The following is a 58,735-nucleotide window of genomic DNA, read 5'->3' on the forward strand; positions in this document are numbered from 1 at the left end:
GTGGCCCATAGGCCTCTTGTTATTTGACTTTGACCTTTCATATGATGTTACATTTTGGGATTTCATATTGAGCTTGTTTCTGACTAGCTTAGTGAAGTTTTTTTCCTCAAATATGTCTTGGTGAGAGCATGACGACTATGTCTTAAGTAATTTTTTTTGTTTTTACTTGACCTTCTATATGACCTTGAACTGGCATTTGTAGGTTATACATTTAGCTCCTTCTGACTAAGTTATGAAAGATATTGTCATCAATATGACAATTCCACACAACTATTTTGACCTTGACCTTCATATGACTTTGATGACTTCACCCTGTTTTTGTATTCTGTAACCTTTGAGAAGGATATGTTGACTTCAAGCATGTTAAAAGAACATGACAACTATGCCCAAATAATTTGACCTTGATAATTTAGTGAATACATTCATATTTAAGATATGGAATTCCAAATTGCTCTTGGAAAGGTAGATTTAAAAAAAAAAACCAACTAGAAATTGAATTTTATCTATATATACATGTATTTATAACAAAATTTGATTCTCGTGTAGCTTTTAAATGATATTGATTGTACATGTTGTTGACTTTGATTGATGTTAATTTTAGTTGACATTAATTTTAGATGATGGTATTCTACAAGAACCTGAGGAGTATAAGGAATATCTACAAGAGCATTTCCATTATGATGGAGTTCATCACTCCGTAATGATCGTACATCCAGGTTCAAACTATTCTGCTCTCTCACACACACACACACACACACACACATTGAAGATGGGGGTGGTGATGAGCTGGTTTTTTTATTTGTCTGTCTGTATACTGTAAAAGTGGTTATTTACGCGTGGGGAAATTTACACTAATTCCACAATCGTGTAATAAGCACGTAAATTTTCCCACGTGTATACGTATAAATAGTTGATATATATTATTTTCAGTTACCATGTACTTTTCCCCCCATGCGTAATGTTGGACGTGGAAAAACGTGTACTTAACTCCCAGTGTAAATAATCACTTTTACAGTATATGTTTCTTTGTGCAACTCTAACTGGGTCATATTGTTTGAACTTTAGAATTTTAGATAGAGACTTCCTGCTTAGAAAACTTTAAGGTTAATATTAAGTCAATGTGGCTAATAAGTCAAAGTCATATGTAAAGTTAAAATTTGTCCCAATTTTACAAGGACAAAGTCAATTGGGGTATTGTGTCTCTCAAGCACACCTTCATTGTTTTGCTTATAGTATTTGTCTAATGTAATTCATGTTTACTGGTGAAATTTTGTCCCCATTTTTTCACCACCAATTTTGCTCAAATCCTTTGTGGACAAATTCAGAAGTGATTTAATTCAATGAGAGTTGTATAACACCAAAATATCCATGGGCTTAAAATTGGGCAAAATTGTTTTTTAATGTAATGCAGTATTAGGGCAAATGTTACACAAGGTGAAAATTTCCTGGTAAACAGTATGTATATAGATGTACGATATGCAGTGACTGAATTTATTCAAATTCAAAATTTAATTTAATTCAAACAATATTTTATTCACTAATAAGTGGGATTGGGAAACAGGCATAGCCTATTTCAGCTCTCTCCGTACTATTGGAGCTCTTGATGTATTGACGCATGGTTGAGCTCCTCTATAAATTGGTCTTTCTCAGGACTGTGGGTATATAAGTAAAACCTGGCTTCTGAAATTTACAAATTGAAAGTTAGTGTCAAGCTGAAAAAAATCTTTAAGAAAATATCCTTTTGATGTTTTATATCCAACTTCTTGTTATATAGAATCAATCTCTTGCAGCCATTAGGTGGGGGCCAGAGAAGCCCAGGTCCACTACTCCGGAGCTACAGCTTAGCGAGGCATGTGCTTTGGTTCACTCCCTGCCACACTGGAGAGTAGCTGATACAGTAAGATTCTTATACATTTAATACAGTGATGAGCACCCATAGATTCTCATGTCAAGAAACTTTGGACAATTCTGTGGAACATGTATTTGTATGTAAGCTACAATTGAATATCTCCCATTCAGAAAGAGTGTTTATATTTATAAGTAATCTAATACTGTATACACCTAGGGATTTGAATTTCTTGTACCTTAACTGTCTGACAGGATGAAATATAAAATCATTATCCCTATGAACATTTATTAGCTCTGTCTGACGTATAGTGAGGACTACGCTCATGTTTGATAGAATTAGTCGTACACAGTTCAGAGCTGATCAACATGATGAATGTTCATATACAACTTTTCACTTGCAGAAAATTCAAAAAGTAAAGAATCGTGGAGGATTCATATTTACAAAAGGACAGCTGGAGGAACTGACGGATCTATTGACTTCTCGTACAGACATTTCAGCAGTTTTCATTAATGTGGACGTTTTGAAAATCAATCAGGTGGCTATGCTGCAGGGTGCCTGGAAGATGCCAGTTTTTGACAGGTACTTTTTATGTACCAATCATATAGTGGTAGATGTTAAACAGGAGACAAGCTGTTACTTCTCCCAGGAAAAGCTACATCTATATGTGTTCTATATCTACACATGTTGCACGTTTGTTTCCTTGTTTATTCGCTGAATTCACAATATTAAGTGTTTTTTAGTTTTAGTTTTATATGTCCATTATAGATAGGCTGTAGTATGGTGTCTGTTATAGATAGGCTGTAGTGTGGTGTCTGTTATAGATAGGCTATAGTGTGGTGTCTGTTATAGATAGGCTGTAGTGTGGTGTCTGTTATAGATAGGCTGTAGTGTGGTGTCTGTTATAGATAGGCTGTAGTGTTTTGTCCATTATAGATAGGCTGGTTGTAGTGTGGTGTCTGTTATAGATAGGCTATAGTATGGTGTCTTTTATAGATAGGCTGTAGTGTGGTGTCTGTTATAGATAGTCTGTAGTTTGGTGTCTGCTATAGATAGGTTATAGTGTGGTGTCTGTTATAGATAGGCTGTAGTGTGGTGTCTGTTATAGATAGGCTGCTGTAGTGTGGTGTCTGTTATAGATAGGCTGTAGTGTGGTGTCTGTTATAGATAGGCTGTAGTGTGGTGTCTGTTATAGATAGGCTGTAGTGTGGTGTCTGTTATAGATAGGCTGTAGTGTGGTGTCTGTTATATATAGGCTGTAGTGTGGTGTCTGTTATAGATAGGCTGTAGTGTGGTGTCCATTATAGATAGGCTGGTTGTAGTGTGGTGTCTTTTATAGATAGGCTGTAGTGTGGTGTCTGTTATAGATAGGCTGTAGTTTGGTGTCTGCTATAGATAGGTTATAGTGTGGTGTCTGTTATAGATAGGCTGTAGTGTGGTGTCTGTTTTAGATAGGCTGCTGTAGTGTGGTGTCTGTTATAGATAGGCTGTAGTGTGGTGTCTGTTATAGATAGGCTGTAGTGTGGTGTCTGTTATAGATAGGCTGTAGTGTGGTGTCTGTTATAGATAGGCTGCTGTAGTGTGGTGTCTGTTATAGATAGGCTATAGTGTGGTGTCCATTATAGATAGGCTGTAGTGTGGTGTCCGTTATAGATAGGCTGTAGTGTGGTATGGCTCAGTGCATCTGTTCGTTCGTCTGTCTGTATCTGTATATCTATACTCATCTGTTAGCACCTACAAAGTTAGATAAAAGTAGTACTTATAAGGCTAGGAGCGTAGAACTTGGTACACATGTTTTGAATGATTAGAGAAAGAAACCTATTGTTTTTCAGGGTCAAATTCAGACTGATATGGGTAATTTTGCTTCTCAAGTTATACTTTATCAGAGGAAAATCTCCAATTTTATTTTAACAAACCCATCTTAGCGTTAATATTATATAAATACTCCCCAATATTAGGGACGTGTCAAAAGAACACTGTCAGTACTGTTTTTTTATCTACTGCAGTCCACATCTCCCCAAGTCAGAGGCTTCTGATCTACACCACTCCACATGTTTTTAAATGTAATTTTCTCTTTTAAACAGGTATACTCTTGTTCTTCACATATTCAAAGAGTTTGCACAAACGAGGGAGGCAAAACTACAGATTGCTTTAGCAGAAATTCCTTACATCAGGTAAAGACATCTGAAGGCTCTTCTTGTCAAGGAGGAAAAATATTGATTGTTTTATGTCTACATACCATAAACCGTCAAACTACTATCATATTAGTACTGCCTTTTGTTAATAGGATATTTGTTTGACATTTCAATTTCATTCTCTGAATTAGACATGTTGATGTATAGAGAAAATGTAATGCAAATAGATCAATTTCATTTTATATATATATATATATTTGCAGAGGTCGTTTGGAACAAATCAATGAAGGTCAACATGATCATCTGACCGGGAAGACGCACTATGTCGTATCGGGAGGGTTCAAGTTTACTTACATTCAGAAACGAGAGGCTTTAGTTGCAGTAAGTTTATAATTCAGAACAGAGTTTGAGGGTAAAAATTTGTTACACATCTGTGGGTGTATGTTGTGGTGTTTTAACTACATATCAGTTTTATCTATTGTATTTTTCATCTCTCTATTGCTGTTTCTCAATCTACGTGTAGTAACACTTTTCGTAAAATGTTTCTTCACTGTCATTGGCTGAAATTTGTAATCTAACTGAAACAGATGCACAGTAGAACGAGTGTTTAAACTAATCAGTACTGTCACACTTCATTTCACCAGTCTCACATCAAAAGTAATATCTGCTTATCACTTATCTTCATCATGTGTCATTGCCATCTACCAATTTGAATAAAAAGCATACAAACACTGCTAACTCGAGTTTCCTCTGGCCAGCATAGTTACAATAACACATCTAGTTGAATATGTCTCAATCAATATTGTGTTGGATACCATAGTTTTCCCACATTTTAGTCCTATGGCATACTGATATATTGATTGTCAAAATAGATATTTCTAATTGACATGATATTTCAAGATTGTTAGTTATCTCCCTTTGCTCAAAAATGAGAATAAAAGACCTCCCCATTTTAGCTGTAGCTTGTGGTCCCTTTTAACCATCCCTCTTTTCAAAGAAAAATTGATTTATCTATTATACTTTTTGGTAAATATTAAACACTGGTGTATCTCCAGTTAGCGTACAGTCCTTTTCTCCTGGGATATTGGAAGATATGGGTAGAAAACTTAAGTTTTAAATGGTCACCCTTAGCCTGAAAACTACAGAAATACTACCCAAGGTCAATACAGATAATGAGGTAGAAAGAAAATGTATAGTTTTTGCACATTTTTATTGTATTAATTTTTATGAATTTCATCATCACAAGATCGCGCAGTCTTGCCGTTTGGATATAATTTGCTTTATTACTAAAAAGACTTATGATAGAAAAGAGAAATCTGGACAACCTTGTGCTCGATATAAACAAAGGCTTTAAAAACCTGTCATTCAATGAATTTCATTAGAGATTTAACAAAAACAGACAAACCTGATTTCAAAAGACAGCATAACTCTTTAATGTTAACGAACTTTTCAGTAAAATAAAATACCAAACCTCTATGTTAAGGTATTAGTGAACATCTTGGGTCATTGTAAATTGCATAATTCAAATTTTGATGTTTTACTAAGTCATTGGGGGCTGTATGTCACAGCTAAAGAAGGGAGGCCCTTTCATCATATTTTGTAGCTGAAACTGTATGATGGGTTTTTTTTTTGCGTATCACAAATTTTGCAAAAATAACCCAAAACACTGTTATTTTTTATTTGCGTAGTTCTTTGTTCACGATTATCCAAATCGAATTTTAGAGGTACAAATTAATTGAGAGGTTTCAATTTGTACAGAACAGACATTACTGTTACATGTGTTATCACTTAACAAGTTAATAGGTGTGTGTACACCTGGCCACTGTTTAAGGTAATTAGTACTACACTGAGGTGGTGAGTTTCTACTCGCCGAGTTATTCATATCTTGTAAGATATGGTATACAATTGGTGTGAATTTTTTGTGAATTTAATTGTTTGCGATTCAAAAATACTCGCAAAGAAAGCTAAAATTGGATTATCGCAAGGAAAAAGTCTTATGGTAACATATGCTTTTCTTTGTAGGAAAGAGAAAGAAGACTAAGAGGAGAGCTGGAAAAAATCAAACAACAGAGGGAAATCCTCAGGAAAAACCGAATCAGGAAGCAGTATCCGACTGTAGCTGTTGTAGGATATACAAACTGTGGTAATTAGTAGTACCCCACTAGCTGTTGTAGGATATAAAAATTGTGGTAATTAGTAGTACCCCACTGGCTGTTGTAGGTAGCCTAGTGATTAGCCTGTCAGACTGTCGACCGAAAGGTCGTGGGTTCGAGTCCTGGGCGGGCAGGGCTGACATTGTGTCCTTGGGAAAGGCACTTTACATGAATTTCCTCACTCCACCCAAGTGTAAAAGGGGTACCTGGCTATAGACAGTGAAAGATATTGTTAGAATGTTAGTGCTCTAGCACCTGTAATGGCAGCTTGCACTGTATGCTTCCCTGGAAGCTGAGAAAGTTCTAGATTGATATAAGATCTGCCGGGTAATAATGTATTGTAAAGCACTTTGAGTAGCTGGAAAAGGCACTATATAAAACCATTCATTATTATTATTATACCCCCCGCAACAAGTTGTGGGGGGTATACTGGAATCGGGTTGTCCGTCCGTCTGTCCGTCCGTCCGTCTGTAGACGCAATGGTTTCCGGGCTCTAAAGCATTATCCTTTCCACCTACCATCACCATATCATATATATGGACTACCCATGGGATGAAGATGTTCCCTATCGATTTTGGGGTCAAAAGGTCAAAGGTCAAGCGCACTGGACATCGAAGTAGCAATATGGTTTCCGGGCTCTAAAGCGTTATCCTTTCCACCTACCGTCACCATATCATACATATAGACTACCCATGGGATGAAGATGTTCCCTATCAATTTTGGGGTCAAAAGGTCAAAGGTCAAGCGCACTGGACATCGAAGAAGCAATATGGTTTCCGGGCTCTAAAGCGTTATCCTTTCCACCTACCGTCACCATATCATACATATGGACTACCCATGGGATGAAGATGTTCCCTATCGATTTTGGGGTCAAAAGGTCAAAGGTCAAGCGCACTGGACATCGAAGTAGCAATATGGTTTCCGGGCTCTAAAGCGTTATCCTTTCCACCTACCGTCACCATATCATACATATGGACTACCCATGGGATGAAGATGTTCCCTATCGATTTTGGGGTCAAAAGGTCAAAGGTCAAGCGCACTGGACATCGAAGTAGCAATATGGTTCGGTTTGTCATGCCATTTGTTTTTTACACTCGGAAAAGAGGTAGTTTATACCTATTACCAACGTCCTTTGGGAGATTGGGGTAAGCGGGGGGTATTCTTAGTGAGCATTGCTCACAGTACCTCTTGTTATCATTGCAAACTGTGGTATTTAGTATTACCCTACTAGCTGTTGTAGGATATACAAATTGTGGTAATTAGTAGTACCCTACTAGCTGTTGTAGTACATGTATATACAGATTGTGGTAATTAGCAGTACCCCACTACCACCTAATTATGGTGATTAGCAGTACCCCACTACCACCTAATTGTGGAAATTAGCAGTACCCCATTATCACCTAATTATTGTAATTAGCAGTACCCCACTACCACCTAATTGTGGTCATTAGCAGTACGACACTATCATCTAATTATTGTGATTAGCAGTATCCCACTACCACCTAATTGTGGTAATTAGCAGTACCCCACTACCACCTAATTGTGGTAATTAGCAGTATGGCACTATCACCTAATTATTGTGATTAGCAGTACCCCACTACCACCTAATTGTTGTAATTAGCAGTACCCCACTACCACCTAATTATGGTGATTAGCAGTACCCCACTACCACCTAATTGTGGTAATTAGCAGTACCCCACTACCACCTAATTGTGGTAATTAGCAGTACCCCACTACCACCTAATTGTGGTGATTAACAGTACCCCACTACCACCTAATTGTTGTAATTAGCAGTACCCCACTACCACCTAATTGTTGTAATTAGCAGTACCCCACTACCACCTAATTATGGTGATTAGCAGTACCCCACTACCACCTAATTGTTGTGATTAGCAGTACCCCACTACCACCTAATTGTTGTAATTAGCAGTACCCCACTACCACCTAATTGTGGTGATTAGAAGTACCCCACTACCACCTAATTGTTGTAATTAGCAGTACCCCACTACCACCTAATTGTTGTAATTAGCAGTACCCCACTACCACCTAATTGTTGTGATTAGCAGTACCCCACTACCACCTAATTGTTGTAATTAGCAGTACCCCACTACCACCTAATTGTGGTGATTAACAGTACCCCACTACCACCTAATTGTGGTGAAGAATTAGTAATATTTCACTGTAGCAGTTGTAGGATAATCAGATTATGTAAAGAATTTACATGTATTTTTAAGATCCTCAGTCTCTCAAGCTGGGAGGAAACATGTATTTTTTATGGCTATACACGTACAGTCAAAACTGCCATAGCGACCCACTGTATTAAGCGACTCACTATCTATGTGACCATAAAAAGTTCCCCCCAAAGACGTTACCCTATCTATTGTACCTGTATTAAACGACCACCTGTCTGACGCGACCAACGATCATGATTTTTACAACCTTTTCGTGTCATTTCACGAATTTTACCTTTAGTTAATGACTGTACATTTTTCGATTACAATGTGATTCCTACTTTCGATTTCAGTTGAGCATGACTATTCTAGGAATTATCGCCCTCCCAAACACTTTCGTTTTAAAATACACGGGTACATAGTTTGGCAGTGATCTTGCTTAGTCGGCACTCTGAATCAATTATTATACCCAAGCTATCAACATGCAGGGTCGTATGTGGTTAATTAACAAAACCCGAGTTGTTGTTTATTTAACAAAATCAAGGTGTTTTTCAATGTGTAAATGTTGACAAACTAACTTTTAAGAAGTGCGGGGTAGATCAGAAATGAAAATCTACCTCTTGCTATACCATTAAGTTCAACAGAGTGAAAAATTATCCCGATTGCGAAATAAATCGGATAAATATTGTACCTGGGACTGAAATTTCAAATGGAGTATTCGCAATTTTCCTGCATGAGATACCCAAAGTTTCCAGAATCATGACTTAAGCGACTCACTTCGACAATATCCCGAGTATTTGACACATCCGAGTTCAAAAAAGGTGCCTGCATTAGTTCAAAACTTAAAAGATTTGCTGTGCACAATGGATATTGTGATTTATTTAAAATGCCTTTCAAATTGAATAACATATATTTCCAGCATTATTGTACAAAAGGGGACACAACTCTTCATCGCTTGCTTTATTACCAGACAAGCATTGCATTTGTTTTTAGATACAAGTAGGCTATAAATAAATACTCTTTATAACAAAATGTTTTTAAGTTTTAGAAAATTTGCATGCATTTCATAAATGAGATTTAAATCTTATGTAAATGTGTAATATGAAATGCATGCAAATGTTATCATTCTTAGACAGATTAAATGGAATTTTTGATGAATAATAAATTATGATACAACACATTTGTATTTTAGATTTTTAACTACAGTGTATTAATGATTTTATTTTACAACTATTAAAGCCATACTTGATATTCTTTATGATAAATTCCAATTACATGTACAGTTATTTTCTCCATGTACAAACTATTTCTGTATATTTACGATATGTATTTACTGTGGAAAATAGGCAACCTGAATTAAGAGACCACCTGTCATATGTGACCTTTTTTCCATTCTCCGTTGGACGGTCTCTTAATACAGGTTTGACTGTATGTGTCCCCTTCTAATAAGAGAGACATTATTATATATCAAGCGGAAGAAGGACCCAAACAAATAACATAGTTCAGTTAATAAAGATGTTGGTAGATGTATGTTGTATAAAAATCATTATTTCGTGATTGGGGCTCAAAATTCCAACATTCAATTCTAACTAAAATTTAGTGATTTGGTATCCTTTCTAATAAAATAATTACACAGGTAATAAAATGTAGTAATTAGGTATTTTTTCTGATCAAATAATTATGCAGAGAATAAAATGTACTCTATACAGACCCAGTCGATGTCACACAGAGCTACTGGTAATGTTAATTTTCTGTCAAAGTTTTATCCTTCTCCAAAGCTTTATATGAACTAATCCACATGAGCGTTTAGGTTCTTAGGATCACTAGCTCTGTGATGAATTATATGAGAAGATGGACCCACAATTTCCAGTGACCTTGAACTTCACTTTTAGAATACAAAACAGTTTGTCACAGAAACAATATTTCAATCTTTTATATGGTGTTTGACAAATGGAGACATTATCTAAGAAATGGACAACTTTTGACTTTTGTTGTTATTCTTCTGTTGCATGGAAGATGTAATTTTCAGAGATTAGTGGAGGAACACAGACATGTTCATTTTATTTCTTGTTTGATTTCAATTTTTAAGGGAAGACAACTCTGATAAAAGCCCTGACAGATGATGAGACTCTTACACCAGAGAACCGCCTGTTTGCCACATTAGACGTCACTGTTCATCAAACTCTCCTGGCCAATCACCTCAAAGTTCTCCTGGTCGACACTGTGGGCTTTATCTCGGACATTCCTAGCAGTCTGATGGATGCTTTTTCTGCCACCCTAGAGGATGCACTTATAGCAGTATGTACAGTTTACAACAGAAGCCCACTTTATAGCAGTCAATGTACAGTTTACAATAGAAGCCCACTTTATAGCAATATGTACAGTTTACAACAGAAGCCCACTTTATAGCAGTCAATGTACAGTTTACACAGAAACCCACGTTATAGCAATATGTACAGTTTACAACTGAAGCCCACTTTATAGCAGTGTGTACAGTTTACAACAGAAGCCCACTTTATAGCAATATGTACAGTTTACAACTGAAGCCCACTTTATAGCAGTCAATGTACAGTTTACAACTGAAGCCCACTTTATAGCAGTCAATGTACAGTTTACACAGAAGTCCACTTTATAGCAATATGTACAGTTTACAACAAAAGCCCACTTTATAGCAGTATGTACAGTTTACAATAGAACCCCACTCTAAAGCAGTCTATGTACAGTTTACAACAGAAGCCCAATTTATAGCAGTATGTACAGTTTACAATAGAAGCCCACTTTATAGCAGTCAATGTACAGTTTACAACAGAAACCCACTTTATAGCAGTATGTACAGTTTACAACTGAAGCCCACTTTATAGCAGTCTATGTACAGTTTACAACTGAAGCCCACTTTATAGCAGTCAATGTACAGTTTACAACTGAAGCCCACTTTATAGCAATATGTACAATTTACACAGAAGCCCACTTTATAACAGTCTATGTACAATTTACACAGAAGCCCACTTTATAACAGTCAATGTACAGTTTACACAGAAACCCACTTTATAGCAGTCAATGTACAGTTTACAACTGAAGCCCACTCTATAGCAGTCAATGTACAGTTTACACAGAAACCCACTTTATAGCAGTCAATGTACAGTTTACAACAGAAACCCACTCTATAGCAGTCTATGTACAGTTTACAACAGAAACCCACTTTATAGCAGTCTATGTACAGTTTACAACTGAAGCCCACTTTATAACAGTCAATGTACAGTTTACAACAAACGCCCACTTTATAGCAGTCTATGTACAGTTTACAACTGAAGCCCACTTTATAGCAGTCAATGTACAGTTTACAACAGAAGCCCACTTTATAGCAGTATGTACAGTTTACAACAGAAACCCACTTTATAGCAGTCAATGTACAGTTTACAACAGAAGCCCACTTTAGAGCAGTCAAGGTACAGTTTACAACAGAAGCCCACTTTACAGCAGTTTATGTATAGTTTACAACAAAAGCCCACTTTATAGCAGTCAATGTACAGTTTACAACTGAAGCCCACTTTATAGCAGTCAATGTACAGTTTACAACAGAAGCCCACTCTATAGCAGTCAATGTACAGTTTACACAGAAACCCACTTTATAGCAGTCTGTGGCCCTGAGCACCATGCATAAGTCTAAATTTTGGACACTTCAACTTAAAATGGTAGGGAAAAATTCTCAGAGTAACGTTAAGACGAAGAAAACAAATGGATGTGGTATCTCTTCATAAGGATATAATATTTCATGTTAGATGTGTTACAGGTCATGGTAGCCTAGCAGTCAGAATGCTTGCCTCACAACCAGCAGGTCTTCGGTTCGATTCTATGTCCTGGCATCTCGTCAAACACAAGATGTTTCACATAGGTAGTGACAGCTCCTTCACCACGCACCTTACATTAGAAGTGAAAAATTCAGGTCTTTTGGTTGGTTGTTTGTTTGTCTAGAATCTTTCACCTCAAAAATGGAGGTACTGTTGTCATGGTAGGCATAGGCACAATTAAGAACCCTCCCTGCTACAATTGTAAGCACCATGCTTAGATCAAACTTAGTGGCAGTTTGAGTGAAAATACATGTACAAGAATTGGACGAAAAACAACAGAAATAAACAAATGTTGGGTGTGTCTCTTTTTAGGATGTAATTCTTCATGTTAGAGATTCTAGTCATCCAGATCATGTGGCCCAAACAGAAAATGTTGTAGACATTCTGAGTAAACTGCTGCCCGAGGAAAAGCTACAAAATATGTTGGTGGTTAACAGTAAATGTGATCTTATAAGGTGAGCTCATTTCAAACAATGGAAAGTTGCAAGATTTTTGTAATGGCAGCAAGATTAACACATGTATTTGAAGCACTTTGATATTTCCAACTTTTAAATCATGTATCACAAAAAATGTTAGAGATATCATTCAGTAAGTATCACTGCCTTTTGAGTTGGTGACCTTGACCTTTTGGACTGAAAACTAAAAGGGGTCATATCAATGAATGATCTAGAAAACTATGAGGACATCCTTCAGTAATAATGTCTCATCACATGAAGTTTCATTGCTAAAAGTTAAATACCATGAGTATTTGTTAATGATCTGGAAAAGATTTCTTCTTGACCTTTTGACCTCAATCAATACTTGTCAACATTCTATCATAAACAGTCTTCATAGAGTTTCAGTACAAAAGCTTAAATACAGGTAGTATTTGATATATCATTTAGAAACCATTTTGTGCACTTTGACCTAGTGACCTTTAACCTTATTAAAATCAGTAGGGACTCACTGTCCTTTAAATATTGAAAATTGTCATGTTCAATTTCAAATATTGTTTCAGATATTATCTAAAGACCATTTCTTACAATATGTGATCTGGTGAACTTTGAATACCAAAACTTGATTATGTCATCCTTTAGTCAGTGTGTGTGTAGTTTAATTACTATGATCATATTTGAGATATCATCTGAAAACCAATGTTTCTGATTTTGTGACATTTGATCCTTGATATAAAAATGACCAAGCAAATTCAGTGAATTCATATATTAAATATATATTTAGTATTTCAGATATCATCGGATAAAATTAAAATATTTTTGTCATGTTTAACCTCTTCCTGACCTATGGACTATACAAAAAAAAATAATAGAGGCCATCCTTAAGACACATGGAAACACTTTGAATGAAATTTAAAACTTCATCTAAAAATCAATGGAGTGAAATAGAATAGAACAAGTCCACAATTTGAAAACTTATCAGCAATTGACACGTACACCTTTGTACTGCTTGTTTATAACAGCGATTCTGAGAGCACCCCAGGCTTAAACATATCAGCAGTGACTGGCACAGGAATGGATGAACTGAAAAAGAGTCTGGAGGGAGCTATTACAAGTAGCACTGGAAGAGTTCGGAAAACCTTCAGGATTCCAGTGGGAGGGGACCATTTAAGGTTTACTTGAGACATAATTAAACCCAACTCTTTAATGCAATGCAACTCCGATGAGCTTGAGGAAAAAGTTCTTAATGTAGCTGATCCTTTTTTTTTTTATAGATGGTAAATGAATTTTCTGATCTTTTTTTTTTTTTTACAGCTGGTTGTACAGGAATGCCACGGTGCTTTCAACAACAGATGGAGAGGATGGACATTCTTATTTAGTGGAGACAATTATCAGCACATCAGCTTACGGAAAATTTAAACATCTCTTCTCCAAACGGAAAAAGAAGTCCTGATCCAGAATTGATTTTAAGTAATGTTAATATAGAACTGGGCATTATCCAAAGTGCCAAAATAAAATAATCATGATCTACAGACAAGAGTGTCTGATTATTGCATATCTGTAAAACAGTGAAAGTGATGCCTTACTTGAAATTCAATGTTTTTGTCCATTACTTGTATTAACATAAACAAGAACTGTATACAAGGTATTTGAATATATGATGTTGCTTTCACCTAGCACTTTGGTATCACTTGACTTACTGAAATACATGCAAGTTCTTTTGAAAGTCATGCAAGTTAAAAAAAAAAAAAAAAAAGGACTTGCCAATTGGTGTTCAATCAGTTTTTTGTGGTTTCCTTCTCAAGAGAATATGTATACTTTAAGGATATCTATTGAAAATCAGGACTATGCATTGCAATAGACTGTATATCCCAGACATAAATTGGTTATTATTTATGCCCCCCCCCCCCCCCCCCCCGAAAATGAAGTTTAGGAGCAATACTGGAACCATCTTGCCCCCTGTAGACATTAAATGTCCCAAGAATATCATTAATTAAGGCCAATTAGAATTGATTGATAAATTATCATCCCAGCCCGCCCCTCAAAATAGGACCCACCCCGATTTTTTTAAATTTTCGTATGATTTCAAACAAACTTGCTTCCCAGTGACATGAGTGAATGATTAAAGTCACAGAATGTTGGTTTTATATCCTCTTCCAAGGATTCTTTGAATGTTAAATTAACTTGATTAATACTTTGTGTGATGCCTTTTGTCATTAATTTTTCTCTCTCTGAAAATAAAAATAAAAAAATAAATCCTGCCCCATATTTTTTTGTGACCCCGGATGATTATCTACTAATTAAGTTGAATTGACCTAATAAAAACTTGATGTATAATTGTGCACTTGCTCTTTTGATTTAGATGTTTTAACATTCAAGGAAGTTATGGATATTTTTTCCATTTTGAGGGGGAGTAGTCATTGTCCAGAGTGTATCTTACGAACCAATGAACGATTTGATTCAAACATTGTGTGTATATTATTATATACATAATAAGGCTATGCATATCTATTGATTCTTTATATAAAGGAAGACATTTTACAGGTGTTTTTCCTTTATAGACTTGGTCATTTTCTTTTAGATTATGTAATATGTTATCTCTTATAGACTACTGCATGAGTTTAGGATAGGGTATAATGGAATAATTTGGTCAGTTTGTCTGCTCATTTGTCTGTGGATATGATTTAGTCCAGACATTTTTTTAAAGAGACTAGAGCATGGATTTCCCTGAAAATTTGTACACTCTTTATTACATCATGATTATTGATAAATATTGAGGTCAAAAGAATTTTTGTATCCTGTAACGTTTGTTTAGATGAAACATAGAAAATGTAGAAAATCATGTTTTTATCATCTTCAGCTATACAATATCTCAAATATCCTGCAATACTGATAAGCCTTGCAGGAGGTATTATTCTCACATTATCACTAGTGCGAGATCGACATTACCCATGTGAGATTTTTCTGTATCACACTGCTGTGACGTCATTTGATTATGATGTTATATATTTTCTATGATTTTTGTTACACAGTGAAGATTTACGTTACATGGGGAAGTAAAAATATCTTGTTATCTTTAAACTTTGATGTATATAGCTTTCTGGTGGACAACCTTGGTTTTTTTTTAGTTTACACTAATAGTGTAAACCATTTTTGGGTATGCTCTTTTTGCCTATCTAATTAGTTTTTGCATTGAAGTTCAAATGAGGATTATGATAATTTAGAATTTTCTCGAAGCTCCTAAATTTATGCCCTAAACTGTAGGTAAAATGTGAGAAAAATAATCCTTCATTATTTACTGGTGTGGGATAGGGAAATTCCACCGAGGGGACAAGATTCGCAGTCTAGGACGTGGCTTTGCCAAGTCCTAGACAGCGAATCTTGTCCCCTCGGTGGAATTTCCCTATCCCACACTCGTACTAATGAAGGATTCTATTAATCCCATTAGGATAGTTTTATAGTTATACGTTTCCATATATATTCTGACAAAGTCCAGTTGTAAGATTTATTTGCTTTCATGATTCCTTCATATTACAGCCAATGCATTGCTAGAAATATTTTTTTAAAACTTCTGTGATTAGGAATAGACATTTTGGTGAGCTTCAAAATTTGATAAGCCACCCTAGCTTAATTTTCCATGACTGCCTCTGAAATCAGTCACATGAAACTGAAAAAGAATTTGAAAAGCTTGGGTTTATTATATCTACATGTTCATGTGCAACTGAACCCCGTTTGTCGATGGTTTCATACATGTGGAATAAACTTGCCAGCTTATTGCATCACATGTTTACAATAAATCCAAGTGTTAAGATTTACACAACTAGAATGGAAAATTCTAGAGGAAGGATAAAAAATTAAGATTCTGGCCCAAGACCTTGTAATGCATGTTACAAACTTGTATCCAAAATACCAAATTTTGTGGTCTGCAATGATAACATTCTTGAATTTCTTCTACAAGCTATTCTGTGACTAAATAGTTGGTGTGTCAAAGCTCCAAAGAATAAATCTAGAAGATTTACAAATGTCCATAAAGGCAACAGCAATCTCCCAATACACAAAATAGTTTCATGATGTCCTGAAAATGATCATGATGATTTTGCAAAAAAATTGCTAATAACCAAGTTCTTGCTGACAGAACTTCACTCAAAGTGCTAAATGGACATGATTAAGCATCTAGCATCCCCATGTAATGGTTCAATGTTACAGATGCACACCCACAAGGGCCAAGACAGGCGTACAGAGAAGGGGCAGTAACTCGATTGGAAACAAGATCTACACAGTCATTTTAAGCTATGAGAAATATGAAGCATCTTTGGGGACATAATTGTAAATTTCAGGACACCTGCACTTCTGGTCTTAGGGGCGGGGCAAAAATTGACCAATTCTCAAAAATCTTCTCTACAACCACACGTGTAAAAATAACTTAATACATAGTGATGTAGAGCAGGAAGGCCTCTACTAAAATTGTAAATTTCTTTATCCCAGGGTGGGGCCAAACTTGTTATATAGTGTTTATGTGTAAAACTCTTAAATATTTTCTTTAGTGCTTTGAAACCAAATGGATATTTAGAAAGAGCATTTAGTACGTCTTTTACCAAAATTGTAAATTTGATGACCCCAGGGGTAGGAGTTTTGGTATCAGGGTGGGGTCAAAGTGGTTAGTTATTAAATGTATAAATAGAAAATTTTAACTTCTTAAAAACTACCATCCCAATTCTTTTCAAATTTGGTATGACGCATCTTTGGTGCAAGGGGTACACAAATTGTAAATTTCAGGACTCTTGCACCCCTAGGGCCTTAGGGTTGGGACAAAAACGGCCAAAATTGACAAATTTTCAAAAATCTTTCCTACAACAGCACATGTGGAAGAAAAACTAAATGCATAGCGACGTAGAGCAGGAAGGCCTCTACTGAAATTGTGAACTTTTCTGGCCCAATGGTTTTTGAGAAGATTTTCCCTATATACTCAAACGTAAGACATTTGATCCTCTATTGTGGCCCAACCCTACAATCAGGGGCCATGATTTGAACGAACTTGAATCTGCACTTTCATGTAAATTTCAACTTTTCTGGTGCAATGGTTCTTAATAAGATTTTCCCTTTATATTTGCATGTAAAACTTTGATGAAACTTGAATTTGTACTACATTAGGAAGCTTTCATGTAAATTTGAAATTTTCTGGCCCAGTGGTTCTTGAGATGAAGATTTTTGTTAATGACCCCACTCTATTTTTGAATTGTCATGGTTATCCCCCCTTTGAAGGGGGCATGACCCTTAATTTGAACAAACTTGAATCCCCTTCACCCATAGAGGATGTGTACCAAGTTTGACTGAAATTGGCCCATTGATTCTGGAGAAGAAATGAAAATGTGAAAAGTTTACAGACAGATGATGGACAACTGGTGATCAGAATAGCTCAATTTCGCAACCCCAGGGTTTTGACTCTAGATAGGATGGGTCCAAATTAGTCATAATGATATCATTTAATGTTGATACATATACATGTATTATGTAAAGCCTTTCATCAGTGTATGCACTTTTTAGGGCATTGAAGTTTTAAGAACACATCTTGTTTTATACTGTTCCTTAATATTAGAATTTAGCTTCGATATTCAGAACAGGAATTTTTTTTTCTAGATTTCATAGGCCTTGGGACTAGTAATACTTTTTTAAAACTAGTACTCAGGTGACCAATAAGGCCTGTGGGCCTCTTGTAAAATAACACGAAGCATTTGTTTTAGAGCATTTTTTATTTACTTGCTGACCTGACATAGCCTAGTACTGGAATAGAAAGTGGTACAAGTATTTGGCAATGCATTTCTCTATACAGTGCATTTTTGAAGTGCATGTACATTTCTGTTTTCAAAAATACGATTTTAATGAATCTCAACATTTTCTACATGAAACAATGTTTGTACAAAGGCCTGCCAAACGTTCAGTACAATATACAATATGAAACTGACAGAGCTAAACTAAGCAGACATCAGTATCTGTATTTAGTTGAATAATCTTTCGGTGATATGACCAAACCTCTCCCTTTTCTTGCCCCCCTGAACACTGTTTCGACAATGTCAATGAATTCCTGCACATCCTCCATCGACCAGTTTATTTTATTGTTGTTACCAGTTCCCAAGTCTATCATGATATGCTTGTTTCTGTAGAAGAACATGATTGTGCATGGATCGTACAATTCGTACATTTTGTTGAAGTCTGGGACTTGTGAAATATCCACCAAGTACACTACAGCAAAATTTTTCATTTTTTCGGCACACTTATAGAGCGTCTCATCCATCACCATACATGACGGGTCCCAATCGTGTCCAAATCTGATGACCACTACCCGGTCCTCTTCAGCTAAAATGGCCTGGTCCACTTGCCAGCCATTGTGAAGATGTTGGAGCATGTAAGACATGGTGAACTACTGTTTCTGGAAGAAAAACAAAAACACCAAGTCAAATATCTACAGTTGTATTCTCTTTCAAATCTAACTGCTCATTATCACAAAGTTTATCTAAGCTTTTGGGGCTTCCTATATAAGTATGTTTTGGTCTAAAATGGACAAGCTATGTCTAGAAGCCAAGTTTGCCTAGTCAACCCTTCCACCTTTCAAATTAAACTCTTGGCATTTTATATGTACATATAAAATGCGAAATCTTGAAACAACCCTTTCTCTTGCCTTGACATTAACCAAAACAAGGAACAAAACAGCAACACACTTTTGAAAAATTTATAATTATTCATTTATCTCTGATTTGATAAACAAGTATAACATTTGCTGAAAATTGTCACTCGGCAATGAAAGTCTATAAACTGTGTTAGGCGCAGTGCAAGATATAGGCAATGTTCCAAGTTTCAACTTGCACAGTTATACATGTCACCTTTTCAGGGTTGGCAAAAAAGTGGTCAATATGAGTATTGACCGGGCTGGTGGTCAATACTGGTTAATACTGGTCAATTGAAAATTATTTGGTCATTATAGTCTGTGTAATTTATTTCAAATGTTTAAGTGACCATTATGGTAAAAACAGTAATTCATAACATGCACTATCAGTTTATATTATACTTATAAGTCATAATATTAAATAAATAATGTACAAATGACTTTGTTGAATTGGAAAAGATGTAAAAGTTTCTGTTTAAATTCCTTAGTTTAACAAAAATTGTTTCCTCAATCTTCATTTTAACTGTTGAATAAACATTTGAGTGGGTGGTTTGGTGATGTTTTCATAACAATAGCAGGAACACTGGTCATCTCTGGTCTCTGTATTAAGAGGTCTGTCTCCAGCATTGTCAAGCTATGCTATAGAACTGTGACCCTCTGGTAGGTACTGAAGATATTTCGGTCAGTTTCAGCAAACCAAATATATTAAACTTATGAAATTACATTTGATTATCTAATGAAAAATATTAATCAAAAATTGATCCATATAATGAAAAGACTTCATTTATCTTTATCTTTGCAAGAAATGTACAATAATAGGAAAATGGACAGTTTAAATCACAATTGACCAGTATTGACCACTTGGGGAGTATTGGCTGGGACGGTTAAAACCACTGGTTAAAACCGGGGGTGGTTTTAACCACCAAACCCTGTACCTTTTGCAGGGCCTTTCACAGTTACATGTCACCCTTTTGCAGGGCCTTGCAGTTATACATCTCGCCTTTTGCAGGGCCTTGCACAGTTACATGCCGCCCTTTGCAGGGCTAACAGTCACAGGTGTATGAATTTCAATATGCTAGATGCAGAATCGGCATCCTGGAAGTTAATGCATGATTAAAAATTAAGCCCATGAGCCACAACACTCACCTGAGCCATCTTGGCCCTCCTGTAATTCAGAGGATAATTTTTAAAAGATCTTTTCCCTCTTTATTCCCATGTATAAATTTTGAACCCAACCTAGCCACATGGGGTTTGACCGTTTGACTTATAAAACTGGACTTGAATCCAAACAAAGTCATTATGACTAACATACCTAAGCTCATGGGTAGTGTTTATGCTTATTTCTCATATATTTCTACTTTATTGATAAAATTGCCGACTCCTGTGGAACAACAATCAATGACTGGTCCATGTTATTGTTAATAACCCGGTCTTTTGGTGTTTTAAATGGAATTTAGAAACAACATTACCGTATTATGAAGAAGTAAATTCAATTGGTCTACATGATTGTAATACAATAGCTTTATCATATAATAAACACACAAATCACATTTTTACCGGAGTTACTCACCTACAGTCGCACTTACAACGCCATCTACCGGATGAAAGAAAATTTCTACTGATTAAGTCGTTCTAAAAGTATTTCCATACGTAAGAGAATACCGGTACGAAAGCCGATTAGGATCGCTTAGGAGGTATACTCTACATCGCGTGACTTCCTTTTAAAACATGGATAAAAATATAAATATCAGCAATAATTGTCTATTCATTTCAAAAATCACCGCCTAGATAAATAGCTCAGTAGGCTTGCAGGTCGATCGGCAGGGATTTTGATTTTTTCCCCAGATTGCTTTCTACTGAAACTGCATTTTTTGATTAGATAAAGTAAACTCAAAAGTTTTTAATTTCAAAATATTAATGTACACATCCTCCACTTCCCATGCATATAATGATGGAATCATTGGTAAGAGAGGCAGTGATGAAACACATGACAAGTGATGATCTGTATTGTGATGAACAACATGGTTTTGTTCCTGGCCGATCTTGTATGACCCAGCTATTGGTCTATTTAGATTATTGGACGGAAGCCCCCGACAGAGGAGACCCACTTGACGCTGTGTACTTAGATTTCCAGAAGGCGTTTGACACCGTGCCGCACAAAAGACTCTCGCATAAGATCAAGAGGTATGGGATTGATGGTAAAATTCTTATATGAATAGATCTAACCGGTTTTCTGAAAGGTCGAACACAAAGGGTATCGATCAGTGGTCATACGTCGAGTTGGTCGAGCGTGACAAGTGGAATACCACAGGGAAGAGTGCTGGGACCAGTACTGTTTGTTATCTTCATAAACGACTTGCCTGATGTTGTGAGTAGTGTAACTCGCATCTTTGCTGATGACACTAAGGTATATGGCCGAGCATCTACAGTTGAAGACAAAGAAAGGTTACAATTACATATGGAGAGTCTCGCAGACTGGTCGAAAGATTGGCTCTTGAAAACCAATACCATGCAGCAAGTGTGGCGTAATGCATCTCGGTCATAATAACCCTCAGTACAGTTACCACATGCGGGACAGTAATGGACAAAACAGTTGGAAACAACTGAAATGGAAAAAGACTTAGGTGTTCAGATTGACAACAAACTGACTTTCACCAGCATGTGAACTCTGTCGCTGGTAAAGCAAACCGTATCTTGGGGCTAATCAAGCGATCGTTCATTTGCAGGGACATGGTTGTGATAAGGAATCTTTTCACAAAAATGGTAAGACCAATACTTGAATATGGTAATGCTCCACGGATCCAGCAGTACACAGGCGACATTGATAAGATCGAGAGAGTTCAAAGACGAGCAACAAGGTTATGCACAGAGTTAAAAGATCTGCCATATGCATACGAGGAAAGGCTCAGAAAATCAGGACTACCATCCCTGCACTGTAGAAGACAAAGAGGAGATATGCTCCAGACAAACAAGGTACTAACAGGGAAGGACCAAGTAGACTAAAAACTACTGCCTCTAGCCAAGGCTAACAAAACACGAGGATATAGCAAAAAGCTGGCAAAGAGACACTGTCGCTTAAATATCAGAAAACACTCGTTTGGCTTGAGGGTAGTAAATGAGTGGAACAGATTGCAGATTAGGTAGTGTGTGCCACAGACACCAACGATTTTAAAAGTAAACTAGACAAGTTCTGGAATGGCATTCAATACTCCATAAGACTCACGCATACAACAGTTAACTATAGTAGAACAGAGCGGGAGTTGCAGGCTAGGTAGACTTCATCCTGTAGAGGAGTTATCAAGGTATAACATTTCTCTGGTGTAGCATACCTCCTTAAACAAATACAACAAAAGACTTCTATAGGCAAAATAATGCAAATGAAAGACGCAATTAGACCTGATTTAAAAGGTTAATGATGCACAACAAAGTCGACAAACTTCCGCCAGAGTTCGTTTGCTCACAAACCAGAGAGGTCTATATGTAGATGACGTAATGAGGCCTCGATGGGGAGTTTGCAAAGTCGAAAGAAAGGCGTAAGCGAAGTAAAAAGGCGTTAAAACGCCTTTCTGAACTATCGTAATAACACGATTCAAAAGGCGTAATAACGCATATCAAAAGTCATTACGCCTTTGAAAAGCATTATAATGCGAAGTGAAAACGTGTAATTCAACGCAAAAAAGGCGTAATAACGCTAGACAAATGCGTTCACGATCGTTCTTACGCCTTTTAAAAGCATTAGTGAAAACATGTACATCTGTAATTCAACGCAAAAAGGCGTGATAACACGAATCAAAAGGCTTTAGTACGCCTTATGTTTCGCGTTATTACGCCTTATGTTTCGCGTTATTACGCCTTATGTTTCGCGTTATTACGCCTTTGAAATGCATTAGTATGTGAAGTGAAAAGGCGTATTAACGTGAATCAAAAGGGGTTAGTACGCTTTTCAAAAGGCATTATAATGCGATGTGAAAAGGCGTATTAAATTAACGCTAAAATAATGCAGGCAAGATGTGGAATCCTTGGGACTTGGGTATGGGGGTGTATGGGTACCATCTGGGACCTCCTGAGGGTGAAGCCACATTTTAGACACCTCTAATGATTCAATATGGGGTGATCAAATAAAACTAAACTGATAAAGGAATACAGAATTCGACAAAGTCAAACATATAGAACCCTCAAAAGGGGTCACAAAGGTAATTGAGCTCAACTGAAAGTACCCAATTTTACATCATGTAGGTCACATTGTTCAAAGGTTAATAACAACTTAATCGTTGAAGAGTCCACAAAAGGAATATGCAGGCGAGATAGGGAACCACCACTAAGACTACTACTTTACGCCCCCCGTATACTATAGGACTGTAGGGGTACCACTCCCAGGACTGCCCTTTTCCGCCCTCAGTATAGGACTGTAGGGGTTTCACCTTTTCAATCATGTAGAAATGCTAATGTTAATTCGATCTGAATGAGCCGATATCGCTAGAATTTCTTTGTTGCTAAATCGCAACTCGAAATATAGTTTTATCAGTTTGTTTGTATGTAAACAAATTAATTAATAGGGATCGGTCAGGTTTATTAAAAGGAAGATTTATAGGAGGAAATATTAGGCTGGTGTGTGATTTAATACAATATATAGAATATAATCAAATACCTGGTTTGTTAATGTTGATTGGCTCTGAAAAAACACTTGACCTCTTCAATTTTGGTACACCAATAAAGAATTGGATAAAAACTTTCTATAATGACATAAAATCTTGCGTAATACAAAATGGAATCGCCCCAGAGTATTTTCACCCAAAAAGAGGCTGTAGACAAGGTGACCCCACATCACCTTATCTTTTTCTCTTTTTTTTCCTTTCCAAAATCATCTGAAATTAAGCACCTCATAAATCAATGGAAATTAAGAAAGTTAACTCCTATTGGAAGACTAGTTGTGATAAAAACTTTGATTATACCAAAGTTGAACCATTTGGTACTTATTATACCAAACCTTGTCCCAGAATATACATGTATCAAGAAATTTGAAGTAGAAATCGTCAGCTACCTATACGGAAGTAAAATTCATAAAATAAAATAAAAAATACTATTATTCAAAATATAAAAACGGAGGATTAAAAATGACAGACGATACAGAATTTATTACAGCTTTGAAATCAAGTTGGATTAGAAGAATTCTTCACTCAAATTCAGAATGCGTTTGTTTACTGGAGGCAGATTTAAAAACAAATATTAGCAATATATAGTCAAGAGGAACTGACTACAACCTCACAATCTATAAAACATAATAATTTCTGGAAAGAAGTGTTTTCCAGTTGGATCAAAATTATAAGTACTGAAAACCCTAACAAAGAGCTAGATCTCTTTGAGCAGATATGGTATAATCCGAATATCAAAATAAACAATAGTTCCATCTTCTGGAAGAGTTATTTTAAAGCTGGTATGATATATGCAATTGATCTTTTTGATTCTGATGGCAACTTCAACAGCTTCAAGGCACTCAGTGATTCAGGTATGAAAACAAACATTGTAGAATATGCAGATCTGAGACAGGTATAAAAACAAACATTATAGAATATGCAGGTCTGAGACAGGTATAAAAACAAACATTGTAGAATATGCAGGTCTGAGACAGATAGTCATACAGAGAACATGTAAATATAAAAGAAACTAGAAAACAATTAAGCCGTTTATCCCCCAAAACAATTTCTATATTCTTAAAAATGAAAATGCAAAGATATATATGGACAATGTTTTAATCGATTAAAAAGGGTACCAATTACTTCCATAACAGAATGGGTGGAGAATGGTGAACTGATTAATGGGGCAGAATGGAATAAAAATTTTGAGCTCCCCTTTAAAGTAACAAAAGAGTCAACGTTTCAATGGTTACAATTTCAAATACTTCATAGAATAATTCCTACTAATAATTATCTCTTTAAACTTAAATTAACAGACTCCCCTTTTTGTACATTTTGCAAGAGTAACATAGAAACAATTGATCACTTGTTTGTAGAATGGTTTGAAGTAAAGGAGATCTGTTGTGCAATTGAAGACTGGTTTCTCCATGAATTCCATAAACCAATTATATGTGATAGACAAGCCATACTATTTGGCAAATACAATAAAATTAACTTCTACAAAGTACAAAATTTACTAATACTTATTGTTTTAAAGTATTACATATTTGCAAGTAGATATAAAATTGCTCCAAAATTAAATGTTTGTGTTGTGTGAAAAAAACACCATATTATTGATAGATTCATATATAGAAAAATCTTTGTTGCTTAAAAGTTGCAAATATACTGAATATGAGAAATACTGATTGAATACGTGTATATATGATATATGACTTGCTTTAATTATGTGCTGTTAATAGAAAACAATTGCTTTACATGAAATGAATGAGACTGATCATAGGACTTTTAAAAAAAATATATATGGTGTTTTGAAACCATTTCTCAGCAAAATTATACAAAAATGAAACTGACAAACTGAACATTTTCTGTAACACCTCTTGCTAATTTGACAGTAGCTTCCTGATACACGGCTGCTGAAGTTTATGAAACAAAACTTCAAAGATGTGATGATTTTTTAAAACTGTAAACCCACATCTTTGTCTGGGGTATCGAGTATAACAAGACTGTATTTAAATATTTTGCCAGATTGCCGACCATATTATTTTGACTACATCATTTTAAATAAAAACCACCATATACTAAAACAATTGTTGACAGTTTCCCGGTCAATATATAAAATTTATTTACCTCCAACCCCTTCCACTCCCGGGATTTGTGAATATTGTACTTCGAAGATTGCTGGAGTATTTTATTGACCGAGGAATTGTCATATTTCCGATTCAATACGCACACATCTGTTTCCATTGCATTAGATACAGGTGAATAACTTGAAAGTTTTACTTGTATAGTGCACACATTCATTATGCATGTTGTGAGTACATGTGGGTCAATTTGTCTACAATTATGTTCTATATATATCGAATCTTAAATGGTAGGAATTTATTTTTATCAGCTCTACATTCTATGCCCACGGATTGTATCCTACACGTGTTAAATGGTCTATTTTAACTAAGGGATTCTATACAGTTCAATGGTCTATTATAACAAAGGTATTCTATATAGTTCCCAATATTGTTCCCATTTTGATTTTGGAAAACAAAAAAACCCCAAAAAACGAGCAAGAAATATTTTGTAAAGTGCGTAGTAAATAATGAATTTGATACCACAAAATGCACAAATGAATGAAAAGGGATACCTTAACACACCATATATACATAATTTATGTAGTCCTGATACAGGGAAATGAAATGAAGCTATGAGAACACCCACTATTATGGATTTCTAATGGTGGCATTAAAATAGTAACATTTGATGGAATAATCTACGTAATTCAGACCAGGAAAGTTATATAGGCGAAGTTATTTTCAATGCAACTGAAAAAAAAATGGATTTAGTATATATATATTTCAATCTTCACGAATGTTGTTCAACGGCTTCTGGAACGATCGCGTTGGAGGAGGTTGTGCACGCGCTAGAATTTTTTTTTTTTTTTTAATGAATCTAGCAATCGCTACCCCCTTCATAAGTGATGTAATTTTCAACATCGCTCATTTCAAAGAAATAGAAGAACATGTAAAATAATATTTCTTGAACAACAACACCCGCTTTTTATGAGTAAATTTAGGATTGTTTTCAAATGTAATACACGTACATTGTTAACAGACGTCTTTAATAAATTACTGAATTGAAACAAAACGAAGTTACAAGATGACGTCAAACACAAAAACATAATAGATCAATTACAGAACATTTAGTGAACCCTGAAACACGTTATACTTTATAATTCTGCATGCGCAAATCATTCTGAAGCAGGAAGCATGGGATAATTTAAGAGGAGGTCATTAAATGACTGGACCAAAAATATCTGCAGCCTTATTGGATTTATTTTTAACAACAGCTGAAAAAAAATGTTTACTCAAGATTATTTTATTTTCCAAGGGAAGATATTCATTGCATTGCTGGACATAAACTAGAAAGAGCTATTGTGTGGTAGACCTATAAGACATGCTTATGCCATTCTGTTAAAAAAAGAGTGTTTACTTATTATGTAATGCTAAACTTTGTAGCTCACTTAGTAGTTTGTTTGATTAACATGAGTTCATAGTTTATCACTTTGGCAATTCACAATTTTGTGAACAGTGCCTGAAAAAATGCACGTTTACAAGCTTAAAATTTATTTCTTCTAAATATAACACACTACTAAACGTGCGCTGTGGCAAGAGGGTCCTAATAAATCAATATACATGTATACAAATTTATGCATGTTTTCAATTTTTTTTTTACAGTAGTGAGATAAGAATGTTCTTCCAAAATTCATATTTCAAAGTTAATAAATAAACTGAACTGTAATGGGTCTGTTGTTTTCACAGAACCCTAGCTGTATTATAGACTGAGTATATATATTATTGTATGAAATTCATCTTTAGATATTTCAGTGGCCATGAAGGGCACAGTCTAAATTGTATGCAACATTTATATAACCGGTATAGCTGATCTTCATATGATATAGAAACCTCGAGAAAAATCGCAAGCTTGGCATCTTCGAAATGGCTTTATTCCGAGACAAGATGGGTATCTTTAAAAACAATCAACTCTATAGAACAAACATAGCTTGTTCGTTCACAATTCATACAGGTACCAGACTGTTTACAAGAAACCATCACAAACAAACGTGAAAACATTTCGAAAAAATTAATATTCAACAGGTGATTCGTACCTGACTGTAAGAAAATTCACTAGATATTGATGCAAGAGAAGACAACTCGATCAATAGACAAGAGTGTTTCGTGATATCTTTGGAAAAAATATTGTCTTATTTGGCATTTAGCAAATGCCCTTTTAAATGAATGAAGACACAGCTGCGTACATAACTATGGTTTATTCAGATGTTTTATTGATAATCTTTTCTGTTCTTGTAGGGAAATAGGAAGATACCTATACCGTTACAAAAAAACCCTCAGATTTTACTAGTAAAAATGTCTTGGAGAAATGTCGGCAGTTGTTAATGTCATAGGGTGAGAAATGCCGTTGGATGTTATGCATTACTTTACCAGAAGTGCACTGGATAATTTCTTATTTTTATATTGTTAATGTCAGGGAAGAAATCAATTTAGTTTTCTTGAAACGGCGTCATATCTTATATCATAACAAAAGAACAGTTTTTCTGAATTTCTTGCTTGAAGGATTAGCCCGTTTCATTATTAAGTGTCAACAGTGTCATATGGTAAACGAAATAGATGCTTAATTATCCATCGAAATTACAGGAAATTGTAGCGACCCCTACGAATAAATATAACTACTGTATCTTAGAAAACATCTAGAACCCGAGGATGTAACAGCAGAAAATAAATAAGGACACGGAAACTGCGTTTCCAGCAATATTCCACGAATGTCATGGCTAAATTTCATTGGATAATCAGAATATTCCACGATGTCCTGCATGGTTAAATTTCATTGGACAATCTGATTGGACAATCAGAATTTGTATGCAAATGAATATCCCGAGATATTGCTGGCTGTTTGATAATAAGTTCCAAGCATCTGTGCAATTGATTTCATGAACGCATCACAGGGTTGCTTTTTATTTATTTATTTTTTTGGAAAAAAATATCAAAATCTGGGTTTTAATTCAATGGATCTACGGATCATTTTTTTCTCCACCTCCCTGTCTTATAGAAATTCAGATTTAGCAATGTGTCACTCGAGAATCCGTGGATAAGATTTTAATTACTAGTCAGAGACTTAAATCCTTTCAACATTCAAATATACGATTATGAAAAGTTTAAGAGGTAATTGGTGTTAATGTTATAACATAGGAAGGGAATCCTCTTCCTCTTTCATTAATACAGAACCCCCAATTGGATTGTAAACTGTGTTAAGATATTGACTTCACGTCCATTAACATTCCACAAATATTTATTTTTTCTTTCTCATGTTTCAGAAGGTATTATATACCAAGACACGAATCACTCCAAGCGGTTTTTAAACACTTCGGTGTCATGGATGTGGGACAGGGAAAATTAAATTTTCTCGTGTCCGCGTTAGACACCGACGTCCGGGTTTTAGTTGGGATACAATTCAGAAAAAAGCCCCGCATATCTGGTAAAGAGAGATGCGACATAAGTATGTTAGAATAGCGACATAAGTATGTTAGAATAGCGACATAGGTATGTTAGAAAGCGACATAAGTATGTTAGAATAGCGACATAGGTATGTTAGAATAGCGACACAAGTACGTTAGAATAGCGACATAAGTATGTTAGAAAGCGACATAAGTATGTTAGAATAGCGACATAAGTATGTTAGAATAGCGACATAAGTATGTTAGAATAGCGACATAAGTATGTTAGAATAGCGACATAAGTATGTTAGAATAGCGACATAAGTATGTTAGAATAGCGACATAGGTATGTTAGAAAGCGACATAAGTATGTTAGAGTAGCGACATAGGTATGTTAGAATAGCGACACAAGTACGTTAGAATAGCGACATAAGTATGTTAGAAAGCGACATAAGTATGTTAGAATAGCGACATAGGTATGTTAGAATAGAGACATAAGTATGTTAGAATAGCGACATAAGTATGTTAGAATAGCGACATAAGTATGTTAGAATAGCGACATAAGTATGTTAGAATAGCGACATAAGTTTGTTAGAATAGCGACATAAGTATGTTAGAAAGCGACATAAGTATGTTAGAATAGATCGAGTTTGAATATCATATACTTTACATAATTATTTAGAATAGTCCGTCCCGATTATAGGTCCTGTCAATAGCACTAGGCGTAATTAATGATAAGGCTTCAGTGGCAAATAGTGTGTTGCTTTTAGTTTAAAGTTAATGTAAAAAAAAATCTAACCAACAACAACAAACAAAAATTAAATGAATAATTGTATTTGAAAAAAACCCACACTGTATGAAATGATGATAAAATGAAACAGATTAATTAAAACCGACGGGGAAATGGAGAAAATGATGAATACATGCTTAAGAAACATAATAAAATACGTGCTTAAGAAAATAATAAATACATGCTGAATACTTGACGGAGAAAATATCATGTGTAGTAGTAGATCCAGAAGGGGGTGGGGGTCGGTCTTTTGAGGAAGAAAATAGAAATGGTATATTTTCTGTTGTTGAATTGATTTGCGTCTTAATTTCGCCAGGTCTGTCTAATGTCACGGACGTACCACTATTTATACCAGGATGTCTCCAGCTTCCTCTTTTCCTGCATTGTCGGATACCCACGGCTGATTCCGTCTTCTTCCGTGATCATTACAAGAAGCGATCAGCTGTGGGTATCCGACGGTCCTTATCCTGGAGTATTTAAATTACCAAAAGTCCATTTTAGTTAAGATTAGCAATAAAATACTTCGATTTGATGTGCACATCCTATTTTTATTTTACTTACATGAAGAAATACTATTGTGAATAAGAAATAATTTAACTTATACCGGATCTAAAACCCTTTACTTGCCTTAACCTGCTTTATTTGAATGTAAGTTGCTCGATAACGTCAAAAAAAATTCTGATCTCTTCCGTCAATCTTATAATTATTTCTTTCACAGGCAAATAATGACATAATAGCATTAAAACATTTCTTAGTAACGGACACACTGCTGATCAATGTACAGTAAGCCTAGACTGAGTCTTAGTAACGGACACACTGCCGATCGACGTACAATAAGCCTAGACTGAGTCTTAGTAACGGACACACTGCCGATCGACGTACAATAAGCCTAGACTGAGAGGAAAATACTCTTATTTTTTGTTTCAAACAGAAATGCTGTCACTGGAAATTTGTCCATTTTTTAAACATCAGTTTTATCAATCTTTTTTTTTTTTTTTTTTTAAATGTAATAAAACATTATATATAAAAAATAGACAACGCGCTTCATGAATGTTTTAACATGTATATGTCTGAAAGTCCTTTTAATTGTGTAGTGTTACATATACGAGAAATCTCTTAAAATGGCCTCCTTGAACATCAAAACACATTTTGCTTGCTTTTTTCCGTTTGGTTTCATATATGCAGGTCTAAATATGATATGTTTATTAATTGAACATGAAACATACAAACAAACTTCAAGTGCAAAAGGATTCGGAAAGAAGTGGAAAGACTTATAGAAATCTGTCTCCTATATTACATATAACAATGATGCAAAATCGACATGTAGTTATGGTCTAAATATATGCGCGATTCGTCATTTATAATGCATTGCAAATATAATAGGTTTTAAGTAACCTTTACTAAATCAAAATAGGTAAATAACAAAAGACAACATTTCCTAATGTGAATAAAAACCCCTTTTCTAACTGCGCCATAAGTTGATGTCCATGAGCATTTTAAACTTCCTTGTGTCTTTATCTGGTGTTTTCATAAACTTGTCCCGGTCTACTAACTCTGCTTGTATTTTGTGGAGTAACATGGGAAAAGATTTCTATGAGTATATGAATTTCCACTAATACTTTTGCCTTACTTTTCTTCATTGAATCATATATTTTGTATTCGATGGCCGCATTGATAATTTAACGGTCGTAGCGTTAATTTTGTTCAATTTTTCCTTTTAAATTTAAATACCATTTACATTTTTATCTATCTAATACGCTGCCATTATACACTCTGACTTTGCATCAATTAACGCGAGCCGTTAACACGAAATTGATGCGAGTTAATTCGCGGTATCTTGCCTCGCCGCGATTTCAATGTTTACTTTAAATAATTATAATCATATTTGTGTAGCGAAAATAATAATAATAATAAAATTTATAAAGCGCTTTACATAAAAACGAATCACTCTAAGGCGCATTCAAGGGTAAGAAGAATGCATAAATAAAACACAATTAAATGAAATTAACAGTATATGACATATAAGACCACTGTAAAATTATCAAAATAAAACACTATAATTAAGATAGACAGCTATTTTTTCTTCTTTAAATAAAAAAAACAAAACAATAAAAACAAAACAACAAGAACACATTCACGACATATAATGCACGACCTTGTATAAGTATGCTTAAGTGTCTGCATCCTCTCTGAATCCTTTTATAGGTTTATGGTTAGATATTCTCTAACTATATGTATGGGGCACTTGACCCCAATGTATCGGGGTTTTCTTTACATGACCGCAAAATGTCGTCTTTTTTTTTTTTTTTTTTTTTTTTTAGAGGATTCCAAACTATCTTGTGTGTGTGTGTGTGTGTGTGTGTGTGTGTGTGTGTGTGTTAAGTAGATCAAACATGTGACAATCAACAGTTAATGTGGCAAATGTACCTTTTTGTTTGTGTAAAATTTTCTAAGATACTGGTACATTGGTATGAATGTAGTTATACTGACGGGTACTTATCTTATAAATTAGAGAAATAATTAGGAATTCTGTATGTTAAATCACATTAATTATATTACATCATTACATGGGCCACAATCTCTGAACCTGTAAGCATCACAATTTAAAAAGTAACATTAAAAAACTACATTTTGTTAATAAACATTAGAAAACGTAAGTAAAATATTATTTAGTATACTATCGTATTATTGCATGGTAATCTATTTGGGTCAACATTCATCATATCAAGTTTGAGGGGGAAGGGGGGGATCTTGAAAAAAGGTGAATTATTTTTTTAACAGACATTGAACTTTTTCATCTTGCCCCTAAGGGGTTTAAAAAATAATTTTCCGTGATCAATTGATCATTAAGCAGACCATTAATTAAATAAGAATGTGAGTTGGGTGGTAAGGTACACGCTCAGAAGGGGGGGGGGGGTCCACAGGCACTAGTTATTATAGCGGGTATACGGGCTGTTCGATATATAATGTGTATTGTACCGCAGCGAAATAACGCTTTGCACGATTTCGTGGATAATGATACCCTTGAATAGCTCTATTCAATACCTTTCCAACGGTATAAACACGAGCCTTTAGTTCCACATAGTTTTAAACTTATAGTAATTTCAATAGAGCCAGTCGTTGACCACTGTTGTAAAAATGATTGGGAAACGGGTTGGGAATATTGAAAAAATTAGAGCTTATATTAAAGTTCGCACAAAACTCGGTCATTCGGTAATGTAGATTTTTACTGAATTGGGGGAAGTTTGTGGGTCTGATAAGGTATCTTATAAGACAGTTCGTACGTGGAGAAAGAAATTTCTGACTGGCACAGAGTCCGTCAAAGATGCAGCAAAATCTGGCCGACCTGTGACTGTAACAGGCAAGGGAAATGTCTCAAAAGTCAGGGAAATAATTGAAAGTGATAGCAGATACACAATTCGTGATATTGCCGAAGCTGTTGGCATATCGCTATCGCGGGTGCATTTCATTTTGAAGCGTATTTTGAAAGTACGAAAGATTTCTGCCAGATGGATACCGCATATATTGATAGACGACCAAAAACGGGTACGAGTACAAACCACTAAGCAATTGCTCAAAATGTTTACCAAATTCAAGCAAAGACAATTTGCAAACATTGTTACTGGTGACGAAACATGGGTTCAGTAAGAAAAATTGGAAACAAAATATGGCTAACTAAACACTCTAGAAGGCATGTAGTTGCCGAAAGAACCATAAGCACAAAGAAGGTTTTTTATTGCATATTCTTCTCATGTGATGGTATAGCCGTACGAATTCCGATGCTGATGGGCAAACGTGTTACAGGTCGGTATCACCGAGATGTTATACTAAAAAACCTCAAGAAGGATTATCATAAACGACGCCCTGTGTCAGGATTTAGGTATGTTTGTCTAATTCATGATAATGCTCCATCACATACATCTGAGCTTGTGAAGCAATTTTTGAAGCGGGAGAAGGTTACCATCTTGCCACACCCATCATACTCTCCAGATCTAGCTCCACGCGACTTTTTTCTTTTTCCAAAACTTAAAAAGTTCTTATCTGGTCGTCGTGACAAGCCCTTGGCTCAGCCATCAGTCAGTGCTTCAGAAGTCTACCTAAATCAGCGTACCGTGACGCATTTCAGAAATGGCTTCAGAGCTTGAAATTATGTATTTCAAACCGCGTAGAATACTTTGAAGAGATGTACTGTTCATTTCACTATTTGAGTCGAACGCTTTTGAGATATCGTGCAATACACATTACATATCGAACAGCCCTCGTATATCCCTTCCATGAGATTCCATAAATGTTCAGTATTTTTTTTATGAGCGTAGAATTGCATCATAATACAGTTTTGAGATTTGAAAACGTCTTTAACAGTCCCATGTTTTGTGTCAAATAACCTTGAAATATAATCTCCAGATTTGGTAAAGTCACCTGATATTTTTTGCAAATGTACAAATATATGATGATGGAAAAAAAAAGAAAAAAGAATCGCATCACAAAATTCATTTTGTATCTTCCTAAATGGTTTTTATTGGAGGTTTCAATGTTCTCGTGGTATATTTTTTAAACTGAGCATTTTACACGTAATGACTTGTCACATTTTGAATGTTCATTATGTCATTGTAAGTATCCGAATGAACTCTGTGCCAATCAGTTGTTGCGTGGTATGTTTGTTCGGTTGATAACATGGCACGTGCATACTTGAAACTATAAATGATAAAAACTAAAGACGAAGTGATACTCGTCCTGTTTTAGTATGCTGTAAAAAAAACCCTACTAATTTTCCTTTCCATGTACTGTCTTATATGTTCGTAAAACATTGACTCTAGTGAAAAGCAGAACACTATTCAAAATCTGTATTTTTTCACCGCATCGATGTTCCCGTGTGGATCTGGGTTAGAATAGGTCCTCAGTACCCCCTTGCTTGTCGTAAGAGGCGACTAAAAGGGGTGATCCTTCGGATGAGATCGCAAAAATCGAGGCCCCGTGTCACAGCAGGTGTAGCACAATAAAGATCCCCCTGCTCAAAAGCTATAAGCACCGAGCATAGGCCTAAATTTTACAGCCCTTCATCGGCAACGGTAAAAAATGTGAGAAAAATTCTCTCGAGGGACGTTAAACACCTGATTCTTTCTGATTTGAGCCACTCGACGTCTTAAAAAAGTCTTCCTATAAACAAACTATTCACACCTTGTTTATAGAAGGACAATGTTTTTTATTAATAGATTTTATTAATATATATTTAAAACATCGAGTGCACGTGCCTGTGATTTGATTTAAGTATCCCCAAAAGAACCCACAATAGTTAGGTATTTCTTTCATTCATTTGACTCCTGATTTATGACTAAGGTCTTTGTTGACCAACTTCTACGCATTAACATAGTCTTTGACAAATATAGACATGTACTTTCGCTTTCTTCAAACTTATGTGTAGCACCCTTAATATTCAAATCCTCTTAAATTTCTAGGTCACATAAACACACAGAATAAACATCCGTGTAGACATTCCACTTTTTATGTATTTCTGTCATCACTTGCTAGAATAAAAGTACTTTCTGTTTCAGTGTCGCAAAGGACTTCTCTTGAAAATCCTTCTACGAATTATACTGATGAACACTAATTTCTTTTTAAATAAAGTGATATTTTAGATGTAAATATATTCATATTGAAAGTTCGATATAGTCACCCAAATCTGTATTTCCGAAAATAAAAATATACAAATATTTCCTCGCATGTTTAAATATTTGCACTTTGATTAGTCACGTAAGCATAAAAATACTGCATCATAAATTTAGAACTATAATATATAGTGCTAACTAGCACTCTCTGTTGATCAACGTCATTGACGGGCAGACCCCACATACATTTTCTGCATTTCTATATAGTAGTGTCTTTTCGGAATGTTGAATATTTTTTAACTTCAAAAGTTAATTGTTTTGTTTTACAATGGTACGTATGATTTGATGCATGGTGGCAACGAACAAGAAAAGAATCCATTCACAGAATTTTACATCAATCAAATGTACGAGGGAGCGTATTGCGCATTTCTGCTCAAAACGTTCAGTCTCTTTGATACAAAAGGTAAAGATAAAAGGCAAACTCCGCCCGTAATTTCTTTTCAACAGACGAGTCTCATATTGTCAAGTAATCGGAATATCTATTTTGAATAGTCGGTATATATATTTCGATTAATCGGTATATCTATTTAGAGTAATCGGTATATATATTTTGAGTACCCATGGTACCCGGTATATATATTGCGAGTATTGAACTATTCGATATATATTTTTTGAGTAGTCGGTAGGTATATATTTCAAGTAATTGATACATATAATTGAGTAATCGGTATATCATGTATATATTTCCAATGGCCGGTATATATATTTTCAGGGTCGTTCTATTACCTAGCTCAGTGGTAGAGCGTTCGCTTCGTAACCGGAAGGTCGTGAGTTCGAGCCCCGCTTGTGCCATGGCGTCAAACCTAAGACGTTAGAATATGTAGTGATTGCTCCTTCGCCAAACGCTCGGTATTTAGATGTGAGAATCACGGGTCTTTCGGATGTGACCTTAAAAACGGAGGTCCCGTGTCGCGGCAGGTATTGACATGATAAAGAACCTTAACTGCTACGGACCTGAGCGCTAAGCATAAGTCTAAATTTGTGATACTTCACCTACAATTGCTGAAGTCTCAATATGAGTGAAAAATTCTCGACGGGATGTAAAATCAATCAATTAATCGAGTAGCCGGTATATGTATAATTTGAGTACCCGGTATATATATATTGAGTAGCCGGTATATGTATATTGAGTAGCCGGTATATATATATATATATTGAGTAGCCGGCATATGTATATTGAGTAGCCGGTGTATGTATATTAAGTAGCCGGTATATGTATTTTGAGTAGCCGGTATATATATATTGAGTAGCCGGTATATGTATATTGAGTAACCGGTATATATATTTTTTGAGTAGCCGGTATATGTATATTGAGTAACCGGTATATATATTTTTTGAGTAGCCGGTATATATATTTTGAGTAGCCGGTATATATATTTTGAGTAGCCGTTATATATATTTTGAGTAGCCGGTATATGTATATTGAGAAACCGGTATATATATTTTTTGAGTAGCCGGTATATATATTTTGAGTAGCCGGTATATATATTTTGAGGAGCCGGTATATATATTTTGAGTAGCCGGTATATATATTTTGAGTAGCCAGTATATATATTTTGAGGAGCCGGTATATATATATTTTGAGTAGCCGCTATGTATATATTTTGAGTAGCCGGTATATATATTTTGAGTAGCCGGTATATATATTTTGAGTAGCCGGTATATATATTTTGAGTAGCCGCTATGTATATATATTGAGTAGCCGGTATATATATTTTGAGGAGCCGGTAGCTAGATAGTTTGATTAACCGGTAGATGATTTGTTTGATTAACCGGTAGATGATTTGCGTATCCGGTAGATAATTTGAATACCCAGTAGATAGTATGGTCGTAGATGCATTCACTTTGAGAAACAGATGGATATTCTGCAAAGGCAGATACACAATGAATATATTAGGTGTTTAATTAATTAAAATGAATTTACTGATATGTTAATTACCTCTATAGATTTTATATACGTTTTAACGAATCTCGATCTCGTCCTCTAAAGTGTGAGTTACATTGGCATTTTAGTCAATTTCGCATGATACTTAAAGGACACTAGAACAACCCCAAGTTTGTACTGAGTGACCGAGCTTTATCCCACTTGTCGGAGAGCATAGGAAAATAAATATCTGTCTAACGTCCAATGGAAATCAAACTTTAAAGGACGTATTTAGTTCGGTTCGATTAAACATGTGCTTTCTAGAAAAGGGAAATATCAGATTCTCGAGAAATCCTTCTGGGCGTCCTTATCTTAGATCCCTCTTTGTTAACAGCCATATGATATCAATTCAATTAATCAGACATCAAATAAACATCAGGAAGAAAAACTATTTCCATTGATCAATAAAGTAAAGTCTTTAAAAGTCACGTGATTTAAATATACATGAAAGGTTTTTTTCCCTCTACGTCGAATATATTTATTTGTTTACACTAAGTATTCTGAAGGGATAGAACTGGGGTACAAGTGCACGAAGAATATTAAAAGACCCCCTTAAGTAAGAATGTCTATTCATAGTAATCTATTGTTAATGTTAGCCAATGAAAACCACGGATAGATATTTATTGATTTCGTTGACTGACTACGTAGAGCACATGTATGAAGGAAGCCTGCAGACGCGTGGTATATATAAACCGGGATTTCGATACAGACATCATTCACAACAGTAAACGTCGAAGAAGCACATAGTCATAAATGAACAAAATGGGTATGTTAATTACTCAAAATATTAAATTTTGTTTAAAATCATTCAAAGAATTTATTTAATAATTGGGTGTGTTGATAAAGAAATATATCTAATTTTGTTTAGAAATCATTCAATGAATTTATCTAATAACTGGGTGTGTTGATGAAGAAATATTTTCAATTCTGTTTTGAATTATTCAAAGTATTGATGAAATACTTGTAACTGGGTATGTTGATAAAGAAATGTATTTAATACTGTTTTTAATTGTCTAGTGCGGAATAAAATTTCAAATCATTAAAAAATATCTAAATGATATTTCAAACAATAATTTTATGAAGAAAATTCATTAGATATAAAAAGCAAACATCTTGAAAATTGTATTCTATTTTTGAAATGCTTATTTTGATACAGGCAGCCCAATTAGAATGTACGATGCCTATGTGATAGCAGATGACACCGAGGAAGATCGACTATTCCTGGAAAAAATGACGGATAATCTGGAGTCGTCCAAACACAACCTTCGTCTTCACATCAGATCACGTGATGGAGATGTCGAACTAGACCACCAAAAGGAATCCGAAATTATCATGAATGGGTAGGTATATTATAAAAGTAAAACATGTATTTTTATGGGAAACTTCTTATCAAAATGGTAGAAATTATAAGCGTATTTCAAACTGATTTTAATTCTTTCAGGTGTGAGAAAATAATTGTTGTTCTGTCTAAGAACTTCACACAGAATGATGAAGCAATGTATCTTCTAAAGGTGGCTGTTTCAAGAGCTCCAGGTAGATATTAAATAAATGCAATAGAATATAAGTACATTATATTTATCATTTTATCATGTGCTCATATTAAAAAATATTGTTATAAACACAACATGTATTTAGTGTAAAAACGTTTATGATGTTAAATGATATTACATTTAAACAAAATTCCCTAACATTTTGAAGAAATTAATATTCATGAATTTTGTTCCTTCAATCTGTGACAGGTTGCCAAATGAGACTTATAATCCCTATTATCCGTGAGGAATGTATCGCTCCCAGTTGTATTCGATTTTTGACAGCGAATGATTATACCAAGATGGATCTGAGACCGTGGTTCTGGCCACGGGTGGCCATCTGCTTCAAGAAACAAAGACAGCCATTTGCGTCAATTTCACGACAAAAGCTCCCGGATGTCGTCTGCTTACCGGATGTAATTCTGGATTCTTTTTCTCCTGGAAAAGATTTAAATTGGAGGAATATTTGAATCATTAAAACCATGTGATGTACAATTGGTCTATGAATGAGTGAATTTTATTTATTATTATTTTTGTTGTTGAAATATTTACATTTGCCTTCTAGTCAGTAATCCAGTGTTCACCAAAGCTTTATCGCTGTCACAATACATGTAGCGAATAGAAGGTTGGTTGTATCAAGTCGCAGGTTGTGATAACTTTTATTTTATTTTATTAGAGATTATACCCATTGTCTTTCAATATATGTAACAAATGCTGTATCTGATGATCTAGCCATTTTATGCATTATTCGCAATATCAGCATACCATTTTTATTGAATACTTTGCCATTTGCATCAGCAACATGCGAACTATTGTTTTCGTGCATCATCTTTTAAAGAAGCTCCCTCGACATTTTTGTACCTAGTTTTATACACAATTGATTATGGATAACCTATCGTAAAGGAAAATAAATTAATTATCAATACGTAAGAGTTTCTAAGATTTGTCATCTTCATATAAAATCTACGATGTGAAATGATTGCGTTTTTTGTGATTAACCTCATTTAGTAATTTAAATGTATTTCAAACCCTGCATATTTCTCTGGTATAGTTTGTATATTCATAAATTGCGAAAATAAATTCACTGGCCTTGACAAGACAGTTCATTAAATGGAAATAAAAATGAATGTGAAATATCAAACAGTTATCTTCATTAAAGAACGTAACATATTTTAAAAAAGAATGTATTAAAAGAAGAAAACGAGATATCAAAGAAAGATCTTTATCAGGAAAAGAGAAACATATTAAAAGTATCCTTATTTGGAAAATTGAAATATAAAACATGTTGCTTTCCCTACTGAGTATTGAATTGATATTTTAACACATACTTCCATTCGGAAAAGCGAAATATCTAACACTATATTCACTTGGGATAGAAAGAGAAGGACAAAATGGTTATGAAATGACGAATATCACGTGCGGAGTATGAGAAGTGTAAAATGTCGATTATTCATCATTATCCACTGTTTCCTCAATGGCTTTGTCGGTATCAGCTTTGTTTTCATTGAATGTTTAGTCGGGATGAGGAAACTTGTTCGTAAAATCGAATAACCAATCAGCATCATCTGTATCAAATGTTTAATGACAGGAAGACAACGAACGCACTCCGTATTGGCTATGATATTTTACTATAATTTGAAGATCGCACATAGGGTACGAATCGACCAGTTATTCAAATTGTGTGAAATATATAGTTTTGTATTTGATGGACTATTTTTATCAGTTGGAAACTATACAATTCCTGTGTAAGCTCAACAATGTCATTAGTCTGAAACTGTACTTAACAAAACGCATATTATATCACAAATAATCAAAAACATTAGGATAAATGTTGGCAGCAGAGTGCCATAAATGAGTCGACTTTTATTTATTTTACCATATAATTCAATTAAACACAACCACTTTTCTAAATCGTTTGATAACCTTATCAATATTTATTTTATAGTAATTTTTACACCATTAACAACACAAATATTTGCAGTTTGTGGTCTCAGTGCCCACCCCCCTAAACAGCAATACATGTACACATAAATATTATTGTAAGAACACCACCCTCAACGTTCTCGTTCCACTCTTACAAAAGAGTGTATATACGGAAAGTTTCACTCGTCATGGAATATTCAATTGTTGGTAAAGGTTTTAAAAAATCATGAATAGAGTTTATATCCAGATGTTTTGTAATAAATGTTTCAAATTTCACAAACGTTAGAGCAAAAGAGTTCAGAATGATTGTTCAAACACAGGATAATTTTCAATGAAATATATATAGCGTAAAACGTGAAAGTTGTCTAATATATGGCACAACACAGTATGTAAACTTGGGTGTAGTGATAGCCGAATAATTTCAGTTTATGATTCATACTTCGGAAAGCATGATTTCCCATTGATATTCCAGGTTTATGAAATGGTGAAATTGGCGTGCTCTAGATAGGTCGTTTCAGGATATTCTCTGGAATCCATTCTATTGTTCTCTCCTCTTTTTAAATAACTTTAATATAGATCGAGTTTTCGTCTCTGGTTTCTTTTGAGTTTACACAGCGATTCGAGAAAGGCGTCTCGTGATTGGTTTAAATAACCAGAGCTTTACCCAATCGGGTGTGAGATTTAATGAACACTTGGTACGGGGAATGGGGAAGTTTAATATATTTTTAGAAAAGAAAAATAAATCAGTCACCAAAACAAAACCTTTGTGGTATGGACCAAAGAAAGAAAAGAAAGAAGAACGCCAGTGTGGTCGATTTCAAGAAAATAGATACCTCGATGTAGAGTAACACAGAAACACAGACTTAGAGGAAGACGGGTGGACTTAGTTTTGATAAATACGATAAATGTGTTTTACAAACTACACAAACCAAATATGTCCGCAGTATCTCTTATCAATCTATTGAAATAACAAGCGATACTCCATATATAGATAAAACTCATTAATCCTAAATCTTAAGTGACGAGGATTCTGAGCTTTTGCACATAAACTGTAGTTCTGAAGACCCCCCCCCCCCCCCCCCCGAAATAATTACAGACGACGGCGAGGCCAGCTATATTTAAAACATCTACATATCTGTGTATGTGTGTTTGCGTGCATTATCTGTGCTGGAACCTGCAAAAGCAAAATATTCATGGATGAAGGCTCATGTAAGACACCATTTCTTAATTTTGGTAAAATATCTTAAAAAAAAATTCCTCTCAAAAAGTAAATTCTAACACCCCCCCCCCACAATATTTTTTGAAAAATAACAAAACCATTTCTTTATTGACCCCAAACATAATCAATATGAAAATGCTTACATCAAAATTTTTATTTTCTTTCTTTCTGTTACATACTGTGGCATGAAATTTTAAAAAAGTCAAATGTTTAGATAGAAGTGCATACTTTGCTAATATTTACATTCCAGCATAACTTTACTGTGAAAAACTTGCAAATATGAAGTGACGAGTGAAAGTCACGTGTCTTTCGGACTTCAAAAATAACGGTAGGTGATGGCCCAACAACGCGTCCCGCAGAACATGAAAGATGCCGGGACGTAGAGCATGAAAGATGCCGGGACGCAGAACATGAAAAATGTCGGGACACAGACAGGGGCGTAGCTAGGACCATTTCAATGTGTAGGCCCGAAAATGAGGGTTTCACTGAGGCGAAGCGCCGAGGGGGGGGGGGAGTGTAGGTGCGGGAGGGGATCGCCCCGAGGAATTTTTGAAATATTAGGACTCATTTGCACTAGTCTGAGTATCAAAATAATTGCAATAGACATTAAATATTGCTTTTTCAAATATTTTTAAACCGAGTCGAGTGAGTCATTGTGATCACCATCATTTTATAAAAAATATATAACCATTATTTACATCATGTAGAATACATTATAAAAAGAAAAGGCCTGACGGAATAATAATTTTAAAAACTAGAAATATATATGAACATGTTATTTTTTGCAAACATCTATGGGGAAAAAAATGTGTTTTTGGAATTGAAAAATAATATGTAGGCACGTGCCTACTCGAGCCTAACGAAGCTACGCTCCTGAAAGATGCCGGGACACAGAACATGAAAGATGCCGGGACGCAGAGCATGAAAGATGCCAATCACTTCTAGGAAACGGAATTTACAATGATACTTAAAAAAATCACATGTAAAATTTAGCTATACTTATATTTAAGAAAAAAATTTCATTTCTTTAAATACATGAAGGTATGAACTTTATGAAAAATATGCCTGTATGATTAAGCATTGCAGTTCATGCCCTTATGTATTTTCAAAACTGAAATTTCTTTCTTAAATTACATTCTGCTTTCATTTTTGTCGAAGTTCCCAGCCGTTGGATAGACCTACTATATTTCTCAAGATTCATTATCCCATAATTGTTCATAATGGTATCAGTTCATTATTCCATTGTTCATAATGGTATCAGATGTTAAGATTTGTAAAGATATCAAAAGCAAAAACATTGAAAATATAAAATTTTGAAATGTATGGTACGGATATTTATAACGCGCTTGCTTGCGTAAATCTTTATATTTTTCTATCCATAAGCGCGACTTGATATGAGTAGGGAAAGAGAACTCTTACATCGGTTTAGGGTATTTTTTCGAAGAATAGGAGTTATCAATCTTTTCAAAATTCTCATTCGCTTTTCAGAAAACGTACATTTACATCTTTCTGATAAAAGAAAACCCCACGTACATTTCATCTTGATCTAAATTTTTATTGTATTGAAAGTATTTTGTTTAAGGTAATTAGTACCGAACACCTGTAAAATCAGTTTCCACTTGTATCTTCTTTAATTAATTAATTCAATAAAGGGAATCCCCATAATACTAATATTCAATGATGTTCTGAACAAACTAATATAATCCATGGCATGTATTTAGCATATTCTGAAAAATATGGGAGACATCCAATATATTAGATGCATTCTTTTCATCTGTATGAGATTTAACTGTCTATTATAAAGTAACGAGTAACTTCTGTTGTGCAGCTAGTACAGATCTGGTATTTGTTCAAGTAGTCTTTTGTCTTAAAGTAATGAAGGTTAAGGTCATACTAAAGGTTAAAGGTAAAATAAGATGATGTCATTCGCAGAATGTGTCAATTTTGTCTTAATAAAATTTTCTAAAAAGTCCAAAATCCTAGGTTGAAATTTTCTTTAATTTAGAATATATCAATTTCTGTTTCATTTTGATCATTATGTTAACCCGTTACAGATACAAAAGAGATGGCCAATACTTTTAACGACTTCTTTTGCGGCATTGGACACAAATATGCAGAGAAATTTGACAGTTCATTGCCTGAAATTGAACAATTAATGCCTATCAGAAATGAAATAAATCCTATGTCAAATTCGAAGGCTACGGGGTTAGATGCTATTTCTGTAAAGCTGTTGAAAATTAGCTCGGGTGTGATTGGTGAAATTTTAACAAATCTGTTAAACATGTCTATAAAAAGTGGTGTGGTTGCATCCGAATGGAAAAAAGCTAGAGTTACCCCTCTTTTTAAATCTGGTGACAATTTTATGGTGAACAATTATCGACCCGTGTCAGTTTTAGTAATCGTGAGCAAAATTATAGAAAGGCATGTTTTTAACTCATTTTACGAGTATTTGGATAAAAACAATCTTTTAAAAAATGGTTAAGTAATATAGATAGTGGCAAATTAACAGGTGTTCTTTTTATTGATCTTAGTAAAGCCTTTGACATTGTAAACCACCAGGTATTGTTACACAAGCTTTCATCATTTGGTATTTGTCAAAATTCTTTTAAATGGTTTCAGTCTTATCTTAGCGGAAGATCACAATGTGTTAGATGGAAAGGTGCTTTGTCAGATGAAAAAGATGTTACAATAGGAGTGCCTCAGTAGTCCATTGTTCTTCATTTTATTTGTTAACGATTATCCTAAATGCCTAAAGCACTCAAATATCTCTATATATGCAGATGATACATCTCAGGATGTTTCACATCAATCTATTGATGTTATTGAGCAAAGGTTACATGATGATCTTTTAAACTCTATGAAATGGATGGAAAGTAATAAACTTACGATGAATTTAGCGAAAACACAATGTATGTTGATTGGCACTGCACAAAAACTCTCAAAGTGTAGAAAAATGTGTATCAAAGTAGGAGATATTGTTTTAGATACTGTTAAAACGACCAAACTTCTTGGTGTACAAATAGATGAATGTCTAACCTGGTCTGTACACATTGATTCTTTATGCAAGAAACTTTCACAGAAAATAGGCATTTTACGTCGTCTGCAAACTTTTATGTCAAATGCAGCATTATTGAAAATTTATAACACTGTTATATTTCCTCATTTTAACTATTGTTGCACAGTTTGGTGCTCAGCCAAAAACAGGGTTTTTGTTGACAGACTTTTTAAATTACAGAAAAGGGCAGCCAGAATTATATTGAAGGTGAAAGTAACTCAGACTTCTACAGCTGATATTTTTAGTGTTCTTAAATGGATGCCTGTTCATGATTATTTTGTATATAGAAAACTAGTGCTTGCTTTTAAGGTTCTTAATAACATGACACCAGAATATATGAACGTTTTTAATTTTGTCAGCCAAGTTAGTTCCAGAACAACAAGAAGTAGCGATAGTGGCATTTTATATTTACCAAAAGTTCGAACTGAATATTATAAACGATCTTTTAAGGTATCCTCCACAATTTTATGGAATCAGTTGCCCAAGTCTGTCAGAAGCTGTGGTTCTATTACATCTTTTAAATCAGCATATTTGCAGCATTGTTTCTCAAATGAGTGATATATGGATGTGATGTATGTGTGTGTATATATATATATATATATAAATGTGTGTGTGTATGTGTATGTATGTATGTATGTATATATATATATATATATATATATATATATATATATATATAAAGCACAAACAAACAATTATAACACCCAACCTTACGTTTACCCCTATATATATATATATATATATATATGTTTATTTTCCCCCCAGTGATATCGTGTGTGTATTTTATGTATATATTTTATATTATGTTATCTATTTTTCTATTCTCTCATTTATCTGTCAGTGAATATGTTTTATACAGGACCACAATATAAACTAGTCATTTGTACTAATTGTGCTATCCTGTCTAAATAAAAGAATTTATTATTATTATTATAAGATTTGCAATTGACGAGCCTGTCTAAATAAAAGAATTTATTATTATTATTATAAGATTTGCAATTGACGAGCCATTCATGTTATATTGTACATCGCGGTGTACACAAACATATCAATTACAATATATTGTACATCGCGGTGTACACAAATATATCAATTACAATATAATTTGTTGAGATTTAGTAACAAATTGGTCTGGTTTATAAAATAAACTAATTTCTGTAAAATCTTTATGGATAATTTTTACATAGGACAAATTAATATCATGAAAGTTTCATTTTACATTCCTCTAAGTCGGGTCTGAGACCCTATATTTGAAGCTATGTAGAGAAAAAAAAAATGATAGGATAATTTTTTTTTTATACCATGCACAGTAAGAGGTTTTGTTCTTCAGAACAAAATATCAAAGTTTCAAGAAAAATTGAACTCGAGAAAAGTTTTAGGTATCTGTTTGGTACCGCCTTAATAGGGAACAACACGTTCAATCTGTTTGGTACCACCTTAATATGGAACAACACGTTCAATCTGTTTGGTACCACCTTAATAGGGAACAACACGTTCAAATTGAAATTTTTATCTCAAATGGAATTTAGTGTCAACAATATCTAATTATTATTGTAGTCATAAAAAAATGTTTAAACACATTTATATGGTAGGGAGATAGGTAAACTCTCAAAGAGACTTGCATCAATCGCGCTCTCAAAGGAGTGTACATGTATCACAAAATCATTTTACCTAGCTCTCAGTCTAATTCAAAGTGGACATTTCTGATCCCAGAAACATACACACGGATACCACAACCACGACTTTCTGATCCCAGAAACATACACACGGATACCACAACCACGACTTTCTGATCCCAGGAACATACACACGGATACCACAACCACGACTTTCTGATCCCAGGAACATACACACGGATACCACAACCAGAGCTATCTGATCCCAGGAACATACACACAGATACCACAACCACCTGATCCCAGGAACATATACACGGATACCACAACCACCTGCTCCCAGGAACGCATACACGGATACCACAACCACAAACATCTGATCTCAGGAATATATACACCACAACCACGACTTTCTGATCCCAGGAACATACACACAGATACCACAACCACGACTTTCTGATCCCAGGAACATACACACGGATACCACAACCACCTGATCCCAGGGACATATACACGGATACCACAACCACAACTATCTGATCCCAGGAACATACACACGGATACCACAACCACGACTATCTGATCCCAGAAACATACACACGGATACCACAACCACGACTTTCTGATCCCAGGAACATACACACGGATACCACAACCAGAGCTATCTGATCCCAGGAACATACACACAGATACCACAACCACCTGATCCCAGGAACATATACACGGATACCACAACCACCTGCTCCCAGGAACGCATACACGGATACCACAACCACAAACATCTGATCTCAGGAATATATACACCACAACCACGACTTTCTGATCCCAGGAACATACACACAGATACCACAACCACCTGATCCCAGGAACATATACACGGATACCACAACCACTTGATCCCAGGAACATATACACGGATACCACAACCACCTGCTCCCAGGAACGCATACACGGATACCACAACCACAGACATCTGATCTCAGGAATATATACACCACAACCACGACTATCTGATCCCAGGAATATATACACGGATATCACAACCACGACTGATGACCAGCAGATGGTGATCAGTCTCCACACTAAGCACACCGACTCTCATCTAAACCTAAAGCCTTTAACCTAGGAGAATATAGCAGTTGACTTTTAAGAAATTCTCTTAGAATAATAAGAGTTGAGTTATTATAATGAAAAAAAAAATCACATATTCAAAATCATAAATTTGTTGAATATTGCAATAAAAAAAAATGAAGACAAATATCACAATCAGGATTCTCTGTCAAAGTCCGTCAAAATACCCCCTCCCCCCAAAACCCACCGTAAATAATTATATAAAAGTCCGTCAAGATACCCCCCTCCTCCAAAAGCCCACCGTAAATAATTGTATAAAAGTCCGTCAAGATACCCCCTCCCCCAAAAGCCCACCGTAAATAATTGTATAAAAGTCTAGTTATTTGATTTGAGACTATCAAATAAATGTCTTTTGATGTGGCAATTATATCATGATGCTAGTCAATAATTATTTATACTCTATACTGTGGAGGACAAGTCCCTGGTGCACGAGAAATACATGTCAATAATTATTTATACTCTACGAGAAATACATGTCAATAATTATTTATACTCTATACAAGTCCCTGATGCACGAGAAATACATGTCAATAATTATTTTGAAATTTTAGGAATCAATGATTGAATCTGCAGAAGCAACATATTGACCGAATAAAGCTAAAATCCAAGAGATTTCCAGAAATTCAGCATTGCATTTGATTTGGTTTGAATGTAATTAAACTTTTCGAGAGGATGGATTTAAGGAAATGACATTTAATGATATGAATTCCTGAGATGAAGTTAATCACTATCCACTGTGTTCTAATGTCAGGGCGACTTAGGGTCTGGTGTCAGGCACAGTGATAATTCAGGCTGTATGATACCGTAATCCAATACGATTACAAACAATCTATCATGACAAGTGTTTTGAAGTTTTTGTTTTTATCGGAGTAGATGCCTCCGTAACTGAGGAAAAGTTATGTATAAAGGATATTTCTGTTTTACATTTCTATTATCAAATCAAGTAAATTTGAACTTGTACGAATAAGTAAATAGGATTTTCAATGAAGTAACAATTCATATCTGGAATATAAAAAAGGAGGGACAGAAATGTCGCAGACAAACTTGCTTCTGTTGATGTAGAAAACAACATCCATCAAACAAATCACCCAGCATTAGATCTGATTTTTGTTATCAGTTTTCAAAGTCCTCTTTGAATTTCAAATCATTAACATCAAGTCGAATATCACTTTAATGTACGTCATATATATACATGTAGTGGACGGAATAGGATATTCTTTGTTATCAGTAACATTTACCATGCAGTCGAAAAGGAAAACAATTTTTCATAGAATTTGCGAAATGCTGATTTTAAACGAGACTGTTGAAACCTTTGCAGCAATTCGTTTGTCAGTAGCCTGCTTCGATTTAAAAATTGGTCATACGCAGAACAAACTCTTGCGTATCGAATCAGTTGAGATATATCTACACACCATATGCAGGTGATAATGGAATATTGCTACATAAATATGGAAAGTTAACGATAGAGAGGCTGAAATCATCCCGTTTGTCATAATAAAGTTGATTTGTTAGTTTGCCGTTAATATCTACTTTCATTAAAATATCTAAATATGAAGCAGAAGTGGACGACTCTGTTGTGTCTTTTATTTCGAGTTCACAGGGATATATCAAATCGACATATGACAAACAAGTTGATGGTACAGGGGTTTCAACAGTCTCGATGAAAGTCAGCATTTCGCAAATTCTATGATCGCTATAACGATCTAGTTTGCCAATACAACCTATCATTGGGTCAAATGCTGTCTGACGTGTTTCGTATCGATTGTTAGACCGTTCTTGTCATACTGATTTTGACTACAGATAACTCCATTTACCTGATCAGGATATAGGGCTCACGGAGGGTGTGGCCGGTCGACAGGGGATGCTTACTCCTCCTAGGTACATGATCCCACCTCTGGCGTGTCTAGGGGTCCGTGTTTGCCCAACTATCTATTTTGTATTGCTTATAGGAGATATGAGATTGATGACTGTTCGTTATCGCCACCTTTCATGAATGAAAATTATTATTGTTCATAGATTAAGCGTCGGTGATATATTCTATTCTTCCTGTGGATATCGTATCGAATCATGACCGTTGAGAGATATTGAAAACAGCCATGTACAATTGTATACAGTAAATTATAGCTATGTCAATTTACGATATGGAAACAATATCGACACGATATCGTCATGCTTTTGTGCATTTCGACATCGTATTTGGTCTTGGACATGTATGTATCCATTCGACCCATTGACTTGGATATTAAATGTGTTTAAAAACTGATGCGTGATTTTGAAGAATTTCATCTTTAGAACGGGAAATTGGAGTATAAGTAGGATTGCCAAATGTGCGATCATGTCTCAAACTCGCGACCTCCCGGTTACGAAGCGAATTTTATCACAAGAAACTCGTACTACATGCATATTGCAACTCAAAAAATTGTTTCTTATCTTCCAAAAGTTTTTTCCACATGACTCCTCGCACTATACTGTAACTCAAAACCTTGTTTCTTATCTTCCCGATTTTTATTTACATGATAGGTCTCGACCTCGGCGCCGTGTCAATACTAAGACGTTAAACAGAAGTAATGATTGTTCGTTCGGCATGCGCCCGGCATTAAATGTGAAAATCACGGGTCTTTTTAGATATGACCTCAAGACAGGGGTCACGGTAAGCGTTGTCACGATAAAGAAGGGCCATGCATAGGTCAAAATTTGTGGCACTTCAATTTAGTGGCGTCTCTACGCGAGTGAAAAATTTCAAATTGGTTGTAAAACAACATACATGTACAAATGTTAGCACGAGACCTTGTTCCTGATCTTCGAAAAGACATTTTTTTGGCATGATAAATTGCTCAGGAAGTTGGTAATTTGAATAGGTAGTGTTTCATTTATTATTTGAATTTTAAATTCATTTCTAAAAGTCAATTTTCATGAATTTGTAATCATATCAATTGATTTTATAAGAGCTTATAATGATTAATGCATATTAAGCTTCATTTTTCAAAATATTGTATTTACTTTAAGTGAATATTACATATTCACTGTGTATTTGCATACCAGGAAACAAGAAGAAAATTTGGCTTATAAATGTTATAAACGTGTATGACATTTCCAAAGTCACAGTAAGATTTGATGTTCAGGAATATTTTCCAACAAATCATTAAAACAGTACCTTACCCCCATGTTCTTAACAATTCTATGCTGAATTTGCTTTAGGTGTTGTAATTTTTATTCTAATGAGAACGGGAACATGCTGCTTTGACGTGTCGACTTAGTTTCGCAGAGATACTGGTATATACAAAAAGAAACTTTACTTAGTTTTCTGTTTATTTGTTTTACGTCCCTCATACTGAGACGCTGTAGACGAAGCACCACAAAATTTAGACTATTTAGTGTTGTGTTGTTTATTAGTCAAAAGCAAATACAGCTTATAGACATAGTATACAATGTAATAAATCTAAAATCATATAAAGGTCAAGAAAGAATAGAAATTGTGCTTATACATTGGTATTTCTAATTTCAAAAGAATTCTTAATAAATTTACCCAAGTTACAAAATTCCTTTACATTCTGTGTCGATAAAAGCTGAATTCATTTAAAGACAGAGGGTCTGATATAATAATACTTTTTCAAAAATTTGATTCGTAAATGACTGTAATAAGAAAAAATGAAACTCATCTTCTACATCTAAGGTACATAAAGGACATAAACGTCTTTCTAAAGGAACATTTTTGTATCTACCGGTTTCAATAACTACATGTACATGTAACCAGTGAGACGATAATCTTAACTTACATATAAACTTTTTATACTGCATAGGAATTTGTTTAGTTAAGTAGGATTGCAAAGTAAAATGGTCACTTGTGCTTAACACCCAAGGCCGTAGCAGTGAGGGTGTCAACGCTTGCCGCGGAGCAGGATTACTCCTTTGAAGGTCTCATCCTTTTTGCTTCTAAATGCCGAATGTTTGGCGAAGCAGCAATCTCCACCTATGTTCTGGTCTCAGGTTTGACGTGACCTTGGCACGAGCGGATCAGGGATCCATTACCTCCCGGTCACGATTTTATTTGGTATTAATTCATTAGCAAATTACGTACACAATTAATGACAATATTTACATTCTGCAAAACTCTGACAAACACATTCCGACAAGAATCACAATATTCATATTTAAGAATTTCTGAAAGTTTCTAAATCATTTTCTAGAACTGCACGTTCATTTGTCAAAGACCATATGATTTCTCGAATTGTTATATGATACAATAGTGCAAGGTTAAGGTTACACTTTGACTTCATGCAACACAGGACATTGATTGTTAAAGTATCTTGAATAACTCTTATCGACGAAACGGCTGTCTCCCGTGTTGGCGACATACCATCAACCCTTTGTACTATACAGACACAACACAGACAAAAGTTTACTAAATTTCTTTTCGTACAAAACATTCTGACTTAAGAATTAGCTTTCGAAATGTTAGATGACTTTAAGTAACTTAAGTATTTAATAAGTTTAATAAGTTTAATAAAACGGATATTTATCGAAAATTCAGTTTACGATGAAATCTTGAACTTAAGAAGTTTAGTCAAACTTAAGCCAGATTTATAAAGTATGCGGTAATTCCACTTTTCATGTCAACTTCATAACTTTTTAAAGTGCCATATTTATGTACTGTAGTTATCAATTGATACAACGTGAACATTAAAAATTCATAATTTGATAAAAAGAACAAAAATAAATCAAAGTATATTGTAATTAATAAATACTTGAAGGCCAAAAAAATATGATAATCACAGATTGTAATATATTCTTCTCTATTATGCACGACAAGCGTTGATTAACCATGATGTAAGCGCAGAACAGTAATGAGGGCGTCTGTCATACTTAACAAGCGCCTCTATTGACAAGTAAGCGACAAGGCCACTAGCACTACAAATTAATTCGCCAAATGCTTGCGGTCATATGCTAACATCTTGCAAAAACCAAGGCATTCATCAAGGCGTTGGTAGAAAAACAGCTCTCCAATACGCCGAAAATTTGGCTATGGTATTTGCAAAGCTTTTCAGTCTTAGACTTAACGAATAAAAATAAAATGTTTTGAATTAATAATGAAAAATCAGCTGTCCCATGATTGATCGAGGAGAATGGCGATTGTTACTGAGTTTTATTGTACAGAGAACAGAGGGAAAAATTTGACCCATATCTCATAAAGCAGCTGAAATTTGAAATCTCCGACCATGTTGAAGCATACTGAAATAAAACCCTTTTTGCACTATATATTTGAGGTTAGTTTTGCCAAATAAAAATTTACAACAAAAAAAAAAAAATAAAACAAAAATGTAATAATAATAAAGAATTAATCCAATGTTATAAAATCAGATAAAAATAAAAAAAGCTTACAGTATAACATGTTTGGAGCATATTTAAATATGTTGTTGATTGTTCTATGTAGCAAGGCAATAATTCAAATAGACGCTTTCATTTCATAATTTATAACACGAATATTTGTCACATATAATACTTAGTATCAGATTTTGAAGAAGGCTTACGTTAAGATCACACCAAGGATTTCAAAAGAATTACGTTTAATATTCATTTCAATGAACGTCTTATTCGTCCAGTGGGCTGATCCCAATTCGCTCCTAATATCATAGTTTATTGATTAGCAAGTCAAAAAATAAACATTTATAGGATATATACGTTTGTAGATTTATTGCTAGCCTAGTTTGTAAATATTCTCTTATGTAAAACGTGTCGTTAATAATTTTGAACAGAGTTCTTTATATATATATATATATATATATATATATATAAACCTCTCAACATATTGTAGAAATATTTCGACCGTGTTACCGGTCTTCTTCAGTCGTGTTTATATATACACGTATATATATATATATATATATATATATATATATATATATATATATTGTTTTTTCGCTTGCTAATCGATATTTTCTGGGGGAGCGAATTAGGACACGTCCTATTCGTCCAATGCGTTAAGGAGCAAAAATCTCAGGTAGGGCGAGTTAACTAATTACGTTAATCATTGTCAAAGTCAGCTGGTGCCCTTATCTTACACTGAGTTATAATTAATTAAGTTGATTATTGCCAAAGTCCACTGGTGCCCTTATCTTACACTGAGTTAACTAATTACGTTAATCATTGCCAAAGTCAACTGGTGCCTTTATCTTACGTTAATCATTGCCAAAGTCAACTGGTGCCCTTATCTTACACTGAGTTATCTAATTACGTTAATCATTGCCAAAGTCAACTGGTGCCCTTATCTTACACTGAGTTATAACTAATTACGTTAATCATTGCCAAAGTCAACTGGTGCCCTTATCTTACACTGAGTTATAACTAATTACGTTAATCATTGCCAAAGTCAACTGGTGCCCTTATCTTACACTGAGTTATAACTAATTACGTTAATCATTGCCAAAGTCAACTGGTGTCCTTATCTTACACTATGTTATAACTAATTTCGTTAATCACTGCCAAAGTCAACTGGTGCCCTTATCTTGCAATGAGTTAGCTAATTACGTTAATTATCGTACACTGAATTATAACTAATTACGTTAATCACATAATCCAAAGTCATATACTAATTTGTACGAATATTTGCACACCATAACCATGAGCCAGGCAACATTGGATGACTGCTCATGTTATGAAAATTCTTACAGGATTATAACAGAGATAAGCAACTCCTACGACGACATGTTTAACGACCCTATCTATAAATTGCTAATTCCTCATTTATTAGTTTGATAAATAGATGTTAATTTTAGTTTATTTCATTCCTTTCATAAATTGGAATCGAATATAACAAGTTCTGAAATGATTTTATGATAAAAAAAAAATATATTACCGAAAATGAGAAACATTTCCTGAAATCTCGCCGATTTTGGGTCATGTGTGTCGCATTTTGAAACTCACTTTGATATATTTTGAAGTGAAACATCTTCTGAAAATTATTATATCTTAAACGTTTTAGTAATAGGATTTGGAAAGTTTGAACTTGATATTTTTCATTATTATTATGATATAGTTAATACAAATCATTGATGAATGTATTTTTACCGATACGCGAGTGCATGTTCTGTGTATGATCAAATTTTGAATCGAGGCAGATCGATGAATTAGTTGATGATAGTGAGGCTTCTACAGTCTCAGTTTAAAGTCAGTATTTTGCAATTCTATGGTCATTATTAAGATCTTACTTGCAAATACAACTGGAATATTGTCTGATGTGATTCATACCAATTGTTAGGCCGTTCTTTACACTGATTTTGACTATGGATTACTCCGTTTAGAGCACACAGTGGGTGTGACCGGTCAACAGGGGATGCTTACTAAATCTAGGTATCTGATCCCACCTCTTATATGTCCAGGGATCCGTATTTGCCCTACACTCAATTTTGCATTCTTTACAGGAGTTATGAGATAGATCACTGTTCGTTTCCTTCACTTCAATATTGATAATCAGCCTGTTCTTTCTACTAACTGAAACGATATTGAAGGTTGATATGGTATGAACTTCCAACATCTGAAATAGCCTAATCACTGCGTATGGATACACTTGACCTAATTTACATGTACTCAAGGTAACCACTCTATCTCATATATCTTTAAAAACTGTAGATACATGCGTAAGAAGCTTTCGCTCAAACCGTGTTGTTTTCACTAGAAACGGAAACCAGTGGTATGTATTATCTATCTTATTTCGAAGTTGGACGTATCGATGAATTTAAAAGTCAGTTATGGGAATGTCAATCTTGCACGGTGGTTGTGACGTAATGACCCCACTAATACTCGAAAGGGAATGGTTAGCAGCCAGGATACATCTTAGTAAAATGTATTGATATTCAGCTTCGATAAACCGATTCAACTTCGACGAGTTAAATCCTAATAAATAGGAAATTTGAGGAAAGGATGGTGTTCAGTAATGATCAATATTTAAAAACTAATTCACCAATACGCGCCTACACGTGCATACACCGACGTTTTGTTTAGCCAACCGCGTGTAGGATTGCAAAATCCGAATGGTTGTATTTAGGCGAATATGCACCAAAAATCAACCAAATCAAAAGTCAAAAATTATTTTTACTTTTTATCGTCTAGATTTACTTTTGCCCATTTCTATCCAGTTTGAATAAAAGGGCAATTTATCAAGATTTATTTATAATTTCACTTGAAAAACAAATATGTGAAATTCATAATGTTTAACTACAACATGATGAAATATATTCATGTATTCTAGAAGCTTGGGCACAATTTTTCTATTAGTATTGGGCAATTTGCCTCAAAATTCTACCTATCGTACGAAGTCCCAGTCGCATATCAAAGTAATGCCAACTCTCGAAACTATACACACTCATCAAAACGTGATATGCTTGCTTGCAAAAAGTAACTTAATCATAGTTTTTAAAAATAAAAACAGTGAGAAAGTGCAAAAATTGTTAACAGTGTGCACATTTCATTTGTAAATTAAACTCCATAGTAAAGTTTGAGAGTTAAGCATGAAAGTTGAATATAACGAATCAATCTCATAACTCCTATAAGCAATACAAAATAGGGTGCCTAGGAGGAGTAAGCATTCACTGTCGACCGGTCACACCTGCCGTGATCCCTATATCTTGATTAGGTAAATGGAGTTATCCGTAGTCAAAATCTGTGCCAAGAACGGCCTAATAATCGGCATGAAACACGTCAGACAGCATTTGACCCAATGATAGGTTGTATTGGCAAACTATATCGTTATAACGACCATAGAATTTGCGAAATGCTGACTTTAAACGAGACTGTTGAAACCCCTGCACCATCAACTTGTTTGTCAATAGCCTGTCTCGATTTAAAAACCGATCATCCGTAGAACAAGCTCTTGCATATCGAATTTATTAAGATATATACACACCATATTCAGGTGATAATGGAATATTTTACATAAATATGGAAAGTTGACGATAGATATGCTTAAATTATCCCGTTTATCATAAGAAGTTGAGTTCTTAGTTTGTCATTAATATCTATTTTCAATAAAATATCTAAGTATGAAGTAGAAGTGAACGACCCTGTGGTGTCTTTTAATTTGAGTTCATAGGGATATTTCGAATTTACATAGGAATGAAAAGTATTATTGTTAATAGATAAAACGTCAATATATCTAAATGTCGAGTTGAAGGCCAAAGCAAGATATGTTTCTTCTCATGTAAAAGCTTTTGAATAAACTCTGCTTGATAAGATTATAAAAACAGGTCAACTAACAAAGGAGCACAATTGGTGCTCATGGGAATGCCAACAGACTGTCGGAGCACCTGATCACCAAAGACTACGACGATAATGTCAATGAGGAACTTTAGGATATTCTATATTTCAACTTCAGAGTACTTGTGCGTTGAATCAGAGTGGTGTTTAACAAAGTAATTCGGATGATTGATTTCTAGATTTGAATATTTCCTTTTCCATTTGTGTTGAAGAAGCAAAAGAAGAAAGTGTCTATGATGTCAAAAAGTCTAGTCTTTAATTCATTGCGAGGAATGGTTGTGTAAAGTGTTGAAAAGTCATATGTTTTGATGTTGTTGATGTGAGAAAAGTTATGCGATTTCAAGTTTACTAGAAGTTCTTTAGATTTTTTTAGAATCCACATTTAATTTACACCACTTCTAACATATGTTGTGGCACAGTACGTTTGAAGTTTCTCCTTGACAGCTGTTAATATTTTCGCGAGGAGCAAAGATAGGGGCTTGATAGAACATTTACTGGATCCAGCAATTTATTTTTCTTTGTAAGGGTTTTTGTGAAGTTTAGGAATCCAGTATATGTACGGTAACTCATTTTCATCCATCCCATTGACTGTGATACTGAATGTGTATAAACCTAAAGCATGATTTTGAAGAATTTCATCTTTTGAGAGGGCAGTTGGAGTATAAGTACGACGACCGTTCTAGATCAAGTTCGTTTAAAATACAGTTGTAATAATGAGTCTTACAAACAAAGACAATGTCGTTACAAGCTTTGTCAGCTGGAACCAAAACATGAACCTCAGTAACCTATGGCATGTCAAACGTTGCAATATTTGATCTTTTCCATTTTTTCTTTTTAATTTGTATTCTATATTTTCTATTCATATTGAATAATTTTCCAATCGTATTCTATATTTTCCATTTGTATTATATAATTTTTTCGTTTGCATTGGACCGCCGCGGTGGCCGAGAGGTTAGAGCGTTTACCCCGCATGCGGAAGGTCCGGGGTTCAAATCCCGGCCGCGACAGACCTAAGTCGTTAAAATAGTTCCATCGCCAAACGCTCGGCATCAGGTTTCACGTGAATGTCACTGACGGGTCCTCGGGGATGACCTTAAAAACGGATGGGTGTGGCACGCTAAAGAACCCTCCCTGCTCAAACGCCACAAGCGCAGAGCATAGGCCTAAATTATGCTGCCTTCACCGGCAGTGGTCACGTCTCCATATGAGTGAAATATTCTCGAGAGAGACGTTAAACAATATTTAATCAAT

The 58,735-nt window shown here is 34.7% G+C and overlaps 3 protein-coding genes across 6 annotated transcripts in view; 2 read left to right on the forward strand and 1 right to left on the reverse strand.

Moving 5' to 3' along the window:
* The window catches only part of LOC125647906 (putative GTP-binding protein 6), a 19,985-nt gene extending 5,056 nt beyond the window's left edge, over positions 1-14,929 (forward strand). For all 3 annotated transcript variants that reach the window (XM_048874763.2, XM_056140446.1, XM_048874764.2), the window contains exons 3-12: positions 618-716; positions 1,791-1,897; positions 2,250-2,428; positions 3,931-4,020; positions 4,245-4,362; positions 6,004-6,124; positions 10,395-10,603; positions 12,466-12,608; positions 13,610-13,759; positions 13,902-14,929. In XM_048874763.2, the coding sequence (XP_048730720.1) occupies positions 618-716; positions 1,791-1,897; positions 2,250-2,428; positions 3,931-4,020; positions 4,245-4,362; positions 6,004-6,124; positions 10,395-10,603; positions 12,466-12,608; positions 13,610-13,759; positions 13,902-14,040 (1,355 nt within the window). In that variant the 3' untranslated portion in view covers positions 14,041-14,929. The remainder of the gene's footprint in view (positions 1-617; positions 717-1,790; positions 1,898-2,249; positions 2,429-3,930; positions 4,021-4,244; positions 4,363-6,003; positions 6,125-10,394; positions 10,604-12,465; positions 12,609-13,609; positions 13,760-13,901) is intronic.
* Positions 14,930-18,318: 3,389 nt separating this feature from the next.
* On the reverse strand, positions 18,319-20,891 carry LOC125648069 (thioredoxin-like protein 4A). Of its 2 annotated transcripts, none has more exons than XM_048874980.2 (2): positions 20,819-20,891; positions 18,319-19,014 (listed from the first exon to the last, which is right to left on the reverse strand). In XM_048874980.2, the coding sequence occupies exon 2, from the start codon at positions 18,997-18,999 to the stop codon at positions 18,571-18,573; it is 429 nt and encodes a 142-aa protein (XP_048730937.1). In that variant the 5' UTR covers positions 19,000-19,014; positions 20,819-20,891; the 3' UTR covers positions 18,319-18,570. The 2 variants fall into 2 exon arrangements, with proteins under 2 accessions (XP_048730937.1, XP_048730938.1); XM_048874981.2 differs by lacking the exon at positions 20,819-20,891 and adding an exon at positions 20,718-20,739.
* A 17,360-nt stretch (positions 20,892-38,251) lies between these two features.
* Positions 38,252-40,267, forward strand: LOC125648044 (myeloid differentiation primary response protein MyD88-like). The gene is made up of 4 exons (XM_048874941.2): positions 38,252-38,528; positions 38,919-39,102; positions 39,204-39,295; positions 39,502-40,267. The coding sequence occupies exons 1-4, from the start codon at positions 38,516-38,518 to the stop codon at positions 39,759-39,761; spliced, it is 549 nt and encodes a 182-aa protein (XP_048730898.1). The 5' UTR covers positions 38,252-38,515; the 3' UTR covers positions 39,762-40,267.
* The last annotated feature ends 18,468 nt before the right edge of the window (positions 40,268-58,735 follow it).

Source organism: Ostrea edulis, chromosome 6, assembly GCF_947568905.1.
Source record: "Ostrea edulis chromosome 6, xbOstEdul1.1, whole genome shotgun sequence".
Taxonomy (NCBI): Eukaryota; Metazoa; Mollusca; class Bivalvia; order Ostreida; family Ostreidae; genus Ostrea; species Ostrea edulis.

Excerpts from the sequence above, each read along its gene's own strand:
- LOC125648069 (XM_048874980.2), bottom strand. The coding sequence starts at position 18,999 with ATGTCTTACATGCTCCAACATCTTCACAATGGCTGGCAAGTGGACCAG.
- LOC125648044 (XM_048874941.2), top strand. Across the intron at positions 39,103-39,203 it reads TCCGAAATTATCATGAATGG|GTGTGAGAAAATAATTGTTG; the intron begins GTAGGTATATTA and ends TAATTCTTTCAG. Across the intron at positions 39,296-39,501 it reads GGCTGTTTCAAGAGCTCCAG|GTTGCCAAATGAGACTTATA; the intron begins GTAGATATTAAA and ends AATCTGTGACAG.